This window comes from Lissotriton vulgaris, chromosome 12, assembly GCF_964263255.1.
Source record: "Lissotriton vulgaris chromosome 12, aLisVul1.2, whole genome shotgun sequence".
Classification (NCBI taxonomy): domain Eukaryota; kingdom Metazoa; phylum Chordata; class Amphibia; order Caudata; family Salamandridae; genus Lissotriton; species Lissotriton vulgaris.
In genome coordinates, this window is record NC_141700.1 from 804,563,115 (window position 1) to 804,635,203 (window position 72,089).

The window sequence follows — 72,089 nt, forward strand, 5'->3', positions numbered from 1 at the left end:
CTCAATCTGCCAGATAACGCATTTATTTATTAGGGAGGCCTGTCCATTTCTGCCAGTTTAGTACTTGCCTTGACCTCACTGCAAAGCCTCTCCCCTTTTTTACCCGCACTACCGCCCACTACACCCTTACGCCGTTATGTGGATTTTACTGTATTTTCGCCCGTGTGTTGCGTCACAATGTGTTCTCGGAGTCTCCTGGGGTTTCAGATGTTCAGTATTATTGCTATATTTATGTATGGAGTCACATGGCAATCTGGGTGAACTTTCCCCGTATTGTGGATATGCTCTTTTGATATTGCCTTGGCATTCACGTTATCCTCACTTACCCCATGCCACAGGTGTGGTCTTTGACTCCATTTTTTTGGCAAGCTTGGTCAGTCAGCAATATTTCTGCCCTATGTGAATTTTAATTTGTTCGCATTCTTGCTGAGCTTAGCAGCGCTTTCAGACCTACCTCGATAGTCAGTGTGGTCAAGCAAGTGTTGCATCTTTATTTACGTCACGCCCCCACCAACCAGGCGCATTTGCAGGGTGGCGTTTGTCAGCTTTGTGTTTCTCAAACGCATGAAATTGACCTGCGCTTGATGTTGTTGCTAATTCCACTTTCTGGGCCATGGCCAGATGACTATATGGCTTTTATAATGAGCGGTTCTATTCTACACTGCGCGTCTCATACTTGCTGCATACATATCATGCATTAGCATACTACTAACAACCCTTTTCTTTATCTAAAATTTCTTTATGTTGCTAAGTGGTCCCACATATTTATTTTATTTATGGGTTTTGTAGAGCACCTGACTCACCCCCGGAGGGGTATCTCTGCGCTTTGGACAGAGCTGCTAGCAGGCTGATGAGAAATGTTATAACAGGGAGGCCTTGAGAATTTTCCTGAAGCGCAAATAGTCAGGGCATTGCCTCAGGTGTCTAGGGAGGTGGTTCCAGTACAGGGGAGCGAGGTAGGAAAAATCTTTTCAACGTAGTCTTGGAGAAGTGATTTGTTGCCTGACCTAAGAGTCCTAGAGGGAGCTTAAGGCTTGAGTTTCCTGGAAAATGTAGAGAGGGCCTTTATTATGCAGGACTTTATAGACAATGCAGCAGACCTTGAATTTGACACGCTGGCGGATTGGAAGCCATTGGAGCAAGGGAAGGGGTTTTGAACAGAGATTTCGTGGTGAGTCGCGCAGTGGTATTCTGGACCTCCTGCTGAGGGATGACTCATTCGCAGAGACCAGGAGAGCATTGCAGTAAGAGACCGCTCATAACCATGGTCTGAATAAGAGTTTTTTGAGTATTGTCTGGCAGGAAAGGAAAAACTCGTCATAGCAAGCCCAACACATAGAAGCAAGTGCTGGTTTAGGATTTTTAATTCCTTCTCTTTTTCCTATGTCATCAGGGTACTGATGCTGGGCCCTTATTTGTGAGCCCCATCATGGCACCTCTACATTTCTGCTAATACCAGTTACTGGTTACCATACTATTCCCAACTCCCCATTATTAAACTATCTACTACTCACATATATCAAGAAAGATATGCACACCTATCACTATGTACAGCTGTCCCCCACAGGGATTAGGGTGTCTATGTATTTGAATTTTTTAATATAATTTAATAAATTAATACAGACAGCACCCTCCCCCATCGCTCTGATACTGTCAGTGATGCTTGATGGTAATCCATAAATAGTATTTACGTGATACGCACTAGGCCTCTTTCAAATTTTAATATGCACTTCACAGGTTTTATGTGTTTGGGTGTATCAGTGTTGTAAATATGTATATATTTATGTATAGCCCAACATGAGTATGTGTTTTTTTTTAAAATCACATTACTATACACAGTACCTGTTATGCAGTTTGTAATTTCCTGTTGTTTCTGGTCTTCTCGCTTTCTCTGTTCCACTCTAAGTCTTCCTCTCTCCTTCCACTTTTAATGATTACCAAATCCGCAATATATCTATCTCCATTTCACATGCCTCTCGTGTCTCTTGTACCATCATGGGGTGTCGACATATGTATAAATTCATGTATTTTAATTGTCACTTTTCAGCCCTGATGAAGTTCAGTCTTGCCTCAACGAAACGCGTTGGCTGGAGCCTATCTTATGACACTGTCTGAATAAAGGATTTCCAACACTAAGGAACGTTGTCCGTTTACATCTTTTGAATATATATTGCAGTGGTGCACCTCTCCACTCATCTATTCCTGGATATGCCTTGCAGTTTGCATCCAACAACGGCAGGTGCAGGATTTGATTGTGCGCACATCTAAAGACTCTTCATACAAACAATTACAAGAAGCAACACAGCAGTATTGTGTGGCTTTATGAGCCTGCCGTTGCTCTGTTCTACAATCTTATTGAGTCTAACCTTCCTGTACCCAGAGAGGTTGAGAAGGAAGCAAACATCTGGATCAACACTAGGGTCAACAAAAACAGTGAGTGGGCGTGACCCCCAAGAAGCTTGGTTCAGGCCCCCCTCAGCAGAAGTGGGGGGGAGGGGGGAGTTCTGGACAAGATAGAGAAGTTCTCAAAAGGGCCCAAAAGAATTTGGAGGGAAAGGATTGCCATAAACCTTCTGTGCTCGAAGGGGGAGGTTCTAATGGGAGGAAGCGAGGGTGTCATTTTCCCCATCTAGGTGTTTTGGCTGTAATCAGTAAGGGCGCATGCAGGAGACTCTGCCTGTCCCAGGAAATCATCCACAGGTGAACTCTCCACAGAGCCTTTTGAGGGAGGGGGGTTGTCCACAGAAGGGGAGAGTTGAGCATGTCCTAGTGTCCCTTCAGTGGGAGATGGACCCAGGCGGTAAGCTGGTAGTCACTGACAGTGGGAGTTGTCACTTTACCAGATCACAGAGAATGAAATCCCTGTCACTGCTCTGAGCAGTGATTTAAATGGGCCGGTCCTTACTTGCTTGCAGCCACTCGAGGAACTGTTCTGCTTTGCCCGTTTTGCCTGCATTCCCAGCACCGCCGCATAAGGTCTCCTCCTGCCGCCGCAGCTCCATTTCACCCGAGCACGACCGTAGTGGGGAGGAGACCTGAAGGAGACTACATCACCCACCAGCCTTTGCGGCCGGAAGCCGCCTACACCCGCGCCAGGAGGTGCATAAAACTCCCGTCATCCCCATCGTCGCGCGATCGCGCGCGGGTTGCGCCGGGTTAAGCCCGGGACAAGGGCGGGACCGTCCAAGGCCATCAGAGGCCGAGTCGGGCCGGGTCTCTTGGATTTTCCACTGTTCGGGTAAAGCCAAAACTTTATTGTTCCCGGATGTTTTGACAGTGCAACTTCATATCTATTAACTAAACATGGACTGCCATATACTGTGATTATTAGTATTGGTTCTCTGTGACTGGGGATATTCTGTATTTCTTGGCTAATAGGGAAAAGAAAACTACCAAGTCCTGGTGGCGCCAGGTCAAATATTGATACTCAGCAACCTTTACTAAGTTATTTGACTGGCGCGGTAGGCGCAATTGATAAACAGATCAACGCAGTAGAGGAATCAATCGAGGGAACTTCATCTAGATTAACACAGGGATCCCTTAGCCCCTTGGGCGATACTCAAACGAACCAAGTAGACAACATAAATCCATCAAATGGTTGTATTCAATATGATTCTGACGATCTCCTACTAATTACGAATGATTCGCCAACACAACCCTCTGAGAGAAAGCAAAGAAAACCACGTTCTGGCGACATCCAAGTTCCCCAGAAAGATATCCCAATAGTCACAGTACATTTCTCTATTTTTTTTTTTTAACATCATTTTTATTGCACCACCAATATAAAAGTACAGACAATATATTCATCAACATCAATATATTCATGGACCAATTCAATTGAGGAATTTGTGCCTTCCTTCCGGGGGGCTCTCCCCGCTTGAGACGCGGGCAGCTTCATCTTCCGTCTTGGTCCCGTACTGCTTACATTGTCTGACCGCTTCGTTGTGCATATAACCCTGGAATGCTTTTGTAGTTTACGCCCCTCCCCCTCCCCAAATTTTGGTGCCCCAACATCCCTCCAAATCAGCTTCCTACCCACCCTCCCCCGTGGTCGCGCTGCGCTTGTGTAGCCATGTGTCAGTGCCCGGTGATGCAAGAGGGAGCAAACAATCGCTAAGGTGTGTTCTCCTGTATAGTGTCGGGGTCTGCTCCTGCTAGGTCGCTCTCGCCTTCCTGTTCCTCACCGCCCACATCTCTGAGCGCCTGCACCATCATCTCCCATGCAGTCGCCCTTTCCAGTGCTTTCTCATCATTCGACCTCCAGGCCATCTGGTATCGCAGGGTGCTATCACACGCAGCCCATCTCAGACACTCCCCATACCATCTTTTATACGTGGGCCCCACTCTGGACTTCCAATTTCGTGTAATCTCCCGCTTGGCCAAGATAAGCCCTAAATCTATAAATTTACTTGACAACGTATTTCTAGGCGTATGTGGGAACCAGTGAAGGATGCCAACTGCCTTAGTATACTGAATGTCCCTATCCGTCGCCTCGTTAAGGGCCCGCCCAACTTCCTGCCAATAGTCGCCCAGAGAGGGGCAATCCCACAGCATATGACATAGATCCGCCCCCGCTGTACTACATCTGGGGCAAGCAGCGTCGGTCGCCCCAAAGTATTGTTGGATTTTCCCGGGCGTGAGGTATGCCCTGTGGACAATATAAAAGTGGATCAATTGGAACCTGGCATTCCTCGAGCTCTTCCGCGCCCTCCTCAGCAGTTGGCCCCAGGTCGTGTCGGGTATCTCCACCTGGAGGTCCAACTCCCACTTGGCCTTCAGGGCTGCCAAAGGTTGCAAGGCCTCCCGCTGCATTCTCGAGTACAAGCACGTGACGGCCTTAAAGGTTCCCGCCGCCATCATGGCGTACTGGCATGCCATTGAGGTACCTGGTTCCTGCTGCCCTTCCCCCCAATGGGCTCGCATGGCGCCTGTGACTGCCGCGTGCAGCAGATAGTCACCCCTCGGTAAGTCAAATCTCTCTCGTAGGCCCCGAAACGGCAGCAACACCCCGTCCTCGTAGAGGTCACCCAGCACGTGTACTCCCGCCTCCTCCCACCCGAGCAAGCGCGACCAGTCACCTCCATGTGGGAGGGCGGTGATCATTCCCAACGGTATTTCGGGGGCGTACATAAGGCGGACACCCGCCCGCTTACGGGTCCGGTCCCAACACAGACGGAAAGTCTGCTCCTCGACCGTCAGGTCTCCCACTCGGAGTTTCTGGTGCAGCGTGATATACGCCAGAACGTGTCGCGGGGTGCCTTCGACTCTCGCTTCCTCGGGACCTCTATATACTCTCGCCACCTCCTGAGTAAAAGTCTGCAGTTGGGCAGCGAGGTAATATCCTTCGAAGTCCGGCACCGCCATACCTCCCTCATCTTTGGGGCGTAACAGCGTGTCGAGCGCTATGCGTCTCCTGCCCGTGCCCCATAGGAACATTATGATCAGTGACCTCAGGCGTTTGAAAAGCGTACTCGGGATCCATACCGGCAGTGTCCTGAAATAGTACAAAAGCCTGGGCAGGGCTATCATTTTCAGCAGGGAGATTCTACCAGCCAGAGAGAGCGGCAGAGTCGCCCAGAAGTCCATAGATCCACGCAGGGCGTTAACACAGCGAGTTACGTTGCCATCTAGCAGGTCGGATGGGGTGTGGTAGACATAAACCCCTAAATAATGTAGGCAGCGCGGCTCCCACCGGAGTTCCTGAGCAGTGAGTGGGCACTGCTCTCCCGGCCTCAGGGGGAACAGACAGGATTTGGGCCAGTTGACCTTCAGGCCCGATAACCTACCGAACTGCTCCAGTAGCCTCCGTGCCCCCTGGAGTTCGGCGCCGGCATCAGCCAAAAACATTAACAAGTCATCCGCATAAAGGGAGATGAGGTGTGGTCTCCCCCTAAAAGGCAAACCTGCGTAGTGGCGGCCCAGTCTGGCTACCGCAGCGAAGGGTTCCATTGCTAACGCAAACAGTAACGGGGATAGGGAACAACCCTGTCTAGTGCCACGCCTGATCGGGTATTGCTTCGAGATCAGCGCACCTACCCGGACCCTAGCCACCGCCTCATTATAGAGGACCTTGGTCCACTGTATATATCCGTCTCCCAGTCCAAAGCGACGCATCACCTCATACAGGTAACCCCATTCGAGGCTGTCAAACGCCTTCTCAATGTCGATGGACAGGACAAATGGGGAGATGGTGCCAGGCCAGTCCACACCCATCAGTCTTGTGAGTCTGCGGATATTATGAGTGGTGTTGCGTGTCGGTATGAAACCGCACTGGTCACCATGAACCAGGCTCGTCATATGCACTAGCAATCTGTTGGCTAGAATCTTACTAAGGATTTTGTAGTCCGTCGTCAACATAGACAACGGGCGGTACGAGGACAGCGCCGCACCCTCCCTGCCCGGCTTCAAGAGTGGGATCATAAGGGCCTCGCACATGGAGCCCGGGAGTCGGCCCTTCTCCTGCGCCTCATTGTATACCTCGCGCAGCCGTGGAGCAAGATGCTCCAGGTATTTGCCATAGAATTCGATCGGTAGACCGTCAAGGCCCGGGGTCTTGTTTCTAGCCATCTGTTTTACTGCGCAACCTATTTCTCCGAGGGAGATGGGCCGCCCTAACTCCTCTGCCTCCGAGTCCTCCACTCGCGGTAACTCCAGCCCGTCCAAGAACTCCTCAAGCTCCTCCGTCCCTCCAGTATCACCACTCAGATAGAGCCCTTCATAATAGGCTCGGAACTTGTTCAGGATCCCGGGTTGGGAGTGGCAAGGCTCCTCCCCTGGCACCTGGATCCTCATGATCGGCCCTCCCCCCCGGATAGGGTTAGCAAGCCAAGCCAACATCGCCCCCGCCTTATCACCTTCCGCATGCGCCCTCGTCACGTACGCCTTGTGGTCGAAACTACGCAGCCGCTCTAGCTCTACCGCCAGCCCCTCCCGCGCCCCGCTAAGCCCCTCCTGCAATTCTGGGTGATTCGGGCGCCTCCTCTCAAGATCCCTCAGCCGTGTCTCAGCCTTATCTAAGTCATCCAACAAAGTCTTCCGTGCCCCTGCCGTGTGCCCAATACAGTGTCCCCGCACCACCACCTTGAAAGCATCCCATTCAACCGCCCTCGTGGAAGCCGAGCCACTGTTCCTCTCAAAATAGCTCTCAATACAGTCACTCAGGGCCTCCCTGAACAACAAGTCGTCCAGAGTGTCAGGTTGCAGGCGCCATGTTGGTACGCTGTTAACAGTCACCATCCATTCCAGAGACATCAACAAGGGGTTGTGGTCCGATATCGTCCTTGCCAAGTATTCCGCCCCACCCACCGCAGGGAGCACACATTCCGAACAAAGAAACGCATCCAGCCTCACATGTAAATCATGCAGGCGGGAGTGAAAGGAATAATCCCTAGTGGTGGGGTGCAACGCCCTCCATGCGTCCGTGAGGGCCCAGCTCTCCTGCCAGTCTAATCTACGCTTGGCGATCCTATGTGCTGGGGATGCGTGAAGTGGGGGATGGGACCTATCTAGCAGTACATCTTCAACCGAGTTGAAGTCCCCCCCCAAGAGGACCGGCCCTGCCAAGTAACCCGCCAACTTGCCCGAAACGTTAGATAAGAAAGCGGGCAGGTCTACATTAGGAGCATACACGTTGCATAGTGATATCATCCTGCCTCTCAGCCTTCCTTCCACAGCCACATATCTGCCCTCTGGGTCTATCGACGACTTCGAGACTTGGAAGGGGACCCCCGCCCGTATCCAAATCAATGTCCCCCTCGCAAATGCTGAAAATGTCGTGTAGAATAACTGCCCCCTCCAGCGCCTTTGTAGAGCCGCCCCTTCCTGCTTATTCAGGTGCGTCTCCTGCAGGAACGCTATGTGTACCCCCCTACGCTTGAGGTATGCCTGAACCTTATGTCTGCGCGTCATGGACTGCATGCCCCGCACGTTCCAGGTAACACATTTCAATGCTCCAGTACTAGCCATTCCCCCCTACACAACCGGACCATACAACAAAGAACAGTGTTCGCCTAAGTCCCGCGACCACGGGCCCTCCCCCCCACCCTCTCCAAACAGGAAGCCAAACCCCTCCAACAGCTACAACCCCTCGAGCAACCCCAACGGCCCGTAACTCCCACCCCCCCAGGACAGGCCCCCCCGCAACTGGAAGTACCCCCATCCAAACCAACACTCCCGACCACCCCTCAAGGAAAGGTGGTAATACTCGCAGTCCCCACTGCGATGACCTTAGGGGCCAGTAAGGCGCGGCTCAATGCTATAAGACCTCCAACAAATCAGCCCCGCGTGCTCCACTCCACAATCCCCACATTACTGTTCCCCAAAACCTCAATCATTGTCTTTCCACTGCTGTGGGTCCATCGCCCCGGTGTCCAACCAGCGAGTCCATTCCGCCAAACCAGTTCAGCATGCCTCCAGTATCTCTCCCGAGGTCTGCGGCGTCACAATAGGGCCCCGGGCTCCTCCAAACTCCGACTGTCCTGTCTCTGAGCCCGTTCCCGGGGCCTCCGAATCCGTGCCCTTCCCAGATTGAGTCCTGGCGGCTCTAGATAAGTCCACCACCGCCTGCAGGGCCGCCTGCCTCTCCGCCTCCGTCTGTGACATCGAGGGTTTCCCGGTCCTCTTGCGATTCTTCCTGATCCGTTGTGACTGCCTGATCGGTCTGTCCGCCTTGGCCTCTTCCTCCCTGACCTTGGCACCGTCCGTTCCTGCCTTATAAGTGTCCCACCAGTCCCATGCATCCGCGGAAGACGTGAAGAATAAAGACTTTTCGTCTACCACCACTCGTAACTTAGCAGGAAACAACAGGGAGTATTTGATGCCTTCCTGGCGGAGCTCTCGCTTGAGGGACAAGAAGTTAGCCCGAAGTCGCTGAGTCTCGAACGTGTAGTCCGGGAACATGGTGACTCTGTTGTTATCCACCTGAAAGGGCCCTGCCTCTCTCGCCCTTTGCAAAAGCCAGTCTCTGTCCCGGTAATGGAGCAACTTGAACACCACCGGGCGAGGAGGAAGGCCCAGGGCTGGCGGACGCGCCGGAACTCTATGCGCCCGCTCCAGGGAGAAGAAGGGGGACAGTCCTTCAGGTGCCACCTCCGTCCGCAGCCAGTTATCCAAGTAGCCCACCATGTCGTCGCCTTCAATTTTCTCCGGCAGGCCTACTAGGCGTACGTTGTTGCGCCTGTTCCTATTTTCTGCATCCTCGGCCCTCCTTTCCAGTACCTTCAGACGGTCCATCACATCGGCCATCTGGGCCTTCACCGTTGCCTGGGCCGGGGCTAAATCCTTAACCGTGGTCTCCACGGATTTCACCCTGTCCTTCAGTTTGTCGTGGTCGGCCTTCAGGAGGCCCAAGCCCGTCGCCACCTGAGCTATATCTTGCTGCAGGGCATCCTTTGTGGTGGCGATGGCTTCCAGGATGCGATCCTGCATCCGTTGCAACGCCGCCTGGTCTCTCTCCGCTCCTTCCGCCGCCTCAGTGTCGGTCGCGCCATCTCCCTTCCCCTTCGGTTTCCCCATCTGGGCCGGGATGGGCGGTGGTCCTCAGAATATGTTCCTGGTCACCCTCCAAGCGGCGCCGGGCACCCTCCTCCGGCCGGGTCCTCAGGGCCAGAAGCGTCACCAAGAGGCAAGCAGTATCGAGCGGTCGTGGCTCGGCCAGCGCCAGTTGCGTCTGAGATCCGGGGTACTCGTCTCCAAGTCACTGTCGCTCCGTTGTCGCCCCAGTCAGGAGACGGTCCTCAGCCACCGCCCAAGAGCGCGCCCAAAGTTCTGTCAGTGCCGGGGGAGAGGCGCGACGCGGCCGCCAGCACCTCTAGCGTGTCCGGGAGCGATCCTCAGTGGGTCTCCGGGCAGATGTCTCCGTCACCAACGATCTCATGCCATCGCCGCCATTTTGGGGTCCGCGACTTCTCGGCCGAGTTCAGCTTTCGAAGTTACGATACTGCTGCGGGAATGCTCGGTGTCGTCTTCCGCGGGTCCCGGACCCTCCGCAGTACCGTCCAGTATCGGATTATGTCCTTTATCTTGGGGTTCGAATGGATTTTCAGGATATTTTCCGGGATCGGGCACGGAGCTCCGAGCTCACGCTGCCTACCTCCTCGGCATCCAAGCCACGCCCCACCCAGTACATTTCTCTATCATAAAGAAAAAGAAACCTACTGCACAGGGTAAGAGACGTGCAGACAAACATAAAAATCAAACTAAACAAAAGGATAAAGTAAATGCTAATTCTCTATTACAAAGTGACTCAACAAGAGATACATAACCTGACATCAGTAGTTGAAAGACTGGACTCATATCTTAGGGTCAGATTAGACCAGTTAGTGGTAAGAATGGAGAATATGGAAAAACTACTAATCAATAACTCTCAAAACCGGAACACAGCTCCTAACACATCCAGGAGCAACTTATCGTCTAATCCCCAACTGTCAGGAATAAAGGTCAATTCATTAAATAAGTCACAATCTCCACTAGAAGTCATTACTCGGCCTCAGTCACCACTGAAAAAATCACAGGATAATAGAGCATATTATGTATCTAAACCACAAATTACATCAAAAAGTAATACCTCAAAAACTACATATACTGGCACAATCAAGACACAACCTCCCGTTGCTCAGTCCCACCCCAAAGAAATACACTCTCTTACTCCAGCTCACCCTGCCATATTAGTTGCAGACAGTCATTTAGATTTGCCACCAGAGGCCACCCCGTATGTTATTGTATTAGGAAATGTACCCTTTAGTCAAGCTTGTATTGCAGAAACTTGGTCTTCCCTTAAAAATAAGTCGTTACACTGGCTAAGTAACAGGGTTCAAGGATAATCAAGTGGATGAAATGGACACTTGTAACAATTCTAAACCATTGGTTTAAAATACTATGGTATCCTCAAAAAACTCAATGTGTGTTGGTAGTGCGGTATATATCTTTCATCCGCCCCTGCATTGTTGTTTTTGGCAGTTATCATCGGATACCATAGAAAGTGGTGGGTGCCTGCCTCATCCAGAGGCTCCTCTGGTCTAGATTGCAGTGTCCAGAGATGAAAAATGGAGGGGGGGAGGATAAGTGCAAAATAAGAAAAGGATAAAATAAGATCGACACCTAAAAAATTTTTAATGGGTTGGTGAAGATCTTGTTAATTAAAATAAATGAGTACTTTTACTAGATCGAGTTACTAGATCTAGAAGTGTGGATTCCCAGAATGTGTCGACATGTTTCAGCCCCCTCTGGCTCAAAGGAGTCTGTGGGGCTTTCGTCAGGACAAAAATGACATACAAAACATAGAAATTACTCACACATTTTGTGAAGTGGTATTGAAAAGAGGGTAAACATTGACCACTCGGAACTTTTTAACCTGAAAAAGATATAAACATAAACATAGACATGTTGTACAAATGTTATTATCCTCAAGACTCATACTGCTGAGTTGGGTAGGGGTAAAGGCTGCAGAGTTAGCTGTGGTCTCATCTGCTGGATGGATGTCTTATTAACACTATGAGCATGTAAATTCACATGGTGAGGAGAACCGTGTCAAGCAGAGGAAAAAGTAGCAAAAGTGAACACTTATCAGGGCACAATATGATTGCTGTGTAATATGCAAATATCCTTGATGGAGGTTTAGTTGCCTAAATTGTATATATTGTATATAAGTTCCTCCTAATTTCGTAGATATAAGAGGAGGAAGATACATACATCTCTAGACTTTGCTGGTGGTCTAGCGCCTGTGATCCTATGATGTAAAAGGATTCTACTCCTGCGTCAGGATTCTACTTCTATTGTAATATCAAGAGGCTTCTACCTCGAGAAAATTGTGCAGGCAAATAAGGGGAACAACGGATTAGCACTAGTCAGTACTTAACACACTGGCATAAATAGCGTCTAGCCGACGGTAGCGCTATCGTAGTAGATGTTACACTGTTACATTATAGAATACGAGCTCGGAAATGCTATGCAGTTCCTACGTAATGGGATGCTCGCTGCGCGTTAGAGAAAATCACTCGTGGGGAAATCACTTCTTAGGAAAAAACAGAGCGTTCGACTCACTCGCACAAAAACAACTTATTTTTGTCTTACCCCGAGTTGTATGGAAATGCGCTTTCATCAGGGGTGCCCAGAGCTGCAAAGAGGGGGGGGTTAAAGAAAATGTAAGCGTCTCCTTACCGATGTGGAAGCAAGTTACTTTCCTGTGTAAACGGAGCCGCCATTACCCGCGTGTGATGCTGTATTGCCGCTTGTGCTGACTCTGCCCCCGGATGTGGAACACACGTCAGGGGGGCGTTTTAAAGCGGTGTGTTCTCATTTGTTTTAGAGTGGAACTGTAACTTTATTCACCACGTTGAGCGGTGAACAAACGAGCAAACGATGATGGTGAGACTTAGTTAGTGTTGTGGGAAGGCGAGAAATCAGTCTTCACGATCTCTGTATGCTGGAAAAAAGATAAACTTAGCGCTGAAGGTTGCAACATGAAGTATCAGCCAAGCTCAGAAAGACATGTATATTATGTCTTAAAAACATCATGATTTAAAGCGATATTTAGAGCAGAAATCACTGCAAAGCTCAGTGTGGACATCTTTGTAATGTCTTAAAGAACCAACATGGTCTTAAAAGCGATATTATAGAGCGGGGATGAAATAGACTTAGAAAGGACAGATTGAGGAGTTAATGAACTGCAAACTGATGCCAGGGTATGTTATCATTCAAACCCACAACGTTGGTTTTCAAACGGTCTACCCATCTCTGCTCTTTTTCGTAACGTTTTTTCTCAGCATTGGCATTTTTTTCAGTGAGCATTTCAATTACAGTCCATCTGATGTCATCACAGGAGTGGCCAGCTTCAATGAAATGGGCACAGAGTTTGGTAGTGGTCTTTTTGAGACGGATGTTACTTCTGTGTTCTCCTATTCTTGTTTTGACCTTTCTGCAGGTCATCCCTATGTACAGTTTTTTACATGGACAGTTGGCCATATATATTACATGGGAGGAGTTGCAGTTTGTGTGTTGTTTTTGGGTCCATAGGAGAGTCTCTAAAAGTTGTAATTGTTTGGTGTGAGTTGTAAATTTACAAGCTGTGCAATTACCACATGGGTAATGTCTGTTTATTGGTGACATGGTGATGTTTCTGGTTACCTCTTGATTTTGCGTAGTTTTAGGTCGAGTGTGGACCAGAGTGTCCAGTAGATTTTTAGTTCTCCTATTCGCAAACCGAGGTTTTGGCCAGTTGAATTTCCCTGTATTGAGGATATTCCAATTTTTGTTTATCAGTTTTTGCACCTCATAAGTGGAAGGGCAGAATGTGGTTACGCAGGTCATTAGATCTGGTATGGGATCCTTTTGATAGGTTTGAAGGAGGCATTCTCTAGGTTGATTATTCGCACGTTTCATGCATTTGCGAATAGTTGTTTGAGTGTAGTCTCTCTGTTTCAACTTCTCACTGAGTTCTATAGCTTGGGCCTTGTAGTCTTCAGGTTTCGTACAATTACGTTTTATTCGTAAAAACTGGCTATAAGGCAAGTTGTCCCTCAAAGGTTTTGGATGGTGGCTTTTGTAAGATAGTAGACTGTTTTTAGCAGTGGGTTTGGTGTATGTTTTGGTTTTCAACTGGTTGTCTTCCGCAAAGATAGTTAGATCCAGGAAATCTATGGATGAACTGTTTGAAGTGTATGTGAATTTCAACCAGGGATCTCGTTCATTGAGCCAATTTAGGAACAACTTCAAATCAAGTTTTATGTCCCAAATGAGGAGGATATCATCTATGTATCTCTTCCAGTATAAAATACTGGAAGAGTACGGGTTGCCTTCGTTGAGTACATGTTGTTGCTCAAATTGGCTGACATATAATCCCGCCACCGAATGGGGCAAAAGCACTGCCCATTGAGGTTCCATGGTTTTGTAGGTATAAAACTCCGTTATATTCAAAGAAATTTTCTTTGAGGGCAAGTTGGCAGCATTGCAAGACAAAATGTCTCGGTGTGCGGTAATGCCAATCTTCACTGTAGAGGACATCTTCCAACATTTGCAGGGTTTCGTCTTGTGGTAGGCTAGTATAGAGCGACTCGACGTCGAGGCCTACTAGTAGCATTGTCTTGTAGTCAAAGGGTGTATCCTTAATTTGTACAAGTAAGTCTCTTGTGTCCTTAAGGTAGGTGGGCGTCTTTTGCACCAATGGTTTAAGGTATTCGTCCGCAAATTTTGATAAGGGTTCGAGTAATGATCCTATACCTGCCACTATAGGGCGTCCTGGTGGCGCTGTTTTATTTTTGTGCGTTTTGGGTAAGGAATAAAAGAAAGGAGTTTTCGGTTCCTTTGCGCACAGATAGTCAGCCTCCTTGCCTGTAATCCACCTGTTGGTTTCTGCTTCATGGATCATTATGGAGATTGTGTTTTTGAGTCTTTCACTAGGATCTTCATTGATCTGTTTGTAATACTTTGTATCTGAAAGAAGTGAGAGGCATTGTGAATTGTAACCTTCTTTGCTGAGAATAACAATTCCTCCCCCCTTATCCGCGGATTTGATGACTATGTCCTCATTAGACTCTAGCGTTTTCAGTGCTTGTCGTTCTTTGTTACTCAGGTTTTGAAAATAATTTTTCTTTTTTGTTATTCCATCTACACCCTTTAGTAGAGCTTGCTCAAAAGTCTGGATTTCCGGTGGAATGCTGCCTGCTGGCGGGTTAAAGGTAGATTTTCTTTTCAGATTTGTGTCTCCTTCAGGTGGTAAAGATGTTTTTTCCGCAAAGAATGCCTTGAGTTTTATAGTGCGGCAGAATTCTGCCAATTCGCATTTCAGTTTAAAGTTATCAACTGGTGGTGTAGGGACGAATCCTAGGCCTCTTTCCAGGACCTTCTTTTGGTCTTCAGTTAACTCAATATTAGCCAGATTAATTACTAGCGAGTGTTTGTCTTGCTTGTGCTCGGTTGGGCAGATGACATGCTCCTCGTCTATACGTTTCTCTGTTGGTCCTGCCAGGCTATGGTTTTCTTTTTTCCTCTGGGTTGGTTTCGGCCCCTCCCTAAAAAAGGCGGTTGTTGTTGTGGTTGGATTTGTTGTCCTAGTTGTTGTTCATTATCGAATTGTGGCATTTGTTGCATCCCATAATTGTAAGGTGTCATCCATCCGCCATATGGTGGCATGTATGGTTGGAAATGGGGCATGTTCATGTTCGGATAAAACGGTCTTTGCCATCTGTTACCCCTTCTCGGTCTGTGGAATCGATTGTTATAACCACCTCTTCTGGGGGTGTAGTCTTCAGAGCTGCTTACAGAAGTGTTGGAAGAAGTTCTCCCCAAGGATTCTGTGTCTGAGCCTTGATCATTAGAGTTGTAGTCTTCTTTGGTGTAAGGGTGCATCTTTTCCTGACTGAATTTTTTTACTAACAGAAATCCAAGCATTAGAAAATGAACTTAAAAAGGGTATAAATCCATTAACTTATAAAAAGAAATTGGAAGAACTGACTAAAGAAATGGAAGAGACTAAAGAATTCATTATGCAAAGCAAGTTACAGAAACTTGGTAAGGATCTCAAAAAATTCAGCTCTTTTGAATCCCTTGTTTAGGGTGGAGTTAGGATAGCCTCTATTTTTCAATTTTTCGGTCAGATTAGCTGATTGACTTTTGAAGTCTATGGTTGTGCTACAATTCCTCCGCAGCCTGAGATATTGCCCGTAAGGGAGATTTTCTTTTAACGGGCGCGGGTGGAAGCTGTTAAATTGCAGGAGATTGTTTTTTGCAGTAGGTTTGTTGTAGGTTTTTGTAGCCAGTGTCGTTCCACTGATTGAAATGACCACATCTAAGAACACGATTTCTTTTCTGCTTGTGGTGTTAGTAAATCTTAGGTTAGGGTCTAAGGTATTGATCCATGAAAGGAAATCTTTCAAGTCATTATCACTACCATTCCAAATGAGTAGGATGTCGTCAATGTAGCGTTTCCACAAAAGCATTGACGAAAAAAAGGTGGCAGTTGGTGGTAGGATATGTTTAGCCTCAAAATCTGCCACATACAGCCCCGCCACGCTCGGCGCGAAGGTGCTGCCCATGGATGTCCCAGAGCATTGTAGGTACAGTTTGTTTTTAAATGAGAAAAAGTTTTCTTTTAGTGCTATAGTGGCACAATCGATGATGAATTTTTTTGGGGTCTGGAATTCCCAGTTGGTTGAGTCTAGGGCCTTTTTAAGGACCTCGATTGTGTCATCCTGCGGAATGCTAGTATAGAGGCTTTCCACGTCTAGTGTTACAAGGGTGATAGAGTTTTCAGGAAAGTTGATTTCTGTCAGAAGTCGTAACAGGCTCTTGGTGTCCTTCAGGTAAGTCGGTGTAGACTGGACTAATGGTTTTAAAAAATGATCACAAAATTGTGATAGTGGTTCCAGAAGTGACCCAATGCCAGAGACGATTGGGCGTCCAGGTGGAGGGAGTTTGTTTTTATGCATTTTCGGCAAAGTGTAGAAGTAGGGTATTATACTACTTGTATTATTCAAAAATGCAGCTTCATTCTTGGAAATCTGGTCTTGGTCCTCTGCTTGTTTTACCATAGAGCTAATTCTTTTAGCGAGATCTGGGGTTGGATCCAATACCAGTGGCGTGTAATTTCTAACGTCACTGAGTAGATTTCTGCAGGTGGTCTCATACGCAGTTGTATCTTGGATGACGATCCCTCCGCCCTTGTCCGCGGGTTTTATGGTTATGGAGGTGTCGTTTTTTAATTGTTGCAATGCCTCAAATTCAGCAGTACTGAAATTCCCGAATGTTTGCGGGTTTTGGCAATGTTCTAGGTCCTTAAATACCGCTTGCTCAAAAGCAGTTATGGCTGCCGGTATTGTGTGTGAGGGCGGGATGAAGGTGGAGTTAGGTCTTAAACCTGTGTCACCTTTCCTGACTGATTCCAGTGGGTCTATTTTTCCATCAAAAAAAGCTTTCAGTTTCAATTTGCGAAAAAACCCTGCTAATTCGCAGTGCATTTTGAATTTATCGGGTTTGGCTGTGGGGACAAAACCCAGCCCCTTCTCCAAGACTTTGATCTCCACAGGAGTAAGTATTCTGGTGGATAGGTTTGTCACTAGACTTAGACTCCGCTCGGACCCGGCTGCTGGTTGCTCCGGGTGTGGTTCGCTACTGAGTCGTCTTCCTGCCAGGTTCCTGCCAGGTTACTGGCAGGAAGACTACTCAGTAGCGAACCACACCCGGAGCAACCAGCAGCCGGGTCCGAGCGGAGTCTAAGTCTAGTGACAAACCTATCCACCAGAATACTTACTCCTGTGGAGATCAAAGTCTTGGAGAAGGGGCTGGGTTTTGTCCCCACAGCCAAACCCGATAAATTCAAAATGCACTGCGAATTAGCAGGGTTTTTTCGCAAATTGAAACTGAAAGCTTTTTTTGATGGAAAAATAGACCCACTGGAATCAGTCAGGAAAGGTGACACAGGTTTAAGACCTAACTCCACCTTCATCCCGCCCTCACACACAATACCGGCAGCCATAACTGCTTTTGAGCAAGCGGTATTTAAGGACCTAGAACATTGCCAAAACCCGCAAACATTCGGGAATTTCAGTACTGCTGAATTTGAGGCATTGCAACAATTAAAAAACGACACCTCCATAACCATAAAACCCGCGGACAAGGGCGGAGGGATCGTCATCCAAGATACAACTGCGTATGAGACCACCTGCAGAAATCTACTCAGTGACGTTAGAAATTACACGCCACTGGTATTGGATCCAACCCCAGATCTCGCTAAAAGAATTAGCTCTATGGTAAAACAAGCAGAGGACCAAGACCAGATTTCCAAGAATGAAGCTGCATTTTTGAATAATACAAGTAGTATAATACCCTACTTCTACACTTTGCCGAAAATGCATAAAAACAAACTCCCTCCACCTGGACGCCCAATCGTCTCTGGCATTGGGTCACTTCTGGAACCACTATCACAATTTTGTGATCATTTTTTAAAACCATTAGTCCAGTCTACACCGACTTACCTGAAGGACACCAAGAGCCTGTTACGACTTCTGACAGAAATCAACTTTCCTGAAAACTCTATCACCCTTGTAACACTAGACGTGGAAAGCCTCTATACTAGCATTCCGCAGGATGACACAATCGAGGTCCTTAAAAAGGCCCTAGACTCAACCAACTGGGAATTCCAGACCCCAAAAAAATTCATCATCGATTGTGCCACTATAGCACTAAAAGAAAACTTTTTCTCATTTAAAAACAAACTGTACCTACAATGCTCTGGGACATCCATGGGCAGCACCTTCGCGCCGAGCGTGGCGGGGCTGTATGTGGCAGATTTTGAGGCTAAACATATCCTACCACCAACTGCCACCTTTTTTTCGTCAATGCTTTTGTGGAAACGCTACATTGACGACATCCTACTCATTTGGAATGGTAGTGATAATGACTTGAAAGATTTCCTTTCATGGATCAATACCTTAGACCCTAACCTAAGATTTACTAACACCACAAGCAGAAAAGAAATCGTGTTCTTAGATGTGGTCATTTCAATCAGTGGAACGACACTGGCTACAAAAACCTACAACAAACCTACTGCAAAAAACAATCTCCTGCAATTTAACAGCTTCCACCCGCGCCCGTTAAAAGAAAATCTCCCTTACGGGCAATATCTCAGGCTGCGGAGGAATTGTAGCACAACCATAGACTTCAAAAGTCAATCAGCTAATCTGACCGAAAAATTGAAAAATAGAGGCTATCCTAACTCCACCCTAAACAAGGGATTCAAAAGAGCTAAAAATCAGCCAAGGGAAGCTCTCCTTGAAGAAAGAACAAATAATTCAGATCAGATTCCACTCACCTGTGTCACGACATACAGCAGCCTCTCCAACATCATGAAAAAGAGTATAAACAAACACTGGAGTATTGTAAGAACCTTTAAAAAGGATTGGGAAAAACCCCTTTTTTCCTTTAAAAAGGGACGCAGTCTAAGAGATACGCTGGTCCACACACGCCCAAAAGAGAATCCACTGAATATCACACCATCAGTAACAACGTCGTGGGGACTCCCTAAAATCACCGGGCATTATCCCTGCTCGGATTGTAGTGTTTGCCATTTAACACAACCTACAAAAACCTTGGCATTGGAAGAAGGGAAAGTGTGGACGCAACGTGTTCATACTAATTGCAACTCATGCAATGTGGTCTATCTGATCACATGTTCCTGTAACCTTCGGTACGTGGGCATGACCACTAGAAAAGTGAAACAACGGATCTGCGAACACCGGAGTAACATAAGGTGCAAGAAAGTAACCACAAAGCTGAGCCGCCATTTCCTAGAAAAGAATCATACCACTAATGACATGACGTGGACTGTCATTGAAACAATTGATGGTGCAAGGAATATACAAAATAGACTGTTCGAAAAAGAACAGCGTTGGGTATACCATCTGGGGACAAATGTCAATGGGCTCAACGACGATATCCCCTGGAATACAGTCCTAACATGAACTCCATAACTCCAGAAGGCTGTCAGATACTACACAGAACTGATCTGATTTAAAACATGCAATATTCGATGTATTTTTCAAAAAAACTCTGTGTACTTTAACATCTTAGTCCACAGATCAATCCATGTGTACAAAATCCCAATCTTTTTGCCAGTATGTGTTCTTTCACTCTGTCCCTCCATATTTATTTACCCACTGGTTTAGAGCAGTACCGAGTTCCTGAAAGCAAAGGAAATCTTGCCGACCGAAATAGCTAATCCCTCGCTCTCTTTTCCGACAGACAACAATTGCCCTTGGTCGTCATAACAACTATCAGCGTGTACACACCCCCCTCAGGCTTAGCGCAGGGATAGGCTTCTCAATTCAAGCCTCGGTCCGATTATTAACGCGCTCCGCCTTAGTGGGCGTGTGCGCCCCAAGCCTCGCTTTCATCGAGACACGCCCATCCCGAAATCAGCGAGGCACGCCCAAACCCGGAATCGAGCGCGTAAACAAAGCGCTCTTATACGCATTCACCGGCCCCGCTCTCCATCGTCGGGGTCCGGTCTAGAGGGTTCCAACAGGTTTACAAGCGGGCTGTGAGCGCTGAGGGCGTGAGTCTACATCCACAGCGGAACGATTACTACGATTAACAAAAGCTAAGTGCCTGTGTGTTGTATGGGTTATGCTGACATTTCGACTCTGTACTTTTTTCTTAGGATGTGCCAAGCGCGCTCCAACCCCCCTCCCGAGACCCATGGTGCAAGTAGCGCCCATTTTTAAAGTGAGATGTTCTCCATATTTCACCATCTTGTGGGGGTCACTGACCATTTGGTCAAATTGATCCCTTCTCATGGAGAGTTCACATCGCGTTTTTATCTCCTTCACTACAATAGTAGTTTTTAAACCACCTCTAGCACTTCACCTCCTAGCAAGTACTAATATCCCTAAAGGGCTACTTGGATGGTGCATAAGTTATCTGTTATTGTGTGCACACATAGGTTTGCCACCATCTTAGGAGCACTATGATAAGTCTACGCTGGCATATACTAATTGTATGTATGTCTTTATGTGTTTGTTTGTATATCTTTTCCTACAGGTGCTGATACACCCCTAATTTGGGGTTTTTTGGATTGAGCAAATTGCTCTCCTAATTTTTTAAGCACTTTTTTCACCTTTCCTTTTCACTTTCACGCCCCCAGGTCAGGGTGGACTATTAGAGTGTCCATACCGCCGGGGTTTTAGTCCTGAAGAATGCCATGGTGAATATATACCACATTGAAGGCAGAAACATGTTGACTGATTAATTTTAAGAAATTTGTGGTATTTAGCTGAATTTAAACTAAACCCTAATAACCTTGGCTATTAAATTCAGACACATATACCACTTACACGTGTCTTAGGGATCACTCATTAAAGTTTTTTTGATACCCTGTTAGTCACTTTTAATTTGAGAATTTTCACAACACATCCTCCCCACACAACCAGCTCCGCAGTCTTTCTGGCGTCGTAGCACACCGAAGAGACACTCGGTCTCTTCGGTGGGGCCCGATGATGAAGCATGACACTGACTAGGTCGGTGTGTGAGGGCTTCCCTACTCAAATAGAGTGACTGTGATCCCACTCAACTAGAGTGACTGTGATCAATACTATCCGCTTATCTTTTTGCTCCACATTTCTGGTAGCCGTGTGCTTGACCAGTTTAGACCTCTCTCTTTTTTTGTTCTTTTTTTGTTGTTTGACATTTAACCGGGGACTAAGAGAGTGTCTTTGAATCTCCCTACCTCTCTCCTTGTTGATACATAGACGCTATTTATGCCAGTGTGTTAAGTACTGACTAGTGCTAATCCGTTGTTCCCCTTATTTGCCTGCACAATTTTCTCGAGGTAGAAGCCTCTTGATATTACAATAAAAGTAGAATCCTGACGCAGGAGTAGAATCCTTTTACATCATAGGATCACAGGCGCTAGACCACCAGCAAAGTCTAGAGATGTATGTATCTTCCTCCTCTTATATCTACGAAATTAGGAGGAACTTATATACAATATATACAATTTAGGCAACTAAACCTCCATCAAGGATATTTGCATATTACACAGCAATCATATTGTGCCCTGATAAGTGTTCACTTTTGCTACTTTTTCCTCTGCTTGACACGGTTCTCCTCACCATGTGAATTTACATGCTCATAGTGTTAATAAGACATCCATCCAGCAGATTAGACCACAACTAACTCTGCAGCCTTTACCCCTACCCAACTCAGCAGTATGAGTCTTGAGGATAATAACATTTGTACAACATGTCTATGTTTATGTTTATATCTTTTTCAGGTTAAAAAGTTCCGAGTGGTCAATGTTTACCTTCTTTTCAATACCACTTCACAAAATGTGTGAGTAAATTCTATGTTTTGTATGTCATTTTTGTCCTGACGAAAGCCCCACAGACTCCTTTGAGCCAGAGGGGGCTGAAACATGTCGATACATTCGGGGAATCCACACTTCTAGATCTAGTAACTCGATCTAGTAAAAGTACTGATCTATTTTAATTAACAAGATCTTCACCAACCCATTAAAAAATTTTTAGGTGTCGATCTTATTTTATCCTTTTCTTATTTTGCACTTATCCTCCCCCCCTCCATTTTTCATCTCTGGACACTGCAATCTAGACCAGAGGAGCCTCTGGATGAGGCAGGCACCCACCACTTTCTATGGTATCCGATGATAACTGCCAAAAACTACAATGCAGGGGCGGATGAAAGATATATACCGCACTACCAACACACATTGAGTTTTTTGAGGATAACATAGTATTTTAAACCAATGGTTTAGAATTGTTACAAGTGTCCATTTCATCCACTTGATTATCCTTGCATCCTACCTGGGGAAATAAATGGACACCAATTCCTCCTCCCTACCCTGTTGATTATTTATAAGTAACAGGGTTGACAAGAAGAGAGAAAACCCCACGTGTTCCAGGGAACAGGGTACTGCAGACAATGAAAAGTCTAAGAAATATCCCTGGAAAAGGTAATTCACTCACTCACACTTAGTACTTAAGGCAGGGTTCTTCAAACTGTGGGGCGCGCCCCCCTGGGGGGGCGCGGCATCATCCCAGGGGGGGTGCGCGCTCCACTCTGATCTTCCCTTTGTGCCCAGCCCGTTCCTTTGTCCCTGTGGCAGTGTGATGAAGAGACTCCCTGTGAGGGCGGGCGATTTCCGTCAGAGTGGGGCTGCAGGGGCCTAAGAGCTGAACAAAGCTCATTAGCATGCGAATGGTCTCTTAAAGAGGTGTGAAGTGCTCGGTGCCGCTGGCTGGCTGATTGTGTGTGTGTGCCCAGAAGCTGTGTCAGCCCGGGCACACACAGGAATGGTGAGATGGAGTGGGAGAGGGAGGGAGGAAGGAGACAGAGACAGATAGACAGAGGGAGTGCGAGGGAGGGAGACAGGCAGACAGAGGGGGAGCGAGGGAGGGAGACAGAGGCTGACAGAGCGAGAGCGAGGGAGGCAGCGCGAGGGAGAGCGAGGGAGACTGAGGCAGACAGGGAGAGCGAGGGACAGTGAGGGAGGGAGACATGCAGACAGAGAGAGCGAGGGAGGGAGACAGGCAGACAGAGGGAGAGCGAGGGAGGGAGACAGGCAGGGAGAGCGAGGGAGGCAGAGTGAGGGAGAGCGAGGGAGACAGAGGAAGAGCGAGGGAGGCAGAGTGAGAGAGAGCGAGGGAGACAGAGGGAGAGAGAGCGAGGGAGACAGAGGGAGAGCGAGGGAGACAGAGGGAGAGCGAGGGAGGCATAGCGAGGGAGACATAGGGAGAGCGAGGGAGACAGAGGCAGCTAGAGGGAGAGCGAGGGAGGGAGACAGGCAGACAGAGGGAGAGCGAGAGAGGGAGACAGGCAGACAGAGGGAGAGCGAGGGAGGGAGACAGAGGCAGACAGAGGGAGAGCGAGGGAGACAGAGGCAGACAGGGAGAGAGACATGCAGACAGAGGGAGAGCGAGGGAGGGAGACAGGCAAACAGAGGGAGAGCGAGGGAGGGAGACAGGCAGACAGAGGGAGAGCGAGGGAGGGAGACAGGCAGACAGAGGGAGAGCGAGGGAGGCAGAGTGAGGGAGAGGGAGGGAGACAGAGGGAGAGCAAGGGAGACAGAGGGAGAGCAAGGGAGGCATAGTGAGAGAGAGCGAGGGAGACAGAGGGAGAGCGAGGGAGAGCGAGGGAGGCATAGCAAGGGAGACATAAGGAGAGCGAGGGAGACAGAGGCAGCTAGAGGGAGAGCGAGGGATGTCGGGTGGAGCCGGCCACCAGACGTCCGTTATGTTGCCATGTGGGTGAATAGATGTATGGGTGGAGTGGTGGATGTATGGGTGGAGTGATGGGTGGAATGGTGGATGTGTGGGTGACACAGTGGATGTATGGGTGGGGGGTGGATGGATGAGTGAGGGGATGGATGGATGGGTGAAGGGGTGGATGGATGGTGGGAAGAGAGGATGGATGCATGAGTGGGATGGATGGGAGTGGATGGATGTGTGTATGGTTGGAAGGGTAGATGGATGGGTGGAGGGATGGATGGATCAGTGAAATGGTGGATGGATCGATGGGGGGGTGGATGGTGGACGCGTCGGTGGGTGGATGGATGAGAGAGGTGATGGATAGATGGATTGATGTATTGATGGGTGAAGGGGTGAATGAATGGATGGATGAGTGAAGGGGTGGATGTGGGGATGCATGGGTGATAGAGGAGGGTGGATGGACGGGGGATGGATGGAGGAGTGAAGGGGTGGGTGAGAGGTCAATGGATGGATTCATGAGTGGATGAGTGGATGGATGAGTCGGTGGATGGGTGAAGGGTGGATGGAGGGATGGGTGGCTGGGTGAGGGGGGAATGGAGAGAGAGGGGGAGGATGGATGGATGAGTGAGGACATAGATGAATGATTGGCAGAGTGGATGGTCAGGTGTGTGCATAGATGGGTGAGGAGAGGAGCATGGAGATGGATGGGTCAGAGTGCATGCATGAGTGGGGGGAGGGGGGAGAGCGGGAGGGATGGATGGGTGGGTCGATGGATGAGTGGGGGTTGAGTGGGTGGACGGATGAGTGACTGGGTGGATGGATGAGTGGGTGGGGGGATGGCTGGATGGGTGAGAGGGTGGGTGGTTGGATGGATGAGTGAGTGGATGGATGGGTGGAGGAGTGGATGGATGGGTGGAAGTGTGGATGGATGAATGTAGGAGTGGATGGATGAATGAATGGAGGAGTGGATGGATGAGTGGGAGGATAGCTTGGGTGAAGGGGTGAGTGGTTGGATGGATGGGTGGATGGATGGGTGGAAGAGTGGATGGATTGGTGAGGGGATGGATTGGGTGAAAGGATGGATGGATGGGTGAGGGGGTGGATGGATGGATGGATGGGTGAGATGATGGATGGAGGGTTGGATGGTGGATGGGTTTGCAAGTGGTTGAAGGGGTTTGGATGTGGATGGGGCACAGATGGAGGGAAGGAATGAATGGTGGGGGAGTTGGTGGATGACAAGGTGTACATGATGGATGGGGAGGGTTGTGATGACTTCCTTTGCCTTGGAGGATTGTGTTTTGAGCTGTGTGGTACACCTCTGTCGTTTCACCACACCCACTCACAGGCCTGCAGTTTGCTAGGCACTCTTGTTGTGTTGAGCATTGTTTGCCGATATGGCCCGTGGTGTGCGCGTTGCAGTCGATCATGTGGTGTGCCAGATTCCCGAGGTTTCGGTCGGGTGGTGGGGGGGCCCAACATCTGGGGGAATTCAGCTGGGGGAGCTCAACTTGGAAAAGTTTGAATACCTCTGACTTAAGGTAATAATTATAATCACTGGTCACAAACTAATTTATACTGTTAACAGACTTTTTATTTAAAAACTTAGAGATAAAAAAGAATTCATTACATATTTGGTTTCATAATACATATAAAATTAAAAACATATCACTTTGTGCAATAAATAAAAACAAAGTTAAAAAATATTCATTAATGTACATATATAAAGCAGAGAAAAAAGAATACACATTCTAAAGTGTCCACATAGTCCTATCAAAATTAATCAACACATTGTCTAAGGCAAAAACACATACTTTCTGTGGTAAAAAGCAGAACCCCTACACACAAGGAACACCTATTTCTATTACGGATTTTGAGATTCAAATGCCCTTATAATATTTCAAATACAAATCCCGTGTTACAATATGCCTAATATCAAGGATTTCCTGGGCTTGAATTCTAAAAAGCAAGACAAGCGTCGACGCGTTTCGGTGTATCTGCCCTCTGCAGAGAGGATTGCAGGATTGGACGTACCCGTGGCTGCTCGTGATCAGAATTAAGCTAAGATCAGTCGTAGCTTCTACTTCCCATTAACCGTCATCCTGAGGTGATTGGGAGGCTAACAAAGGAGAGTACCACAGGGAAGAGGACACCCCATACATCCGGAGGGGCCTCATATATATAATCGGTTAAGATAACATTCTGAAGTCCCCGTATCTAGAGGGCCACATACCAAGCCATCAGGGCTTTCGAATAAACAAACGAGACGTAAGGGCAAATGAACACCCCCTACGACTACTTACTATCCTTACCGAAAGATCAAGCTTAAGATCCAGTATAACGTGGAAACGGCCACAACCTACCAAAAAAGAATCTGAGCCTTAATCTTAAGGAAGGATACATGCCTTCAACCCCAAACGAATCTGAACTGTCCTGAGGAAGGTGTGCCAATATCCAAGGGCAGATACACCGAAACGCGTCAACGCTTGTCTTGCTTTTTAGAATTCAAGCCCAGGAAATCCTTGATATTAGGCATATTGTAACACGGGATTTGTATTTGAAATATTATAAGGGCATGTGAATCTCAAAATCCGTAATAGAAATAGGTGTTCCTTGTGTGTAGGGGTTCTGCTTTTTACCACAGAAAGTATGTGTTTTTGCCTTAGACAATGTGTTGATTAATTTTGATAGGACTGTGTGGACACTTTAGAATGTGTATTCTTTTTTCTCTGCTTTATCTGTGTACATTAATGAATATTTTTTAACATTGTTTTTATTTATTGCACAAAGTGATATGTTTTTGATTTTAAATGTATTATGAAACCAAATATGTAATGAATTCTTTTTTATCTATATGTTTTTAAATAAAAAGTCTGTGAACGGTATAAATTAGTTTGTGACCAGTGATTATAATTATTACCTTAAGTACTAAGTGTGAGTGAGTGAACTACCTTTTCCAGGGATATTTCTTAGACTTTTCATAAGTAACAGGGTTGGCCTACACAGAAAATTATTTCAACAATATAAAATGGCTAGACGAGTGCAGTGGGTGGGAACGCATGAGAAAGCTCTGTCAGGCGACTGCGTAGTACTAACTTTTAGCTCTCCAATGCTGGTAAATGAAATTCTGAGGAGGGGAGGAGATCAAATAATTGATCCCTTGGAGATAAACATATTATCACTGGATTTTTTCTACCCACCAAGTAATGATATGCATCGAATTACCCACCAGAGAATAACTCCCATACTGCAAGGGCCCTTATATCCCATTACCACCTTTAATAGATTTAATACTCTCTCAGGGCTGGATAACAATGACTGACTGGGTCTAGAAGACATCATGAAGGGAGAAGTGCCAGGAGGAAATAATGTAGTGAGAATTGATGAATTTTCAATGCCAACTATAGGGAATTTACTTCAATCTCCAGTTCCCAAGATTTTTGGCCTACTGGATAAGGATGACGTAATAAAAATAGATAATGGCATTTTAAAAGCAAGTCAAATAAATTACAAAATAAATGATGATCCATCCTTGCATATTATGGGTGAACTACCCATATTGTCTGTTTTGCAACTCCATATTATTTTTTGGAATATAGCAGGACTTATGTCAAAATTTCATGATGAGAAATGGTTTGAGCTAGCGAGGAAATATAACATTATTTGTATCCAAGAAACCTTGTTGAAGTCCCCAATCCACCTAGTAGGTTACAAGACATATTTATCAGCGGCTATAGCATCAAGTTCTGGAAGATCTAAGGGTGGCCTAATAACATGTATATCGAATACACTGGCCTTAGAAAAAATAGTTCCAATAAAGATGGGAACAAACTACCAGATCTTGATGTTGCAATTAACCAAGCGGTCTCTTTACATTTTAGTAAATTTTTATAATAGCTTGAATTCAACTGATATAATTGATGTATTAAATCAGGTTTCATTTTTATTGCAAGAACTACAATCAAAATATTCGAACAAGTCCCTTGCACTAATTTGGGGTGGTAATTTTAATTTAAATTTGTGCAAAATGAGTTCTACCAATAATTGGGGTATTCATGACGAAGAGGAGAACAGCCTAACGCATTTTACACATACAACTATGGGCAATCGAATGAATGAGGTTTTGCTTGGAATAGAGCTAGGATTTGCAAATGAACTAGCGATCCCCCCCAGTCTAATTTTCACCAACATTTAATGGGGGAGGACTAAAAAGCTTAATAGATTTCATTCTCGTTTCATTCAGCATAGCACCGACTATTCGTACCTTTGAAACGATTAATAATGTAATGAGGGATCACTTCCCCATTAGTCTTGTCCTGTCTGTGCCAACAAATATGGAGGAGATAAAGTATTTGAATCTACTTGACCAGCAGGCCTTAAACTTAGATAGACTAAATGGTTTCACATTAAAATGGGCTAAAATCGATCAAGAAGCTATAATGACTAAAATAGTTAAGCAAACCTTGCCCTCCATTGAAAACTGCCTTGAACCCGAGGCGACACCGGAAGAAATATTGTCAAGTTATAGTGTTATTGTACAAAATATAGAGAAAGAGCTAACTCGAAAGCAGGCAAATACAAGAAATACTAAAAAGGGCTGGTTTAACTCTAAATGTACAAATACTTATTCACTATTAAAAAAGGCCCTAAGTAAGAAAAATCGGGACAAGGTAGAGATCAATGGACTAAGGAAGGTATATGCATTAGCCCTAAAATCTCGGACAAGGGAGATAAGAGACGATCTATGGAGCCAACTCCATAAAAGTTGCTCCACAAAGGATAGTTTAACTTTCTGGCGAATTGTTAGATCTCCTTTTCTCTCTGAAACAACTGAAACTCCCAAATTAGATGTAGCCATAGACGCCAAAGCTTTGGTGAATCACTTTACGAACATATTTGCTATGGATATGGAACAGGGAACACAACAAGAACAAAGCGAGGAAATGGCTCAGGTTTTAAGGCAAGTAGAATACCCAATTTGTTTAGATTTTAAACACAATGAGGTAATAAACGCGATAAAAGCATCAAAATCGGGGAAAGCGCCTGGGCCCGATGGGGTCCCGGTGGATTTCTTTAAGTATAATTTAGATCTATGGTCCCCGATCCTCACCAGAGTCCTTGAAGCCGCCAAAGAAATCGGATTACTAGAATCCTGGTCTACCTCAATACTAGTCCCAATATATAAGAAGGGTGATAGAAACTGTCTGTTGGACCCGGCCCTTTGGGCAGGATCACCCCGAGACTTTTTGCTTCTTCCTAGCCTGCTTCTGGAACCTGGTGGTGGTGATTTTAGGCTTCTGTGCACTTTTTCACTGTGGTACAGTGTAAACTGCTTGAGCTCTCTGTGTATGTGTGGTGAGTGACCTGCCCTCCCATAGGAATGAATGGGGAATATGTATGCCCATGGTAGTTCCTGATGTGTGGGGAGTGCAGGGGCGAGTTTGATATGTTCGAACTCGTGAGATTGAATGCTGCGTGATGGCACATGCGGCATGACTGTGTCTAGTCGAGAAGTGCCACTTTTGGAAGTTGGTATATTTGTGTCATTTGTGTTTGGCGTGTGATTGGCTGGTGAGCCTGGGTCAGGAGTGCCTGGGCCTGCTTGTGGATTGACTGTCTGGTTTGAGGATGACAGGGACTGCAGAGCCCCCAGGAGGTTGTCTGAGTCAGCCCGTGGATGAAAGGCAGCATCTGCTGCCAGGGAAGTGGGAGGAGATAGCACCTGATAGTGAAGGGCTGTGCCTGCCTGACCACAATGCTGGCTCCACCCCATACGCTGGGCGACTGTCACCTCTGTCCCTGATATTGAAGGGACTTCCCTATAACCAGTTCTAGCTGGTTCTCACACTGCCTACACAAAGACTTTTCTGTGTATAAGAAGGGGCTGTGTCCCCTTCCAAAAGGTTCTTGTTTTTGGACTTGAATCTTGCCAGGGGTGCTGCTGCTTGGGCTCAGGGGAATCCCTGTGCCCTGCCCAGCCCCTGGACCTTTGATGGACTTTCCTGGATGCCTGGAGGATTTCTGGGGGACCCCTCTGCCTTGCCTGGGCTGATTGGGGGACTTGGCTTTGCCCCTGGGAATCTCTAGGACCTTTGGCAGCATGGAGAAGCTGCATTTCCCTTCAGAGAACGTTTTCTTGCTTTTGCCTGGGCTTATGATAGCCTAAAAGTGCCTGAAAGCGCTTTGTTTGCCTCTAGCGCTTTGGAGCGCTTTATTTGCCCCGTGTAGCGCGCTGGCTGCTCTCTGACCCGAGTGAGAGTGCCGCGCTGGTACCGGCTGCCGTGTTGGGGGATCGACATGCTCATCGGCACGTGTGTGGTGGTGGCCGCGAGATCATGGGCGTCCCCAGGGCCACTTAATCCTCTACAAGGATTTGCAGCTTCGAGATCAGCCTGTTAGCCCTGGGCGCGATTTAATAATCTGCCTGTATCTCACTGCCGCGGCCTGGAGGCCTGAAATTGACCCAGAGCGCATCCCCAGAGCCGCGGAGAAAGCACCGGAGGGGCCGCGCATTGATTGGCTGCCACAGAGGGTTTGCCGGTAAGAGTCGCGCTCTGATTGGCCGCTGCTGTGGGCCTGTCCCGGAGAGTTGCGCTTTGGTTGGTCGAGGCGCCCGCCGAGGCTCTGACGTCACTGGGGGCTCGCTGCAAGGGCAGCGCTGGGATTGGCCCATCGCTCGTGACCTGCTCGAGAAGAGGCGGAGAGTGGTGATGGCCGCCCGGGGCCCCCGTGATCTGGAGGGAGCCCCGGGAAGAGAGGAGGAAGGGTGGCTTGCTGCTGGGGCTCCCGTGTGCTGAGGGAGCCCCAGGGAGAGAGAGAAGACCGGCGCACTGACCCGGTGAATGGGACAGAAGAGAAGGGAGGGGCGCCGGGACACATTGTCGGTGTCCGCCCCCCTCCCCAGTAGCGCGAGCTCGCGCTTATGCCAGTGTGAAGCCACGAGGGCTTCAAGAGCGGCCCCGGTTGGCAGTGGGTCGCCCCAACATGAGGGAGAGCCCGGAGAGGCTCTCAGGGGGCATTTTACAATTTTGAGTCCCCCCGAGTGGGACTCCAACGGAATTGGGTGACTTCGAGCCCTGAGAGACTCCAACGATTGGGCACACCATTGTTTTTAGAGCCCCGAGAGGCTCCCTGCCCCATGATGATTAGAGCCCCGTGAGGCTCTTGGGGGACACCAGTGTTTTTAGAGCCCGAGTGGCTCCAACGTGCGCAGTGTCTGGTTTCAAAGTCTGTGTGGCTCCAGCAGTGGCGCAGTTTGCACCTAAGGGTCAGTGAGGGCCATGGCGCAGTTTTGAAGTTCCCCAGCTGCCCAGCAATTAGTGGGCAGCTGCACCGTTTAGGTTTTGGGATGTTCCCAGGTGCCCAGCAAGTAGTGGGCACCTGCTACGTTTAGGCTTGTGCTCGGACTGGCGCTGCATGGCAGCGCGCCCTGACATTTGGACACAGGGCGTCTGAGCCCCAACAAGGCCAGTTGGCCTAGGGACTGCCACAGAGGGTGGCTTATGTAAGTTTTGCGCAATGTGGCTACCTGCTATGTTTAAAATGGTAATTGCCTCCTGTGTGTTTTTGCACTACTGTATTGTTCTGGCACCTCTGAGTGTTTTTAGGCATCATGTGTCTTCCTTTTCCCTGCGCTGCACCTCTGAATGTTTTAGGCATCCTGTGTCTTCTAGCGCTGCACCTCTGAATGTAGTTTATTGCATCATGTGCTTTGTTCTGAACACCTCTGAATGTGTAGGTTTATGCATCATGTGTTTCTCTTTACTACTCCTCTGAATGTATATTTATGCATCATGACTAATGTGTTCTTTCTTATACCCCTAAATGCTGTGTGATACTTAGGTGGTTGTTCTTTTTAGTACAGGTGGTCCTAGTGAGGTCCTGGTTCCCTGCGTGACATTCGCCTAAGGTGTTTAGGGTTGCGTAGGGGGTACTTACCTGTTCCCAGTAGTTACTGGATGCGATTTATAACTGTTACTTTGTGCTACAGTGATTTTATATTCTTTTATTCTAATTTCTGACAGTATTTCTTTTACTAAAAAGTGTTGATTATGACAGTGGCCCATGTGGCCCTGTCTTGTAAATAATCCCTTGTGAATATTGCCCGTGCCAGTTGGCACCATGTATATTGTGTAATCCTATCTGATGTGTTTTGACAATACAAAAGTTATTTTATAAATAACCTTGTGTGGAGTTCCTTTTGTGGTGTGCCTAGTATGTTGTTGCTGTTGTGCACTGGCGCAAATGCTTTACACATTGCCTCCGAGTTTAGCCTTACTGCTTGTGCCAAGCTACCAAGGGGGTGAGCAGGGGTTATCTTGGCGTGTGACTTCCTTGCCCTGACTAGAATGGTGGTTTCTGCCTAGCTTTGACGTCAGCCTTAGCCAACCAGAAATAGCCAGTTCTAACACTGTCCATTTTGTTACCGGCCGATCTCCCTCCTGGACTCGCTTGGAAAGGTGGCTGGTCGCATCCTCCTTGAACGGCTCCAGGTTTGGACAACGTACCGGAAAATAATCTCGGAATTTGCAATATGGATTCCGGGAGGGACTAGGGACAGTTGACCAGGCCTTGAATTTAACTCTTCTTACAGGAAAATATGTCCAAGCAAAGGGGGGGGATTCTTGCACATGGTATATGGGGATTTGACCGCAGCTTTTGACTGTGTTGGTCACTCAAAACTGTGGTCAATTATTTTAGAACTGGGAGTAGATCCCTCATTGGTGAATTTTTTAAGAGAATTGTACACAGGAACGACAGCACGAGTTAGGTATGGTACCAAAGGAGAGCTAACAGAGAGCCCTTTCGGGTAGAGAGGGGGGGTCAGACAAGGTTGTGTTCTGGCCCCCTTCTTATTCACTCTCTACACAAATGGGCTCGAGGATGCAATGCTGGAAGGAAGCAAGGATCTCCCTACAACAGGACGTCGGCAAATTCCTACACTATTATACGCCAACGACGTGGTAATTCTTGCCAGAACTCCTCTACAGCTGCAGCGGGTTCTGGATAAATACTGCGTGTTTATGACCAGCCTAAATCTGAAGGTGATCATAAAAAAGACATTTGCGATGCATGCCGGCTCACGACCAAGGAAATTTAAACACATATTTGTCAATAACGTTCCACTAGAACACACAACAACATATCCCTATTTAGGGACCTTAATTGACAGTAAGTCCAAATGCTCTGAGACCGTCAATTCAAGAAAATTGTTATTCCTAAGGGCTACCACGGCATTGGTAGCATTTGCACAGAAATTGGGAAAGAGATCCCCATTAGAAATGCTAAAAATGTATCAGGCAAAATGTACAAGCGTGGCAATCTATTGCTCAGGGGTCTGGGGATATGCAAACGTTGACCAGTTACAGAAAGAAGAAAATGCTTTCTTATTGTACTTACTCGCAGTCCCTAAGAGTACCACAAAGTATGGATGCCATCTTGAATTGGGGCTAGATTATATATCAGACAAAAATACAACCAATCATGTTATGGCGCCAGATCTGGTCCACGGAACAATGCGAGCTAACAAGATTACTCATACAGAATTGCATGTCTCTAGACAACATGGAAAAGATTAAATGGTTGGCATATGTCAAGGCATTCTTTGTTGATCTCGGGCTTGATAGACATTTTACTGATCCAAAAACTATAGCCGAGATCCCGAGAAAAGAACTAAAAAAGGCATGTTTAACACATTTGGGCCAGCTGCGACTTACAAATGAAATAGGGAAATCTTCTGTGCAACATCTCTTATTAGCTCAGACCACTTTTAGCATACAACCATACCTTTTGTATAATCTAAACCAATATGAAAAATTTCTGTTGACTCGGTTTAGATTTAATATATTTCACCGATTGATATCTTTCCCATTGCAGAATGACTGGTCTACGACCCTAATCGCCTGTCAAATGTCAAAGGCTTTTGTATAGCGCAACAATTCACCAGAAGAGGTCTCAGGGCCTGCCCCTGTGATACCATCTCTGCACAATCCTCTATTCATGTTTTATTTTTTTGTAAATTTTATACTACACCCCGTAGGCGATGCATTGTTCCCCTCATGAGAGTATTGGGTATACGAGGGTGTCGCCGAGCTTTTCTTGCGCTTCAGTACTTAGAAAACGAACTACATGAAAAAAGTATAGCCTGTTTTCTTAAATCTTGTGTAAAGCATCGTCCTAATCTTTGATAGATATTTGCACAAAGCTATTTGCACATAGACATTTTATACCTCTTCTATGAAATTGTAAATAATATTAGATACCCTGTATTTTATTTGTTAAAGAACTTGCCAAATTGTTTTATATTTTTAATGAACTGAAATGTGTGTTATATGTACTTTTATGGTTTTTTACAAATTATGGAAACCGAATAAAGTTTAAATTGATTAATTAATTGATTGAGTACCGGCACTTCTTTTTTCCCCCCAAGAGTACCGGCACTTCTCCGTCACAAAATAGAGTACCGGTACTCACTGTCACGCATAGTAATGTGAGCATGCATCGCATTTCTACACTCCGGCGCATGCTCACATATTGGTGATTTCACACGGAGGGCAGTAGTGGCTTGGCTCCAAGGCAGGGCGACGTGTGACCCAGGCGCGCAATGCCCATTGGACTTCAGCCCCCCTTGTGTGTGAGCCCGGCTGAGACAGCTTCCGGGCGCGCACACAGCCTCACCCGAGTACTTCACAGGTCTTTGAAAGACCTATTTGCTTGTTAATGGGGCGTTGATTTACTTCCATTTCTTAGAGAGCTTCTGCAGTGCCACTCTGACTTTTGCTTGAAGATACTCTCTCTCCCCCTCCCCCAACATTTTTTCCTAGTCCCCCCACTCCCTTCTCCGATATTTGACTTTCGTTGCTCCTCTGGTGTGACCTCACTCCCCGCCAGGAAACTGTGCGCAGGAAGGAAGGGAAGTTCTTTAAAAAGCCAAATTTGCTCTGGCTTTCCCTTTCTTCTATGCGAAAAAGACGGAAAGGAAAGGATAGCACAGCAGCTGGCGGGGGAGAAAGGGGACAACTGAGGAGAGCTTTCAGGAGTGACGTGGCACGCCAGCTGAAGAAATGGAGGGCGGGGGGGTTATCTGAAGAAGAAAAAAGGAGCAAGCAAATTATAGTAGAGAATACTCTGCAGGCGCAGGCACTGGGTTTAAAATAAAGCACATGATGGATGAAATGAGGATCATCTGATGAGTGTCGAGTGAATAGGTATCCCAAGAAAGAGCCAAGGCGTTCAAGAATGACACAGGTCGGTGGAAGGGGCCTGTTGAAAAAATTCTTGCGCCCTTCAAATGTTTTTCATTAGACCCACTCTTAGCCCCGCCTCCTTGCCATGCCCCCAGCTTGATCTGATGAGTACCTGCACTTTTTCCCCCCATTTAAAGCACTGGCTCTGAGGGAAACCTGCCAGCCATGGTGGGGGAAAAGCTGCTTTCCACAAAGCATTATCTTTATTTCAATTATAAGTGTTCCCCACTGGTGGAGTCAGACTTAAACAGCTAAAAATAGAAAGTAAAATCTTGGACCAGGATGAACTTAGTTAAGGTATCTGGCATGTGCTCCATCGAAGTCTGCATTAAATTGCTCCTGGTTCCTATTCTACCACAAACCTTGACTACCACTGGCATGGTGTGCTTCTTGGCACTATTTCTACTTAAAACTGGACAAATTCTTATCTCCGGTTTCCCCTTTTGGATGTTTGTTATTTGATTACATTTGACTCTATTTTTCTAATTTGTTTTGGGAATGTTGTTGTTTTGCATTTCAACTTTATTGCTATTTAAGTACTGCATACATACTTCACACATTGCCTCAAAGTTCCGGTCTGCTCTGTGCCATAGCTACCAGGGGTTGAACTCTGGGTTACTTATTGACTATAGTGGTTCACTCGGAGAGGACTGAGATTATTACTGGAGGTGGGTACTTACCTTAATCAACTAATAAACCACATTTCTTACACACAGAAGACCATCCTCTTTAGTTCAGCCTCAAATATCTGGAACTTCCTCCGAAAGTAAGAAGTAGTATCACACAAATATTTTTAAGAAAGGCTGAAAATATCTTTCCCTTATTGGATTGTAATAATACTCTCACAGTTGAGTATCCAAGTTAAGTAGATAGGATAACCCAAACAACCCCATCTGCTTATTTAAGCCAGGCGAATTAATACCATATACTATAGTGAAGTGTTAACCTGCAGTGGGATATGCATCTTCTCTTTATTCCAATGTTTGCCCCCCAGTACATGCCCTGGCCCAGCATCCTGCTACTTCTCAATCACAGACCAGACAAAACATATTTGTATACATGCTAGCTTCTCGCTTGTCTACATATTGTATATAGAGCCACCAAATTTCTCTCTTCCCATTGTCTCAATGTAGCTGCAAATATTCCTCTGTAAACCTGACAATAAAAACAAAAATCAAGAAGTGGAAGGATCCCCAGACAAGGATCAACTGCTAAACCTCTATGTGGTAGAACCCCTTCAGACCTTTACCCAATTTAAGTAATATAGACACATTCAGAGACATTTTTTTACAGAAGCTTGCAACAAACAATAGACGCACAGAAGACCACAATCAAGGAAAACAAAGACAACAGAGACAAACCACAAGAAGGAAGAAAGAAGGCAAAAACAATAGAGAAAGAATGAAGACGTCACTGAATTACAAAAATAACCAGAAAAGCAACTAATCACAGTGTACAATCTATAAAACAGACAGCTAAGAAATGTAGAAAAAAACTACTCAAAGGGGTTACCCTTGTACCTTTTGAACACGTTAACTTTTTCTTAAAGTTAAAATTGATTAAAGTTCATTAGGCATTTGAAACCAAATCATAAATCACTAAGATTTTATATTTAACAAGTTTTGAACACCATACCATACAGGAAGGTTCCAAAATGATACACTACCTTAGATGTCTCATTCGAAATACTATAATAACCAGATAGATCCATAATGGATGCAGACCATTACATTGCATGTTTTACATGTATCCGGGTCTCCAAATGTTGACACAGCATTTATCCTTATTGCCAACCCCCATCATTAAAGAAATATACTCAGAATTCAAGACACATTCAACAAGTGCTGTTCTATGCTGCCTGTTATACAGACTTTTTTCTGTGAAGCACTGAAAATTCCAACGACAACAGTTTATCATGAAATGTATTACTTCTAAATAATAACAGCCTATTATTCTGACCTGATGAAGCAAGGGTTAAATCCTAATCGTCAAGAAACACTTTTTAGCTATAGTTTGGCTTTATAAATTCACAAACTGCATGTGGTGCCACCTTCCATTAAATCTCCTCGGTAGAGTAGCACTGATTAAAATGATGGTCCTACCAAGCTTCCTTAATCTATTGCAACATTTCCTGCTTAATATTCTAAACATATGGTTCGAAGACGTGACATTGCTCTTTCCTTTCTTCCTCTAGCATTGCCATCCTCCTAAACTACCCAGGGCACTTGCTGATCAGTGTATGAGGGGGGGATCGGGCGGTGGACAAACAACTTTATTATTGGGCCTCCCAGCTACTCGTTATTAATGACTGGCCAAGTGGTTGGAGTAACCCGGCTTATCAGTTGAAACAGGCCTCAATGGTGTGATGGACAATATGTAAGGGTTCCAGCTTCCTCTTTCCCTTCCAGTGTTCAATCAAGTGGTCTTTATGGTATGGAGAGCGGCTCTTCGTTTTACAGGATGGAACGGGTGCCTCATGGGGCTGACAACCCTGTGGCGAGGCTGTTGGTTAACACACTGAACACAACTTGAGGGATTGTCTCGCTGGGATCAGATTGCTATCACTACTCTTGCTAATATTTGGCATGGGTCACAAATATATACATTTAGTGACCTTCAATCGTACTTCTCCCTTTCCACCTCCCAGTTTCTCCACCTCCAAATAAAGAATGCCCTTGTCCCTTACACTGCAGAGCTACAGGATCTCCCAGACTTCAATCCCCTTGCTCCTCGAGAGACTTGGGCAAAGGTGGGATTTCCCAACTATATCGAGCCTGGTGGATAATGCTCACAGGTGGTTAGATTGATTGCATCACAGGTGGGAGGGATGGGTTGGTGAGCTGGACGATGTGGAGGGGCGTTTGGCTTGTATGACTCCTAGGGAGCTGGTGTTATCCTCCCAACTCAAACTAATCCAATTCCATTATCTCCATCATACTCAGCGGACCCCCCAGAGATTGGGTTGTGTGGGACTTCTAACAAAAACCGGCTGCACTCTGTGCCACGCCCAAGAGCGCGACTTCTTCCACATGACACGGAAATGTCCCGATTATATCATACTGGTCCAGTGTGGGCTCTACCGCTCCAACGGTCTTGGATTTTCCCATGCAATTACCACTCAAAGTAGCATTGCCGGGATACTGGACAGGTTGGAGGGGTCCTGTGGTGATCAAATGATGACTGGACTAGCAACATTGGTTGGAAAGAGAGACATTGTTTGCATTTGAAAACAACAGTCTCCACCGACCCTGAAGCAATAGCGCACTGGCACTGACTGGTGTGCTCAGCTAGAAGAACCTATTTACACTGCCAGGAGCTGCCCCGCTAAATTCTCTAAAATTTAGGGTAAATGGTGGAAATACTATGGCTTGTCTTCGACATTAAGATCTTTGGTGCAGCATGTCAATTTAATGTGTTGGCTTTGTGGAGGGTGAAGAGATGGAGGATGTGAGCGTGAAGGTAAACATTGTTTACCACCAATGCCGAACAACGCATGCCATTAGAACGCAGTTGTTACAACACATGCCATCACAACGTAAGTCGGAACAACAACTTTTGCAACTACTGTTGCACAGACTGGAGTTGGAATAGTACATTATACTTATTCCAACATCCAGTGCCCCCCCCCTAGAGGATGTCGTTGTTCCGACTTGCGTTGTAATGGCATGCATTGTTACAACGCAGTCGTTGAGAGTGCATTGTAATGGCATGCGTTAAAAAGCCACTGAATGTGCCTACTCAAAATTAAAAGTGCATTTTCTTTCCTTCTGCATGTTAATGTGCCTCAAGTTTAATCCATTTTTCTATAGTCCTCGATCCCTTAAACTAAGATTATCCTTATGTATTATTTGCAAACCTTTCTCTTTGCTTGAAGTTATCCATCCTACAGCAGTTTTACTATCATAATATCACAGATTATGTTCCATAATCTATAGTATCTGTGTACAAAGGACAGTGGTCTATCCTAGTTTTGGCCTTTTTTAAATCTTTGTGAAATGCTTCACATAACAAACAAACTACTTTTAAGTAAACAGCACCAATTATCCTGCTCCCACACACTACAGTTGGGTTTGTGCTTACCAAAGAAACAAAGAAAATTAACAGTTGACGTTAGCCTTTCATGTCTTCAGCATGCAAATATCTACTGAGACAAGTGTTGCAGTGCTAAATAGCCCATACTGAATGCAAATTTAGTAGATATATGTTATAGCAACAAACTTAGCTCATTGAAACAAAGAACTAATTTGAAAAACAATGCCTTCAGAACTTACTTCAAATACTAATACTGTTGCAATTCTTTTTTAATTTATGCAACAATAAAAAACTGAATTTCACTTCTCACAAATGATTTCTAGAAACTAACATGAAGGAGATGAAACCAAAAAAATTAGACCACCCAAATTCAACCAATACTAATTCTACGGTCATTCGTTAATTGTACTTGCTTACTTGGATTTCTTTTTGTGCCCTATCACTGAATTCAAAAATGTACTATTTCTTACACTGGGTGTGTTCTTCTTAACCACTTCTGCAAATGCGGGTATACCTCTCTCATCCGCTTCAGGTAACGGCTCTGCTGCCTCCTCACCAGAGTCTGATGAAGCCTCTATCTTCTCACTCCAATCTAACAATGGAGACACCTCCTCCTGCTCTTCAGCAACCTCGTTTGAAACTTCGATCTTCTCACTGACTTCCACTAACATGTCTGCCTCCTCTTCCTCCTCCTCCTCCTCCTCCTCACTAGCATCTGCTAACATGTCTGCCTCCTCTTCCTCCTCCTCCTCCTCCTCCTCCTCACTAGCATCTGCTAACATGTCTGCCTCTTCATCCTCCTCACCAGTCCCAGTCAAAAAGTCTTTCTGCTGCTCCTCACTATTGTCTACTAACATCTGGGTCTCATTCTCTTTTGCTAAATATTTCGTTCCATGTTTACTCTGCTTTTCAAATCTCAAAATTAAGCCCGGTTTTTTTTGCTCAGCCTTTTTCATGAAACGGTAAAATCTTTCTAAAAAGTTATGATTTGCATAATCCCCCTTAAGCAAATTATCAGCAGACTTCTCTTTGATTTCATGTTTGGCTTTTTCTGCACTAGATACGTCTTCAAAGAAAATCATGGCTCTGCCACTTGAGGAATCAAACAATACTTTTTCCAAAGTTCCAAACTGACAAAAATGGAGACCTAAAGATACAAGTGTGAAATTGGTCTTACTAAGACCATAGACAAAAATGCAGCGTGAAGAAAAACTATCCCCAAACTTTTCCTTGAGCATACTCCGGGAAAGAAAGTGTCCATTCAATTCACTAATGGCCTTATTAACACTGGCTTCATCTGCAAACTGCACAACACCATAGTTGTACAACCCGGACACTTTTTTAACCTCGGTATACAATATCTCCCCAAAACTATTGAAGGAACGCGAGATTTCATCCTGAGAAACATTCCAAATCAAATTGGTAACATACAGTGTCCCTGATCCCTCCTCTGCAAAAAATTCACTGTCTACTTCAGCTGTGTACGATGGAAGTTTTTTGTATGGCCACACAGTGACATCAATTTTCTTGTTAAAGAGACTTTTCCCTTGGGTTCCAGATAAAGCACTGTCACGATCCTTTACAAACTTGTAAAACACCATGGCACTACGTTGCTCATTCTGTCCGCTGATCTGAATTGAAGTAATCTCTCCAAACTTTCCAAACATGTCCTGAAGGGCTTCTTGAATGTTTTTCGCTGAACAGTGTGAAGGGAAATGCTCAACTTTTAGAGAACGCAAGCGCTGCAGACTCAGCTTTGTTCGTTTTGTTTCAAGCAATTTTCCTTGTCTTTCCATTTTAAAGTCTTTCATCAACCCAGATGTACTGGTTGTGTCTCTCCTGCTGCTTGTCCCTGTGGGAGAGCGGCCTCTGCTCAATTCTGTGGGAGAGTGGTGTGGGCTCATCCCTGTGGGAGAGCGGCCTCGCCTGCCACCCATCCCTGCGGGAGAGCGGTCTCGCCTGCCACTCATCCCTGCGGGAGAGCGGTCTCGCCTGCCACTCATCCCTGCGGGAGAGCGGTCTCGCCTGCCACTCATCCCTGCGGGAGAGCGGTCTCGCCTGCCACTCATCCCTGCGGGAGAGCGGTCTCGCTTGCCACTCATCCCTGCGGGAGAGCGGTCTCGCTTGCCACTCATCCCTGCGGGAGAGCGGTCTCGCTTGCCACTCATCCCTGCGGGAGAGCGGTCTCGCTTGCCACTCATCCCTGCGGGAGAGCGGTCTCGCTTGCCACTCATCCCTGCGGGAGAGCGGTCTTGTCTGCGACTCTTTTCTGTGGGAGAACGGTCTTGTCTGCGACTCTTTTCTGTGGGAGAGCGGTCTCGCTTGCCACTCATCCCTGCAGGAGAGCCGTCTCGTCTGCGACTCGTCCCTGCGGGAGAACGGTCTCGTCTGCGACTCGTCCCTGCGGGAGAACGGTCTCGTCTGTGACTCGTCCCTGCGGGAGAACGGTCTCGTCTGTGACTCGTCCCTGCGGGAGAACGGTCTCGTCTGTGACTCTTCCTTGCGGGAGAACGGTCTCGTCTGCGACTCATCCCTGCGGGAGAACGGTCTCGTCTGCGACTCAACCCTGCGGGAGAACGGTCTCGTCTGCAACTCAACCCTGCGGGAGAACGGTCTCGTCTGCGACTCATCCCTGCAGGAGAACGGTCTCGTCTGCGACTCATCCCTGCAGGAGAACGGTCTCGTCTGCGACTCTTCCCTGCAGGAGAACGGTCTCGTCTGCGACTCTTCCCTGCAGGAGAACGGTCTCGTCTGCGACTCTTCCCTGCAGGAGAACGATCTCGTCTGCGACTCATCCCTGCGGGAGAACCGTCTTGTCTGCGACTCACCCCTGCGGGAGAATGGTCTCGTCTGCGTCTTATCCCTGCGGGAGAGTGGTCTCGGCTGGGGTTCATCCCTGCAGGAGAGCGGTCTCGTCTGCGTGTCATCCCAGCGGGAGAACGGTCTCGTCTGCGCCTTATCCCTGCGGGAGAGTGGTCTCGGCTGGGGTTCATTCCTGCAGGAGAGCGGTCTCGTCTGCGTCTCATCACTTCGGGAGAATGGTCTCGGCTGCGGCTCATCCCTGTGGGAGAGAGGTCTCGTCTGCGGCTCATCCCTGCGGGAGAACGGTCTCGTCTGCGCCTTATCCCTGCGGGAGAGTGGTCTCGGCTGGGGTTCATTCCTGCAGGAGAGCGGTCTCGTCTGCGTCTCATCACTTCGGGAGAATGGTCTTGGCTGGGGCTTATCCCTGCGGGAGAGCAGTCTCGGCTGTGGCTTGTTCCTACAGGAGTGTGGTTTTGGCTGGGTCTCATCCCTGCAGGAGAGCACTCTCTGCTGCTACTGATGCCTGCTGGAGATTGGTCTCTGCTATGGCCCACACTCTTTGGAGGGCATTCCAAACCCTGCCCTGGTCCTCCAGACTTGTATCCCTGGTTCTGGTTTTGAGATGAGATATAGATCCTGCCCTGGTGTACCATAGGCTTCTGCAAACCCACACCTGGGTCTATGTTATTGTGGCCCCCCGGCTGCGGTACACATAGCCCTGGATCCTGAGGGCTCAGGGGGGCACCCGTCTGCATGCCCATGTCTATGCCTCGGCTGTAGGGTCCTCCTGGATGCTGAGGGCTCAGGGGGGCACCCGTCCCCATACCCAGGCTGTAGGGTCCTCCTGGATGCTGAGGGCTCAGGGGGGCACCCGTCTGCATGCCCATGTCTATGCCTTGGCTGTACGGTCCTCCTGGATGCTGAGGGCTCAGGGGGGCACCCGTCTGCATGCCCCTGCCTTGGCTATAGGGCCCTCCTGGATGCTGAGGGCTCAGGGGGGCACCCGTCCCCATACCCAGGCTGTAGGGTCCTCCTGGATGCTGAGGGCCCTGGCCAGGCCCCGGTGCACTGCTGGGAATCCCACCCAGCTGGGGCCCCATCCCCGCGTATCCACTGTAGAGTCCGCTATGATGGTTGGTCTCTGGGGCTCGGGGCCCGGGTCCCTGCTGAGGCCACCAGCCAGGCTCACTGCTGCTCGGGTCCCCAGGGAGGTGCAGGCCCAGCCCCAGGCCTCTGCTGCTCGGGCTCCCGGGGGGGTGCAGGCCGGGCCCTCCGGAGTAAGGGCCCCCGGGGAGGTGCAGGCCCAGCCCCGGGCCTCTGCTGTCGGGTCCTCCGGGCTGCTGCAGGCCGAGCCTCGGCCCTCCGCCGTACGAGGCCCCCGCCTGGGGGGTGAGCAGGCCCAGCAGGGGGGTGTACTGCGGGCCCCGCGTGGGGGCTCCCCCTGACCCCCGAGCGGGACCGGCAAAGAACTGCCAGCTGAGGCCGAACGGCTTGATCGCACCTCGTCCCACGTCCATGTCCGAGCGGCGGTTGCACCGGCGGCTCGTGACACTCAACGGCGCCGGTACCGAGCTCCAACGGAAACAGACGCAGGACTACGCGGCGCCCTGAAGCGGAGCAGAGTCCGTCTTCTGTGTCTACTGGTGCTTGGGATCGAGAGTCCGTCTTCAGTGTCTATTGGCTCTTCATAGGGTCTAATGTCCGTGTAGTGTCTACTAGTTCTCGTGATCCAAAGTCCGTCTTCTGTGTCTACGGGCGCTTGGGCTCTATAGCCGGACTTCAGTGTCTATTAGCTCTGCATAGGGGCTAATGTCCGTCTTCAGTGTCTACTGGCTCTTGTGATCCAAAGTCCGTCTTCAGTGTCTACTGGCTCTTCATAGGTGCTAATGTCCGTCTTCCATGTCTACTGGCGCTTGGGCTCCATAGCCGGACTTCCATACATGCCAACATTTCAACTTCCATAAGAGGGAGAAATATTCGTTGGTGGAAAGACCTGAATAACGCGTAACACGAAACGGGGCAGGCGTAACACAAAATCGATTGCAGACAGTGGTGGCTGGTGGCATTTGAAAGTTGTCGGGTGTAAACATCTGTGGAAGTGCACTGCGGCGAACGAGTACAGCTTGCGAGCCTGAACACCGTAAGGAGGGTTCGGGGAGTTCAGCCCCCCGAGAAAATTTTGAAAAAAAGAGTGGGTAAATGGTGCCTTTTCAAGCAAATTTGAGAAACAAGAAGGTTAATAAAACAATTGTGAAAGTGCAGTATACATTAATAAAGGGATGTCAAAAAACAACATGTGGCTAGAAATGTTTCTGAAGCTAGGCCCTGCCTGTGCCACGCACCTCTGAGAAATTTACACGCTGCGTGCCAGCAGGGCCTAGCGTCAGAAACATTTCTATTGTTATGTTTTTTAAGCTAGGTCCAGTTAAAGCACTCAGTGTGTATGCTTCTCAGAAGTGCATCATGCGTGGTAGGGCTGTAGCTCCAGAGTGAGAAACATTTTCTGCACCAGTCTGCGTTCTCACTCTATAAACACTAACAGTCTTTGAAGTGCAGAGTCACTCTGCACTTCAAAGAAATGTTAGTGTTTAGAGTGGGAACGAGACCTGAAGATAATTCAGAACTGCTTTGGATGAAGGCGCACCTGCACACAACCACTCAATGACACTCAATTAGCACAAACCTATTGAGAGCACATTAGAGCACTGTTTGCACCGCACACTAATATACACATTGAATTGTACAGAGACTGCGGTTGTGTTCGCACACAACACACGCTCTCCGTGGGATCCCTATATACTAAACTTGGGTGGTTCATTGGGCCCTCAGCAATTCTAGGTCCTCTTGACTGTGTGTCAACTCGAGTTGTGATTCTTATACCACTTTCTTCATATATATATATAATAAAGGGTAGGTGTAATACACATCTAGCTCTGTGTCTTCTGTCATCAAAATTAGTGAATGTTCATAATCCCACACAAAGATACCCGACGAAGAAGGGTGCATATGGAATGGCTACAGAATCACATTACTGGATGCTGTTAAGCAGAAGGTGGAAGTTATCAAAGTACCGATGAATCACTGAAGCTATACAGGAAGATGGCTGGGCCACTAATAAAGGGACATGCTTTGTATTCCACGCACTAGCGATGCCTCAGACATTTTGGTCGAGCAGAGAAGTTGGGATTAATCTACAACTTTTCCAGGTTCACGCTGTGCAATCCTGCTACCAGATGGGTACTATCTTTAACATCAAAGGTTAATGCTTTGTTCTTAATTCATGAAAGGGGAGATTAGAGCCTGTGCAACAGGCAATCAGCATTTTATTTTTAGCAGCCGCACAATAGTTAGTGCTAGTGCAACAAAATCAGTCCCAAACTCCTATTTTTGGTTTGTGCTGTGTAAAACTGCCAAAAATAACATGTTGATATATGTCACAGACTACAATCACCCCCTCCAAGAATTAAGGACAAAGCAATGATCCCTGATTTTCTAGTTGCACACTGTGCAATTCAGCCAGCCAGTAGATGGGTACCTGTCTCTGATATTAAAGGATATTGCTTTCTAAGAGAGGAGAAACAGAAAATTAACAGGGAGAGCTGAGCCAGGAGTGTGGCTTGGCTTTTAGGGCTTGTGCATGAGCTGAGCAGTGAGAATGTTTGCTATGTACATCATACAACAAATATCACGTAAAATATGACAAAATCTCTTCAAAATTCAAAAAAGTGAATTTCTCTAACATGTAGAAGCTTTAACATTAAAACGTCACATTACAGCACTGTACTAAGAAATACTTACTAGTGATAGTTTTAAGGCACAAACCATTAGTGAAATAAGAGGCAAGTCATGCGTCATGTAAAACCTGTCAACTGCCCAGATTAACTGATATTCTGAACTCACATATTTGAAAAGGCTTTCATATGCAATCTTGTAGAAAAAAGAGTTTTGGTGAAAAAAAGTATTTGACTAAGATCACACAATTTAAACGGGGAAGCCACAATTTACAAATCAGCCACTAAATAGGTATCTATTTGTCTTTACTTATGCAAATGTTTTGGTTTTACCTTTTTGTTAATTTTTCATGTAGCATGAACTGACTCAAAGGTACTGGAGTGCCTTACATAAGCACCAGCTATATTACATAATGTCACCATTCATTGTTTATTGAGATGGGTAGATTAAGTGCTTTGCCCAGAATCACAAGATGTTGAGCCAATGCTGGGACTTAAAACTGGGTCCCAGTTCCAAAGTATGCAACTCTGGCCCTAACACCACATCTTGGGCCTCATTTATGAGAAATGACGCATCGCTGCGTGAAAGCAGCGGTGCGTCACTTCTCAGTCTGCACTCCTTGCGCCATACCTGATGCGTCTTATTTAATGTATGACGCATCAGGTCGCACGGAGTTACAGATACGTCAGTATTTCTGACATATCTGTAAGCGTTAAAGTGACGCATTGCTGGAGTGTGTCACAAAAGTGACGCAACTCCAGTAATTTGTCCTTTCACATGGGGCAAGTCCCATGTGAAAGGGCCTGCGTCAGTCTTACGCCTGAGGCGCAAGATTTTGACGCAACGGCTTCCTAGAAATGACGCAGTGAAATCTCATAGATTTCACTGCGTCACTTCTATGAGGATTTTTGCGGGGGAACGTCCCCCCTGCATACATTATACCTGACGCAGGTATAATGTAGCGCAGGGATTCACAAAGTGACACATCTGCTTAGTTGCGTCACTTTGTAAATAGTACGCAACAAGAGGAATGTTTTACGCCGCTGATGCGTCACAAAAAGTGACAAATCGGAAGCGCAAAACTGACGCAAGGTCTCATAAATGAGACCCCTTGAGTATAGGGAGAATCAGCATTTCATTGTTGGCGCTAACAAAAACAGTGTTCTAAACTCTGTTTTTGTAAGCACCATGAGAAATGGACCGGAAAAAAAAAGTTCATTCCCTCCCCAAAAAATTGAGGACATAGAGTTAAGCTTTAATGTCAGAGGTATTTCTTGTAGAGGGAGATTAGAGTGAGAATGAGATTGGCATCAACATTTTTATTTTCATAGTTTTACAAAGTTCAAAGAAACACAGAGTTAGAAACCTTGGTTGAACACATTTTTTCTCCCAGGGACAATTGATGGGTTTCACTTGTTTTTCTTTTTTTCTTACCTTAACGTGTGTCAGGAGCACAGAAAAACGCTATGGCAGGCAAAGGGAGTGTGACAATATTGCAGGAGCAGGTTTCTGGCAGTACCTACTTTGAGTCACAGGAAACTAATCCCTGCTGCCTGCCGATCCCACCAAGGAATACTTTTACGCAGGACGTAGCCAGGCAAAATTCCTTTCCGGAGTTCTCGCCCCTGGGCCTGCCCAAGGTCACATTTCAGCCAATAGGTTTAGGATGGGCTCGGGTTTTAATGTATTGGCAACGACGGAGGCAAGGGAGAAAGGGCAGAGAGCAGAGGTCATTTCCGAACTCAATTTAGCTCTAAGTTATCTCAAGCCGATCATTTGGCAATCTGCATGGAATCGTGTTTTGAATACAAGAATCGGGAGGCGGGAGACTAGCCATCAAATCGGTCGTCTCACGTCTGAATCGGGAGGGTTGGCATGTATGTACTTCAGTGTCTATTGGCTCTTCATAGGGGCTATTGTCCGTCTTCTGTGTCTACTGGCGCTTTATGTAATCCAAAGTCCGTCATCAATGTCTACTGGCTCTTGGGATCCAAAGCCCGTCTTCAGTGTCTATTGGGGTCTAATGTTGGCTTCTGTGCCCCTTGCTTGGGTGTTGGAGTTGAGCGTGCCTTCACGCTTGCCCTCATGCGCTATTGTTATGTGACATGTGACACGTCACTTATCCTGGAGTTCTTGTTCGAACTCTGCTGCTCTGTAAGTGGTAGTTACTGCGGGGATACCAGGATGAGCGGTTGTGGGTTTTTCTTATGCTATACATCACGCATGTAACTAATAAAGGTGTTTAAACCTATCCTTGCTGAAGAACCATAATTTAATTGAAAGAACCCTCTTTCTACATTTGGCGACGATACTGATGAAAGAACCTTCTCTTGCCACCTATGTTACCACGGAAAATCGGAAGCTAAAGAACTCATGAGGTAAATCATTTTCTTACTTTGAGCTGCGCATTTAAAAATCCTGGTATCCCACTCATTACAACCCACCGACCGACTCCAACGCTCATAATAAACATCATAAAGCAACGTATTTCAAGCAACTTTAAGAATATACATTTCACCCTGCTGTCTCCTTCCTACCGGATGCCTGCCAGTTCGTGTCTATCCTGTCATTCCCTGAGCGTCTCCGAACTACTTCTGTTCTGAAAGAGCATAGACTTTCATGTGCTATTTCGGATGGCTTCAGAAGGCTGCTCCTATCGTGCTACCTTCAGAGAACTTTCCCAGTCACCAGTCTTGTCAATCGCAACATAAGTTCGCTGCTGTGGAGAAGTATTTGCGGTGACTGAGACTGTAACTGATTTCGGCTCTAATTGTGAGTGATTGATGTATTTTACATTTTGCCCTCTTTGTGCCCCTGGAATGACGGTTATACACTTGCCGTTCATTTTTAAATTGGCACAAGCTCATGTTTCACTCATCGCGTTCAGCCTTACATCTGCCGGCGACGCTCCTTTCATGTCTCTTCTTCTATTGTGACGCTTCCACTACATCAGCATAACTGTGTAATGACTATTGGTGCATCTCCATGCCCTGAACCACCCTGCACGACGTCTAAAACATCTCGCGATTTTGTATTTGGCATATTTCTTCCAGTCTTCACCAGTTTCCTCCAGACGTCACGCTGTGCCAACCACTTTGTCTTCATTTTTCGACAAGTTTTCATTAAGAGACCTCCCGTGCGCTCCCTATATCGCACATTCATCAACTTGAGTGCTTTTCCTCCTGTAACATAGACTTACTTCAAGGTAATCGGGATGACTGATTTTTTAAAAAAGCATTCGAATGCCTCAAGCTGTTTTTCGCATTTCGGCACATCTGTTTATGGATGCCTCCTAGCAACCACTGTCTTCAGCTACGACATGACACTTTGTTGTTCAGCAGACAGGGTGAATTATCCAGCAGATCACGGTGACCACTTTAATTATTTTAATTTATTATTTTCTGGGGACAGTATTTTTTTTTCTCTATGTATTCGGTTTAATTTTAGTGTTGAAAAAGCCTAATTGTACATGTGGATTTATTCCTTACCACAATCTTATTTAGGTATTTTCCATGGCAGTGATATTTTTAGCAGTTAGCCTAATTGTACATGAGTATTTATTCCTTACCACAATCTTATTTAGGTATTTTTCAATGGGAGTGATATTTTTAGTAGTTTTATTTAAAGATCAGTATTTTCTCAATGTTTTAAAGTTCATAGTTGAAATAAGTAATTTCATGAAGTGCATGCCCAGTTTTTAGGTCTCGGCTAAACGCGCGGAAGCGCGTTGTCGCCGAGAACTTATTGTTAGCGAGTGTGCTTCCCAGGAGACACTCCTGGCCGCGCGCATCGCCTATGAGGGCGATTTGAAACGCGCACGCGCACGCGATCGCGCTCGCTGTGGGCAGCTGCTGTTGTGCATTCACACAGACACACACCAGCGCCCATGCACGCACTTGCTCATACAGTGCCATGCTTCAAGGAAGTAAAAATAATGTGGACAGAACGAATAAAAAGAAGTTAAACATGAATGCTAAAGCTGTGATGGGCACTAAAAATCAAAAAGCTTAAATCAGATGTGTGAAATAATAACGTACCGAAAAAACCCTGAAAAATAACATGTGCATGAAAGCCAAAAAATAAATGAAAAGCAAGTGTTTACCTGTGGATGCAGTCCGTGCGAAGCATTAATACAAATGTTTACATGCTGGCTTATGTGTTTAATCAAACGGAGAAGAGAGGATAAAAGCACAGTGCTAGTGCAATGAGTGAAACAAAACTGCTATATATGTCCTCCTAGATCCAACACGCAGTCTTACATCGTAGGTGCCAAGAAATATATGAGAGTACCTACATACTGCATCCGGCCGTGAAGGGCATTTACACTACGGAAGGGAGAATGCGGAGTAGTGAGTGCTGAGTAGTGAGTAGTGAGTGCAGAGTAGTGAGTAGTGAGTGCAGAGTAGTGAGTAGTGAGTGCAGAGTAGTGAGTAGTGAGTTCAGAGTAGTGAGTGCAGAGTAGTGAGTAGTGAGTGAGTGCAGAGTAGTGAGTGCAGAGTAGTGAGTAGTGAGTGCAGAGTAGTGAGTGCAGAGTAGTGAGTGAGTGCAGAGTAGTGAGTGCAGAGTAGTGAGTAGTGAGTGCAGAGTAGTGAGTGCAGAGTAGTGAGTAGTGAGTGCAGAGTAGTGAGTGCAGAGTAGTGAGTGAGTGCAGAGTAGTGAGTGCAGAGTAGTGAGTAGTGAGTGCAGAGTAGTGATTGCAGAGTAGTGAGTGCAGAGTAGTGAGTAGTGAGTGCAGAGTAGTGAGTAGTGAGTGCAGAGTAGTGAGTGCAGAGTAGTGAGTAGTGAGTGCAGAGTAGTGAGTAGTGAGTGCAGAGTAGTGAGTAGTGAGTGCAGAGTAGTGAGTGCAGAGTAGTGAGTGCAGAGTAGTGAATGCAGAGTAGTGAATGCAGAGTAGTGAATGCAGAGTAGTGAGTAGTGAGTGCAGAGTAGTGAGTGCAGAGTAGTGAGTGCAGAGTAGTGAGTGCAGAGTAGTGAGTGCAGATTAGTGAGTGCAGATTAGTGAGTGCAGAGTAGTGAGTGCAGAGTAGTGAGTAGTGAGTGCAGATTAGTGAGTGCAGATTAGTGAGTGCAGAGTAGTGAGTGCAGAGTAGTGAGTGCAGAGTAGTGAGTGCAGAGTAGTGAGTGCAGAGTAGTGAGTGCAAAGTAGTGAGTGCAGCGTAGTGAGTGCAGCATAGTGAGTGCAGCGTAGTGAGTGCAGCGTAGTGAGTGCAGAGTAGTGAGTGCAGAGCAGTGAGTGCAGAGTAGTGAGTGCAGAGTAGTGAGTAGTGAGTGCAGAGTAGTGAGTGCAGAGTAATGAGTAGTGAGTGCAGAGTAATGAGTAGTGAGTGCAGAGTAGTGAGTGCAGAGTAGTGAGTAGTGAGTGCAGAGTAGTGAGTGCAGAGTAGTGAGTGCAGAGTAGTGAGTAGTGAGTGCAGAGTAGTGAGTGCAGAGTAGTGAGTAGTGAGTGCAGAGTAGTGAGTGCAGAGTAGTGAGTGCAGAGTAGTGAGTAGTGAGTGCAGAGTAGTGAGTGCAGAGTAGTGAGTAGTGAGTGCAGAGTAGTGAGTGCAGAGTAGTGAGTAGTGAGTGCAGAGTAGTGAGTGCAGAGTAGTGAGTGCAGAGTAGTGAGTGCAGAGTAGTGAGTAGTGAGTGCAGAGTAGTGAGTGCAGAGTAGTGAGTAGTGAGTGCAGAGTAGTGAGTAGTGAGTGCAGAGTAGTGAGTGCAGAGTAGTGAGTGCAGAGTAGTGAGTGCAGAGTAGTGAGTGCAGAGTAGTGAGTAGTGAGTGCAGAGTAGTGAGTAGTGAGTGCAGAGTAGTGAGTGCAGAGTAGTGAGTGCAGAGTAGTGAGTAGTGAATGCAGAGTAGTGAGTGCAGAGTAGTGAGTGCAGAGTGGTGAGTGCAGAGTAGTGAGTAGTGCGTGCAGAGTAGTGAGTAGTGAGTGCAGAGTAGTGAGTGCAGAGTAGTGAGTGCAGAGTAGTGAGTGCAGATTAGTGAGTGCAGAGTAGTGAGTGCAGAGTAGTGAGTGCAGAGTAGTGAGTTCAGAGTAGTGAGTGCAGAGTAGTGAGTAGTGAGTGCAGAGTAGTGATTGCAGAGTAGTGAGTGCAGAGTAGTGAGTAGTGAGTGCAGAGTAGTGAGTAGTGAGTGCAGAGTAGTGAGTGCAGAGTAGTGAGTGCAGAGTAGTGAGTAGTGAGTGCAGAGTAGTGAGTAGTGAGTGCAGAGTAGTGAGTAGTGAGTGCAGAGTAGTGAGTGCAGAGTAGTGAGTGCAGAGTAGTGAATGCAGAGTAGTGAATGCAGAGTAGTGAATGCAGAGTAGTGAGTAGTGAGTGCAGAGTAGTGAGTGCAGAGTAGTGAGTGCAGAGTAGTGAGTGCAGAGTAGTGAGTGCAGATTAGTGAGTGCAGATTAGTGAGTGCAGAGTAGTGAGTGCAGAGTAGTGAGTAGTGAGTGCAGATTAGTGAGTGCAGATTAGTGAGTGCAGATTAGTGAGTGCAGAGTAGTGAGTGCAGAGTAGTGAGTGCAGAGTAGTGAGTGCAGAGTAGTGAGTGCAGAGTAGTGAGTGCAGCGTAGTGAGTGCAGCGTAGTGAGTGCAGCATAGTGAGTGCAGCGTAGTGAGTGCAGCGTAGTGAGTGCAGAGTAGTGAGTGCAGAGCAGTGAGTGCAGAGTAGTGAGTGCAGAGTAGTGAGTAGTGAGTGCAGAGTAGTGAGTGCAGAGTAATGAGTAGTGAGTGCAGAGTAATGAGTAGTGAGTGCAGAGTAGTGAGTAGTGAGTGCAGAGTAGTGAGTAGTGAGTGCAGAGTAGTGAGTGCAGAGTAGTGAGTGCAGAGTAGTGAGTAGTGAGTGCAGAGTAGTGAGTGCAGAGTAGTGAGTAGTGAGTGCAGAGTAGTGAGTGCAGAGTAGTGAGTGCAGAGTAGTGAGTAGTGAGTGCAGAGTAGTGAGTGCAGAGTAGTGAGTAGTGAGTGCAGAGTAGTGAGTGCAGAGTAGTGAGTAGTGAGTGCAGAGTAGTGAGTGCAGAGTAGTGAGTGCAGAGTAGTGAGTGCAGAGTAGTGAGTGCAGAGTAGTGAGTAGTGAGTGCAGAGTAGTGAGTAGTGAGTGCAGAGTAGTGAGTGCAGAGTAGTGAGTGCAGAGTAGTGAGTGCAGAGTAGTGAGTGCAGAGTAGTGAGTAGTGAGTGCAGAGTAGTGAGTAGTGAGTGCAGAGTAGTGAGTGCAGAGTAGTGAGTGCAGAGTAGTGAGTGCAGAGTAGTGAGTAGTGAATGCAGAGTAGTGAGTGCAGAGTAGTGAGTGCAGAGTGGTGAGTGCAGAGTAGTGAGTAGTGCGTGCAGAGTAGTGAGTAGTGAGTGCAGAGTAGTGAGTGCAGAGTAGTGAGTGCAGAGTAGTGAGTGCAGATTAGTGAGTGCAGAGTAGTGAGTGCAGAGTAGTGAGTGCAGAGTAGTGAGTTCAGAGTAGTGAGTGCAGAGTAGTGAGTGCAGATTAGTGAGTGCAGAGTAGTGAGTGCAGAGTAGTGAGTGCAGAGTATTGAGTGCAGAGTGTAGTGAGTGCAGAGTAGTGAGTAGTGAGTGCAGAGTTGTGAGTAGTGAGTGCAGAGTAGTGAGTGCAGAGTGCAGAGTAGTGAGGGCAGAGTAGTGAGTGCAGCGTAGTGAGTGCAGCGTAGTGAGTGCAGAGTAGTGAGTGCAGAGTAGTGAGTGCAGAGTAGTGAGTGCAGAGTAGTGAGTAGTGAGTGCAGAGTAGTGAGTGCAGAGTAGTGAGTATTGAGTGCAGAGTGTAGTGAGTGCAGAGTAGTGAGTAGTGAGTGCAGAGTAGTGAGTAGTGAGTGCAGAGTAGTGAGTGCAGAGTAGTGAGTGCAGAGTAGTGAGTGCAGCATAGTGAGTGCAGAGTAGTGAGTGCAGAGTAGTGAGTGCAGAGTAGTGAGTGCAGAGTAGTGAGTAGTGAGTGCAGAGTAGTGAGTAGTGAGTGCAGAGTAGTGAGTAGTGAGTGCAGAGTAGTGAGTGCAGAGTAGTGAGTGCAGAGTAGTGGGTAGTGAGTGCAGAGTAGTGAGTGCAGAGTAGTGAGTGCAGAGTAGTGAGTGCAGAGTAGTGAGTGCAGAGTAGTGAGTGGTGAGTAGTGAGTGCAGAGTAGTGAGTGCAGAGTAGTGAGTGCAGAGTAGTGAGTAGTGAGTGCAGAGTAGTGAGTGCAGAGTAGTGAGTGCAGAGTAGTGAGTGCAGAGTGAGTGCACAGTGAGTGCAGAGTAGTGAGTGCAGAGTAGTGAGTGCAGAGTAGTGAGTTCACAGTGAGTGCAGAGTAGTGAGTGCAGAGTGCAGAGTAGTGAGTGCAGAGTAGTGAGTGCAGAGTAGTGAGTGCAGAGTGAGTGCAGAGTAGTGAGTGCAAAGTGCAGAGTAGTGAGTGCAAAGTGCAGAGTAGTGAGTGCAAAGTGCAGAATAGTGAGTGCAAAGTGCAGAGTAGTGAGTGCAACGTGCAGAGTAGTGAGTGCAGAGTAGTGAGTGCAGAGTAATGAGTGCAGAGTAGTGAGTAGTGAGTGCAGGGTAGTGAGTGCAGAGTAGTGAGTAGTGAGTGCAGAGTAGTGAGTACAGAGTAGTGAGTGCAGAGTAGTGAGTGCAGGTGCAGAGTGGTGTGTGCTGTTGAGTGCAGAGTGCTGTGTATTGGCAATGTAAATGACAATGCCATTTATTTATGATTTAAAGAAAAAAAAGAAATGTCATGAGCAATGCCAATAGCTCTACCTTTAATGATGCCGAGACCATTGCATTGCAAATGCTTGTTCTGTTTAGGTTTGGTGTAATTCTACGGGGTTACATGATTCTGTGTGGTATTGTTTACCATATGCTACACCTAGTTAAATATTACTGTTACATTACTTTTTATGGTGTACACTTGCATACATTTATTTCCTGTTTGCATATTATGTTTATTTAAACACACAAATAACTGTGGGTCAAGAAGAATGTGTCTTTTTATAGAGTGTGTCACGGTGACTGCGTGTGTGTAGAATATGCGTGTGTGTTGAATAATTTGTTAGAACAACACACAACAGAGTGTCGCACTAGGCGGGAAGATATCCATCCGTTTATCTATTAGGGTTACTCACTGGTTGTGTTGCACTGATTTGTTTTTTAACCGTGGAAATGAGCGGCACCAGAATAAAGTTCCTTAGCGTTCATTATCCAATTTTGGAAAGGGGCGACCATTCGGTCCCCCCGAACGTATGGCGGAGTACCACGATCCCCCCGGGAAGCCATCTTGGGCGGGAGGCGGGTCCCGGCTGGTATGCCCAAAGCGGCGTAGCCGGGGCGCGCTTTTTCCCGCCCTGGAGTGGGCTGGCCTAGACACTGACGCGGCCGGCCACGCCCTTCGGGGCAGGCAGGGGCGGGTTTACTCCCGCCCTGAAGACGGATAAAAGGAGCAACAAGCCAAGAGAGCTTCCTCTTGTTCCTGTGCTCTGAAGCTGCACCTCCTCGCTGCACGTGAGCTCGAGACCGAACGAAGAGCCTCCTTTTTCACGAGCGAAGAGCGAAGAGCGTCTCCTTGGTTTCATGTTTCAGGGTCAGTATTACATGGATAGATGTATGCCAATGGGTTGCTCTATTTCTTGTGCATATTTTGAACAGTTCAGTTGTTTTCTGCAATGGGTCTTCACAAAGAAGACGGGTTTACAGCATGTCATGCATTATCTCGATGATTTTTTGTTTCTGGGGGTGGCCGGGGGTCCGGAATGTGGACAGGCTTTGAATGAATTTTGTACTTTAATGAAGCATTTCGGTGTGCCATTGGCACCAGGTAAGACTGTGGGTCCCTCGACTTGCCTCGAGTTCCTGGGGATCGAACTCGACTCTGTGGAAGGTTGTTTTAGATTACCTAAAGAGAAGGTGATAAAATTCAGGGCTGCCCTGGAAGCTTGTATTAGCGAGTCCAAGGTCAGGCTGCATCAGTTGCAACAATTGGTGGGACAGCTGAATTTTGCCCTGAGAGTCATGCCGATGGCCCGCCCCTTTTCCCGCTCGATCGCTCAAGCCATGGTCGGCCTGAAGGAGGGTCATCATCGCACACGGTTGTCGGCAGAGGTTCGTCAGGACATGCGCATTTGGTTGGCATTTCTGGCGGATTTCAATGGTCGAATTGTCTGGAACAAACCGGCGGTGTCCTCCGAGGAGCTGGGGCTGTGGACAGATTCGGCAGGGAGCACTGGTTTTGGTGCCATATTCGGCACACGATGGTCGGCTCAAAAATGGCCGTTATGGTGGCATGAGTGTGGACTGACAAGTAACATTGCCTTTTTGGAACTTTTTCCCATTCTTGTGGCCCTGAAAACTTGGCCCGAAGGGTTCAGAGATCACTCTGTGGTGTTTTGGTCTGATAACATGACCGTGGTTGAGTGTATCAACAGCCAGGCAGCACGATGCAAATGGATTCTGAGATTGCTCAAAGAAATTGTGTTATTGTGTATGCAGTTGAACGTACTATTCAAAGCAAGACATGTGCCAGGGGTAATGAATAAAGCGGCTGATGCGCTTTCTCGTTTTCGTATGCAGGCCTTCTGGGGTTTTCTGCCCACAGCGGACCCGGTGGCGGCACCCTTCCCCGAAGCTCTCTGGTCTCTCGGTGCCCCGAATTACAGAACCTCGTGGGAGAGAGTTTAGCACCCAGGACGAGGAAGGCATACCAAGGGGCGTTCCGATCCTACTGGGCCTTTGTGGGGGATGCTAGGAGGGAGCTTTGGGGCCAGGAAGAACTAGTAGTGGATTTTCTGCTGTCCTTACATCAGGCAGGCAAATCAGTGGCTACGGCCCAGAGGCATCGGGCCGCCATTTCCTTTATGGCAAGGGCTCATGGGATCCAGGACCCGACTGCGTCTTTCGTTGTGCAAAAAGCGCTACGTGGGTGGCAACGCCTTGAGGGTCGCAGAGTAGATGAAAGGCGCCCGATAGGTCTGGATAGGTTGGCTTTGTTGTTATCTGTACTTCCTGCAACGTGTTCATCCCAGTATGAAGCAGTGTTATTCCGAGCCGCTTTTGTGCTAGCATTCCATGGGGCTATGCGGGTAAGCGAACTAGTGGCAAGGAACAAGCAGGATACCATGGGGGGACTGTGCCGAGAGCACGTTCAGGTCAGGGGGGAGACAATGACTGTCTCATTTGTCAAGTCCAAGACCGATCAGGGTTCGATGGGGGACTGCATAATGATACAAAGGATTCCCGGGTCGTCCATGTGCCCGGTGGGTTGCGTTGAGGAGTATTTAGCGCAAAGGGTGGCATCATGGGGGGGGACCTTGTTGAGACACGCTGACGCCACCCCACTGACGAGGTTTCAGTTTCAGCGGGTGCTTGCAATGTCGATTTCTGCCGCGGGCATGAACCCCGGCGAGTTTGGGACCCATTCCTTTCGGATAGGGGCTGCTACCGAGGCTACAGCCAGGGGTCTGAATGTCGATCAAGTAAAACGTGTGGGGCGTTGGTCCTCGAATTGTTATAAAAGGTATGTGCGGTTGCACATGTTGTGAAGCTGTAATGATGTACTCACGCTTCTTGTTTTTGTTTGGTTTCAGTTGCGCAAGCCTACGAGGCGGGGCGGACTGTGCAGTCGACCCAACACCGGGCCAGCGGTCAGACATCACCGGCTGTGAAAAAGGAGGTGTGGGTTGTGGGCCACTCATACGTGAGGCGTGCCGCGGACGTATTCAAAGCAGGTGAAATGATTCACGTGGCTGGGGAATACGGGTACAGTGTGTCCTTCTACGGAAGGGGCGGGCTCTGTATTGACCAGTTTCAATCATTTTTTGAGGGTTTGTTAGGGCGGACAAGGTCACCGCCGTCTATAGTCATAGTACACCTTGGGGGCAACGATTTGGTGACCACTGGTAGACGACTTCTTCTTGAGGCGATGCTTTCCACTGTAAGTTGGTTAGCGAGAAGAGTTCCAGGGTGCACAATTGCATGGTCCCATATGATCCCACGAAAAGTGTGGCGGGGGGCTCTCTCGGTTTCAGCTCTGAATCATTCAGTAAGGAAAATTAATAATAAAATGAGTAGATTGTTCCGTTCAAATACACTGCATTCTATTTCGCACGGTTGTATTAAAGGGGACAGTATGTATTTAGGGGATGGTGTCCATTTGTCCCGGGTGGGGAACGAGTTACTCATAGGAGACCTGATAGCTTGGCTAAGGACTTTATGACATGACCTTTAGGCAGGAGTGTTGTGGGGGGTCCGGATAGCCGGTCAACTATCCGGCCTGTGGCGGTAAGGTCATGATCGGCGAGCAGTAATTGGAAGATCCCTAGGGGTGGGCGTCACCCATTACGGATGGGAGCGCTCGAGGGAGGTGGCCATTGGCCCCTCAACGGGGAGGCGGTCCCTTCTAAGGAAGGGCCGCCGAAAGGAAAGGAAAGGCGGTCAAGGCCCCTTCCTGGGTAGGAGGGGCTACAGCCCCCTCCTGGGGAATTTCCTGGGGCTAGGACATCTGCGACGGCAGATGTGGTAAGTTGTGTGGGGTTTGGGAGGGGGTCTACGCTACCTTCTAGATACCTCACACGAGTCCTCGGACGACCTTTAAATGGCGTCGAGTTTATTGGGGCCCCCGTCAAGTCAAGGGAAATTGGTAAATGCACTGGAGGTACGCCTCTGTGCGGTCGCCCCTCACAAGTGAGGGGGATATGTCTGGTTTAGGGATCTTGACACCGGTTATGACCTTGCCGTTGGCCCTTAAACGTTAGGATGTACAATTTCAATTTAAAGTTTTGTAGGATGTTAGATCGGCTAGGAGAACCTTTGTATTAGAGAATATGTTAAGGTTAGCCAAACATCGCAAATGTGGAAATGAAATTGTACATTATTATGAAACTGTTATTTTAACGTTTTAATTTTGTTTCATATTTTAATAAATACGGCCGGGAGGGTCACTCCCTCCCGTCTTCCAAAAAGTCCAGAACGTTTCCGGTTTCCCATTATTGGGGATTGTGTTGAGAGGGGGTGGCGGGTATCTCAGCCATATAACATAGAGCACCTTTTTCTCCTTTCTCCTTTTGATTTTCATAAATTTTCTCTTTCACTGCTCCTCAGTTATCGAGTAACTACCACTCCCTTTACCGCGCACTTCCCTTTCCTTGTTGAAGTGGCAACAACTCAGCTTCCACACCCTGGGAAGGGTTCAAATGATGACAGGGCAGCAAAGGACGATAAACTGATGGATATCTTCCCTCCTAGTGCGACACTCTGTTGTGTGCTGTTCTAACAAATTATTCAACACACACTCAGTCACCGTGACACACTCTATAAAAAGACACATTCTTCTTGACCCACAGTTATTTGTGTGTTTAATTGTACTTCTGTTCAGGGGCTGTAACTGTGTGGTCATTAAACATTCCCTGGGGCCCTCCATTCACAAGTTTGTTGTTTTTTATTATGTTTATTACCATTTGGTTTGTACAAAACACCTAAATATATACATACACATATTGCTTCGTTCAACGTGCCATTCCACACTTCATTTGTACCTTTTGTTTTGTTCAGTGTGCCATGTTCACACTTCATACGTACATTTTGTGTTGTTCAGTGTGCCATGTTCACACATCATATATGTACATTCTGTTTTGTTCAGTGTGCCATGTACACACTTCATAGGTACATTTTGTGTTGTTCAGTGTGCCGTGTTCATACTTCATACGTTTTTTTTGTTTTGTTCAGTGTGCCATGTTCACATTTCATATGTGCATTTTGTGTTGTTCAGTGTGCCATGTTCACACTTCACACGCATATTTTGTTTTGTTCAGTGTGCCATGTTCACACTTCATATGTACATTTTGTGTTGTTCAGTGTGCCATGTTCACACATCATATACGTACATTCTGTTTTGTTCAGTGTGCCATGTACACACTTCATAGGTACATTTTGTGTTGTTCAGTGTGCCATGTTCATACTTCAAACGTTTTTTCTGTTTTGTTCAGTGTGCCATGTTCACATTTCACACGTACATTTTGTTTTGTTCAGTGTGCCATGTTCACACTTCATATGTACATTTTGTGTTGTTCAGTGTGCCATGTTCATACTTCATACGTTTTTTCTGTTTTGTTCAGTGTGCCATGTTCACATTTCACACGTACATTTTGTTTTGTTCAGTGTGCCATGTTCACACTTCATACGTACATTTTGTGTTGTTCAGTGTGCCATGTTCACACATCATATACGTACATTCTGTTTTGTTCAGTGTGCCATGTACACACTTCATAGGTACATTTTGTGTTGTTCAGTGTGCCATGTTCATACTTCATACGTTTTTTCTGTTTTGTTCAGTGTGCCATCTTCACATTTCACACGTACATTTTGTTTTGTTCAGTGTGCCATGTTCACACTTCATATGTACTGTACACCTCATCTGTGCATTTTACACATTGTTTCATGGTGCACTACTACATTGATCGTTCCACCCTCAGTGGATTCATCACTTATAATGTGTAAAAAGGGACCCGATCCGGCACTCGTAAATATGGAATGGCTAACCATCCCTCCCTCTCCCAATCCTCAGCACGACTGGTGTACCGAGGATTCTGAGCTATGGATAGAAGACGGCCCCTTTAACTGGGAAGCAGTCCAGGACAAGACTCCGCCCCCTACAGATGACGCACATCCAGGAGCGGAATTCCTGCCAGTTAAATCGCAGGCAAGAGAGGTGTTGGCGTGTGACATCACCAACCCAGGAAGAAGCGAGTGGACACCGGGACCGAGTGGAGTAGGAGCCACGGAAGGAGAGGAGACGCCAAGCCTATCAGCCCAGGACGAAGAAACCCAAACACCGCCAGTGGGCCAACGCCGGAATAGAGCCGGAGACGGCGAAGAGCCAAAGACTCCCGAAGAAGAGCCGACTAAGCCAGGAGGCCACCGAGGACACGCACCGCCGTGCCACACTCCTCCCGAAGGAGGAGTGTGGCTGCAGCAGGTACGGAGACGTTTGGCGGGTTGGTTCGGGAAGCGGGGAAAGTAGCCCAGCCGCGTCCCACAGTGATACCATTTTGCACCCATCGGCACCAACTCCCTCACTCGCCGTTTAGCCTAAAACTGCACTTTGGTGATCCCAGCACCCCGGTCCCAAAAAGGGTATGTCCCTATAAAAGCGGCATAACTGATAGTTTCTTTTTTTTGTTTATGGCGGAGTACATCTGACTAGCAAGACTCCCGGTACAAGAAAAGCAAGAAGCCCAAGAACTGTCAGAGAGCCCCAAACGCCAGCACGGAGCCCAGGGACTTTAACACAGATAGACTGACAACTCGTTATAAAAAGACTTTCATAAAAATAAAACCCTATTTACCACGTCCTGGTTTACGGTCTCTCCTTGATCCCACGCCACATACTGTTTACAGGTAGTTTCACCATTCCACCTCTCTGTGGATTCATCAATTTCATTTTACTTCTCTTAAAGCTTCATTTTTATTACACTTTACTTTACAGTGTTTTTCTGTGCAACTAAGTTGTTTGCTGCTGCTTAACACTACTTCATTTAACTTGTTCTGTCCACGCCAGTCCGCCACTCTTTCAGTGCACCCAGTATTCTTTTCATCTTATCGCTCCTTCTACATATTGTCTCAACCCTGTACTTTACTCTTGTCAGCCTGGTCAGCTCTCATTATGTTTGTACTTAGGTTGTTGTTTTATTTTATTTGTGTGAGGGAGTGGGTGCTTATCTTTTGTGAGAAAGATACATGAGTTGGTTGTTTTATCTTTCCTCCTTTTCTTCCTTCATTTTCATTAACTATTTTTATTCTCATATGCTACTTCTGTTCCTTTGCTCTTTTCTGTTCTCATTTCATTGGTCTGCTCTGTGCTTTTAGTTAAATTTGAGTTTTGCACTGCTTGCCAATAATGCTCTTTTTCTTTTATTGGATAATAAAGGGGATTTGTTGGAGTTGAGCGTGCCTTCATGCTTGCCCTCATGCGCTATTGTTATGTGACATGTGACACATCACTTATCCTGGAGTTCTCGTTCGAACTCTGTGTTGTATCCTCGTACATATCCTCGCGTTCACCGCGCGCACTAGAACATGGAATACTTTGTACCTGTCATTCCATGTATGCCGATGCAGCGGTTGGCGTGGGCTCCTGTACTCTCTATCTTATCTAAAGAAATAAACTATCCTAATTCACCATACGCTGTGTTCCGAGCATCTTCTTTACCCGGATTCTTCACTGGCGACGAGGGAGAAGCGAACTCACGCGATTTGTGTGCCCACAGCCCCGGGAACTCCGGACCAAGATTACCGTTGCTGAAATTGAGAGCTGAATCTCCACTACCTACGTTGCGGAAGCTTCATTATTGCTCAATTATTACGTTCCTGAAAATCCCGCTCTTTCTGGTCAAGCAGTGAGACTTTGATACATTTTCTTCACTTTTACTATAACGTTGTTACTTTCTCTTGCGCGAGTTAACGCATGCGCACAGTCACACGCTAAGAACACTATTCCTCGTGCGAATTAATGCATGCGCATAAGCCCGTTCTCCTCGTTCTACTTTACATCATAAAGGCAGCGTCAACCTTTGTAACAAACATCACTCGCCTTTGTGACATCACAAAGCTCTACTGCTAGGAAATTTTGTTCGCCTCAACAAAGAACTGCACTTATGTCACAATGATCTTCTTCTTATAATGTGCTAAAGGAATTGATCCTACTCTGCAATCCTTTGTTAATTATAATGGAGAGTTTCAACGCTCCTCCTCCATTTCTAGCAAGCCCCGGTGAACCTCCTTTAGAGTGGAAACAATGGTGTGAAGGTTTTGAAGCTTATCTGGAAGCCATTGGTGGTGAGACTTACACTGATAAGCGCAAACTCGCTATTCTTAAGCATTCATTAGGTGCTGAAGGAAGACAAGTTCTTTCTCATCTGCCTCCTCTAGCTTTGGACAATGCTTCCGAAGAAGAAACTGATGTCTATGAAAATGCCATCATGCAGCTCGACAAACAGTTTATCAAAAAAGTCAATGAGGTTGTGGCACGTCAAAAATTTCTGAGTAGACAACAATTACCTGCGGAACCCATCAATTCCTTTGTGAAAGATTTAAGAATTCTTGCTGCCAAATGCAACTATCAACAATTCCATGATCAAATGGTGAGAGACCAGCTTGTGCATAATGTTTCTGATGTGAAACTTCAAGAGAAATTACTTGATGCAAAAGATTTATCTCTTTCTAAAGCCCTTGACATTGCACACCGATTTGAAGACATGAAGTTGGGCATCAAAGAGTTGTCAGATAAAAAGCCAAAAGAATCCACTTTGGAAAAACCCAACATTTCCGTAGTTCAAACCGTCAAAAAAAATCATACTGAACCTGTTTCCAACAAACCTACATTTTCGTCTTCTATGAATCGAGGTTTTAGAAAAGAAGTAGTTTGTTTCAAATGTGGCTTTCCCGGCCACGTTACAACTGATAAAAGATGTCCTGCAATCGGACAGTTCTGTAACTATTGTAAATCCAGAGGTCATTTTGCCAGAATGTGCAAAAGTCGCAACAAGTCAAAAAACTTTTCGTCGGATCCTAGACGCACTAGACATTCCGATATTCAAGTTGTAGACAGTGATGATGATGACATATGCACTGTATATGAAGTAGGAGAAGAGAAAAAGGATTCGCCTTTCTGCATGCTACAGATTGGTTCCAAATCTATAAAAGTCATGGCTGACTCTGGTGCAAAATACACTTTAATTGGTGATGATGTTTTGTTGAAAGAATTTCCTGATGTAATCTCTTTGTTTCCTTCTGACATTAGACTACTGGGTTATGGTAAAAAACCTATTGAAGTGTTTGGGTACTTTTGCTCCACTTTATCGTTCAAGGGCAAATCTATTCCAGCGAAGGTATATGTGGCCAAAGATGGTTCATGTCTGTTGGGTTGGCCACAACAAAGAGAGTTGATGATGAAACTTGATCCCAACCATCCCGATCAAGTTTTAGGGTATTCTGACTGTGTCAATGCTGTTGATGTTCCCTCTAGCGACAAATGGGAAACACTTTTTCCTCAAGTTTTTTCCTCTAAGTTAGGTTTACTAAAAAAGTTTAAACATAAGATCATACTTAAACATAATGCTGTTCCCAAGGTACATAAGGTACACAATATTCCTTTGGCTCTAAGAGAATCTGTTACAAAAGAACTTCAAAGATTATGTGACCTTGATGTGATGGAAGAAATTGAATCTTCAGAATGGCTTTCCCCTGTGGTTGTTGCCCACAAACCTAACGGGAAGATTCGTCTTTGTGTTGATATGCGCGATTTAAATTCCAACGTGTGGGTTGATAGACATCCGCTTCCGAATATTGGAGAGATGTTCTCAAAACTTAAGGATGCATCTATCTTCACCACGTTGGATTTATCTAACGCATATCATCAGATAGCCCTCCATGAGGATAGTAAACATCTTACATCCTTTATAACCACTGAGGGTGCTTACAGGTATAAGAGGATGCCTTTCGGCTTAGTGTCCGCGTCCTCAGTGTTTCAGCGTGTCATGCACAATATGTTCAAAAATGTTTCTAATGTTTTATATTTTCAGGACGATATATTGGTGTTCGGCAAAGATGAGTGTGAACATTCTGAAATTTTATTTAAAGTTTTGTCCATTCTACAAGACAACGGTCTTACTCTCACCAAAGAAAAATGCAAATTTGGCAGAAATTCTGTAGATTACCTTGGCCATTCCATCAGCAAAGAGGGTATTTCTCCCAAGATGAGTTTAGTTAAAGCTATTGAGAATGCTCCCGAACCAGTCAACAAGGATCAGCTCAGATCCTTTCTTGGTTTAGCTGAATATTATGCAAAGTTCATTCCTTCTTTTTCCGACAAAACTGCTCACTTAAGGAAGTTAATGAAAAACCATCAACAATTCATTTGGGATACCAATTGTAAAGATCAATTTAATTTTGTAAAAAAATGCATTGTTTCTGCTCCTGCCCTATCCCCTTTTGACACCAATTGTAAATCATTCATTGTCACTGATGCAAGCAATGTTGGCATTGGTGCGGTGTTGATGCAGAAGCAAAAGAGTGGGTTTGTAACCATTGCTTTTGCATCAAGACCGTTACGTGGTGCTGAAACGAAATATTCTACCTTAGAAAAAGAAACTTTGGCTTGTTGGTGGGGAATTGAATATTTCCGTAGATATGTATATGGCACAAATGTTGTTGTACGCTCTGATCATCGTCCCCTAGTGGATCTTTTCACAACTAAAGGTTGTGGTAAAGCCACTTCCCGAATTGCAAGATGGCAGTATAAATTGCAAGACTTTCATTTCTCTGTTGAGTACATTCCAGGTGCAAAAAATGTCCTAGCCGATTTTCTTTCAAGGTTACCTGTGGAAGATGATAACCATGTTGCCCCTGACGATGACCCTGATAAAGTTGAGTCCATTTGTGAGGTGTCCAATGGTTGCATCCGGAAGGACGATTGGATGAATGCTTGTAGTGGTGATCGTGATTACTTAGATGTTTTGTCCTTTGTTTAAAATGGTTGGCCTTCCAAAACCAATTTATCTTCTAGTGTTTTGCCTTATTTCCATGTAGCTCATGAATAATTCATCCAAGGTGAAACTTTGTTGAGAGGTCTGCTTTTAGTAGTGCCACATGGCTTAAGGGACACCGTTTTAGACATGGCTCATGAGGGTCACCCGGGCATGTCCAGTATGAAAAAGAGAATTAGGAGCGAATTTTGGTGGCCAGGTGTCGACAGGTTTATCGAAAAAAAGGTAAGATCTTGTGTTGAGTGTTGTGTGAGTGATAAATCGCAAAAACCTATAAAATATCAACATGATACTGTTTCTAGACCTTCTAGGCCCTGGGAATGTGTTTCTGTAGACATCGCTGGTCCAATGAGTTTAGGTCATAGTCCCGTCTCATGCCATCGTTTTGATAGACCAGTTCTCTAGTTGGCCCGAAGTGAAATTTGTTCCCCATGTGTCTTCTAGAGTCATTATTGACTTTCTCAATTCGATTTTTGAGAAAGAAGGTTTCCCTACTTCCATCCTATCTGATAACGGCACACAGTTCACCTCTACGGAAATGAAGTCCTTTTGTTGCAATCATGGTATTTTACACAAACGTTCCTCAGTATACTATCCACAAGGAAACGGCATGGTAGAAAGGTGGATCAGAGTTCTTAAGGAAGGTTTACAACTTGCTGTGTGCAACGGTGAAAATTGCTACGATGCTGTTAAGAAACTTTTATGGAGTTATAGAAACACTCCTAGGTCTGATGGTGATTCGTCCCCTTTTGAAAAAATGCGGGGGAGGAAGGGTGTATGTAATATGAGCCAACCCTGGATGAGAGATCTAGTTAGTGGCAAATACAAGAAACGTGATTCTCCTGTGGTTCGTGCTAATACCAACAATCCGTGTAAGATTGGTGATTGGGTACGTGTGAGAAAGTCTGGTTTTATCAGATCTGGTGAGTCGCATTTCTCCGATCCATTAATGGTTGTTAGAGTGGGTAGACAGGTCGTGGAATTGTCGGACGGAAATGTTTGGAGCCTCTCCAAGGTTGGTAAAGTTCCATCCCTGTGTATGGGATCGTCATCTTCTGATGGCGGTGCTCCTTCTCATAGCCTGTCCAGAACTTTCCCTACAACTGTTCACCTGCCTGTTCCCATTCCTTCACTCCAGAAATGTAATCCCCATTTAAGAAAACCCCCTACATGGCTCAAAGACCACAAAGTTGGAAAGTAATTTTATCTTATCAAACTGTTATGATTAATTTCATCCATTGTATTTTATGTACGTATCTTTGTTGTTATTAAGTTTTCTTTTCTTTTCTGGAAAGGAGGATGTGTTGTATCCTCGTGCATATCCTAGCGTTCACAGCGCTCACTAGAACATGGAATACTTTGTACCTGTCATTCCATGTATGCCGATGCAGCGGTTGGCGTGGGCTCCTGTACTCTCTATCTTATCTAAAGAAATAAACTATCCTAATTCACCATACGCTGTGTTTCGAGCATCTTCTTTACCCAGATTCTTCACTCTGCTGCTCTGTGAGTGGCAGTTACTGCGGGATACCAGGATGAGCGGTTGTGGATTTTTCTTATGCTATACATCACACATGTAAAAGAACCCTATTTCTACATTGGGCCCCCCGCTCCCCAGGGGGAGGGGGATAGTGGCTGGACCCGGGGTCTCATGCCCCTCTGAGGCCAGGGGGGCCAGGGCAGTGCAGGGAGCGGCAAATAAAGGCGGGGGTGAGCATGTAGAAGTATGCATCACTCCCTCTCATCCGTCACCAGTCTGTGGCCCTCCCCCTTGGTACTCCTGGTACGTACGTCCTCTGCTGCATGCATCACTCCCTCTCATGGGTCACCAGTCTGTGGCCCTCCCCCTTGGTACTCCTGTTATGTACGTCCTCTGCTGCATGCATCACTCCCTCTCATCGGTCACCAGTCTGTGGCCCTCCCCCTTGGTACTCCTGTTATGTACGTCCTCTGCTGCATGCATCACTCACTCTCATTGGTTACCCGTCTGTGGCCCTCCCCCTTGGTACTCCTGTTAGGTACGTCCTCTGCTGCATGCATCACTCCCTCTCATCCGTCACCAGTCTGTGGCCCTCCCCCTTGGTACTCCTGTTAGGTACTTCCTCTGCTGCATGCATCACTCCCTCTCATCGGTGCCATTCGGTAATAGCCAGATTTGAAGGGGGTGGGGTGGGGGGGCGTGACAGGAGTAGCTAGGCAGGGGGCACAGTGGGTGCGGCCGGAGCGAGTGACGCCCTGTCGGACAAAGGACTGGAGGCCAGGAAGGATTGGCAGGGAGTTAGACTACATCCGCGAGGAGAGTAAAGGGCAACAGTCGACTGAGCAGGGATACGCCTGTTTTCAGGACAAAGTGGCGGCAGTGATTATAATGGCGGGATTAATTTGCTCACAGGTGCTTAGAGGCAGCGGTGGGCAGTAGCACTTAGGCGAGTTTTACATGGCCGAGGGCAGGGTGCTTGTGACAGGGGAATTATGGTCCACTTTTCCCCGTTCAGGTTGTTCGAGTCATGATTGGTTCCAGTTGTATCACTGTGCGCGGGTAAACACCACTTGGCACGGAGGTGGCGACTGAGTCCATGGATAGGGGCTTAGGCATGCTCATGGTGTGGAGTGTGAGCCAGTGGCGGGTGACGGGGGGGGGCACGGGGACAACGCGGAGGGGGGGGGACTGGGGGGGTTGGCGGCAGCTAGGCCCTAATATACAGGTGTGTGCAGTTGGTGCGATGGAGGGAGGGGTTTGACTTAGAGTGCCATCGTTCACGGGACGTTGGGGTTGGCATGGGCGGTGGAGGTGAAAGGGGGCATGGGTACCACCGGACGGACATTTGTCGGCGCCGCGAGAGGGGGGAGGTAGGGGTCAAGGCAGAAAGTTAGAAGGTGGAATATATTTCTCTAATAAAAGTTAGATTACATGAGACAAAAGTGTCAATGGGGAACGTACAATATACAAGAGGCAGCGAATTGTACATTACGGGAGTAAAGGGGGCATGTGTGCAAGTTACAAAGGAGCGGAAAAAGTACAAGTAGAAGTATAATACCACAATAAAAGGCAGACACTGAAACACAAGTCCAAATGTTGCCTAGGCAAGGGTCGCAGGGGGGGTGCAAGAGGGTTAAGCTCAAGGGGAGGCCGTTAAAGGGGGAGGCTCACTGGAGGCAAAAGGGGATGGGGGGGTCAGGAGCACGAGGTGTGTGCAAAAAAAAAAAGGAGGGAGGGAGGGGCTGAGTTTCAGGGCGAAAGGACGCACAATTTTATTTATGTAATTGGCGCGTTTTATATAGTGCAGACTTTTACCCGAAGGTGTGAATGCTTCACAAATAAGGTTAATAGTGTGGCTTGTGGCATTTTTGGATGAGGACGTCTCTGCAGAAGTGCGCCAAGGAAGACAACATTAGGAAATGCCCCTTGGTTCGGCCCCCCACTCCCCAGGGGGAGGGGGATAGTGGCTGGACCGGGGGTCTCAGTGGAGGCCACCCCCGGGAAGCAGAACCCGAACACCAATGGAGAGGATTGGCGGGAGATAAGGGAAGGGAGACCAGGAAGGAGAAAGAGCGGGCCCACCAGATAATAGGGCTGGGCCAGCGTAGTCATAAATCTAGGGTTAGGAATGTGGTAGAGAGATATGGGTATTTAAAGGTGGGCACTGGGCATAAGGCCCTCTTTCTCCGGGGAATTTTGTCAGGAGAAGACCTGCCCACCCACCCGCTAAGGAACAAGATTTCAGGGGGGGGGGCGCTGGAGAAGGAGGTGAGATTTGTCCCAGAGGCATAGTGGACTTGCAAGAGGTCCTTTGGTTCGGAAGAAGAGACAGCAGGCGGTACTTACAAAGTGATCCAAGAATAGTACAAAAAGCAGGTTGCGAAGCGGGCACAGACCGCAAACGGGCAGTCATGACCCAGGGGGTCACTGGCAAGCTCCCTGAGCTCTCTGTGTTCAGGTGAACCGGAAGTAAACAATTACACAACAGAGGGCAGAGCCTGTGACATGGAGGAAGTTGGGGTACCGGTTACCGGGGCACCTCGCAGAGATGGGTGGGGGAACAGACAACCAGGTTTGGCGGGCAGGAAGTACATCGGCTTGCCCAGGTAACAAGAGGGTACGCACCGGAAGGAAAGAGGGCCCGGGCTGGGGTGGGAACAGACGCTTACCCGGAAGGAAATGTGTGGACACCGGAAGTGAAAAGTCACCCGGCCGTGTGGGAACCCGAGGGTAACCCGGGAGTGAGTGGGCAACGGAAGCGAAAAGGGTCATCCGGTTGGGTTGAAGCAGACGCTTACCCAAGGAGTGCGTAGCAACCGGAGGTAAAAGGTTACCCGGTCGGGCTGGAAGCAGAAGCTTGCCCGGAGAGAAAGGAAAGGATGCGTCCCCAGGTGATGGGTTTACCTTGGCAAAGATAGCTGCACTGAATGTAGGGCACAGTGCAGCGCAAATGTGGCTAAGGACGGTGATAGGTCACCTTGGCAAAGATAGCTGCACTGGATGTAGGGCGCAGTGCGGAGCGATGGTGTAAGGACACAGGCTCGCCAGACAAAAAAATAATGGTGTGTAAAGGATCGCTTGTAAGTTGGAAATGCCTAATAAACTGCGGCCTCAATTCTTCCATAAACAGAAACTTGTGTGTTCTGAATTTATTGGGTTTCGGGTGGTGCGACCATGTGGGGGGTGCCTCTGCTGTGCCTGCCCTACCGCCCGGTTTGACACATGGCTTGCATTGATGGGCACAGAGGTGATTGAGGCGTGCTGCACAGAGCTCCACTATTCATGGCAAGAAAAAGATGTGTCCAGGAACCCAAGAGCCTCTCGCGGCTAGGGCTGGCTGCTCCATCAGTTTTCACTCGTCCTTGAAGGACAAACCAGAGCAGTTGTGTCCCTAGGGGGCGTGGTCTGCTTTAACTGCCATTGATAAGCTGTACCATGGGGTACTGACGGCTGCAGCCCAGGGAGGGATCAACACAGCATCATCGATTCTAAATTAAACAAGCTGGTTGCAAGATGGCTCAGTGCAGCAAGAGTTCAGAGTGGGTGGCACGCGCCTGGGTGTGAACACTGCCATCTACCCACCTTTAGGGTAGGCTCTGGTATTTGGTGAGGCGGGTGGGCTAGCCGACTCCTCTCCAGTGCCCTGCAAACCCAAAGCAAAGCAGGATTGAGGGCACATGGGCAGAAGAGCACATCAACAGGACTTCTGTGAATGCATGGACATGTCATGTACAAGGAGATGCATTGAAGGTACAGTCAGTGCTCCCCCCTAGACTGCTGCAGGACACCCCTCTTAACTGAATGCAGAAGCTGCACAGAACTTGAAGCCAAGGGGAGTGACCCGTCTCCGCGAATCTGGCATTTAGGTTTATGGAGTACTAGTGGTGACGTGAGGCAGGCAGGGCAGGCTGTCTGAGCACTGCTGCTGCCTGCACTACCACTCATGTCTGTCTCGCCTAAGGAGAGGGGTGGCTTGTGAGACAGCAGTCTTCGGAAATCCACCCTGGCACTTCTCAGGGCCAGTCTTCATGCGGCTGCTCACCTGGTCAAAGATGCAAAGATCAGATCATAGCCACAATTCAGAGGGATCCGCGTTAACTTCCTCCTGAAGCCAGAATTAACTTTAAAATCACCTGTATCAGACACAAACTACTACATCCAGGACTCTCCAGATATCTAAAATGTCCTACAATACAGAATTGTGTTAAATAAAACAGACCTGCATAGAATTACCAGTGTTAGATTTACAAATCTTATATTTAATAGCATATTAGCTCAATTTAAGAAATTGACAAGGACTTATCTGAAGGTGCGCACTATTATATGATTGAGCTGGGACCTATTACGTCTTTTACATTCCTTTACAAGTGCAGGAAACCCCACAATTTATATAATTGTGTTACCCACTTGTAGTTCCTGAGCCTGCAATTGTTTTTAATCTAGAAGTTTCTCCATATGTGCCATCCATCTATCAATGTGGGTTTGAATCTCCAGATAGAAACATGCCACACCTGTGAATCATTAGTTTGAATTTAATATGAGCTGGAAATTGTCTGCAGAATAGGTTTGCCATTAGTTTCATAACTATTAGTGGTTATGTAGGCACACAGTTGTGTATTCTCTTTTATCCTGGACTCGTGAGGGAAGCTTTAAGGCTTTTTTAGCAGATATTTTGAAGATGTTAGTAGGACTGTCTGTCGTTTCCCAAAGTGACATCATTTACGTAGTTTGCAATGCTGCTTCAAAATATTTTGACTATACATTTTTATATCTGCGATTCATAATTTCTGTCCATTTTAAGTAATTTAGTGCCATCTGTATTGGGCTATTTTTGAGTTCGCAAAAGGTCCAATTTGCAGAATCGCACTGTTTAAGACCTCACAAATGCTGTTATGTATCGAATCCAAATTATAATTTGCCATGGTTACTGAATTACAATTTGGGTTTGCGTCCAAATAACAAATCAGCATTTGGAAGGGGCATGTTTAGATCATCCCTTCCAAATACCAATTCAGATTTGGATGTATCAATGTTTTGTGTCTGAAATAGAACGACACCAATGTAGTGGTAACCTATTCACAAATGGAAAGGAGTCCCCAGGTGCCCTTTCTCCCCATTTGTGGGTGTAGACACAATCATTTTTGAGGACTGGGCAGTGGTCCATGGAGCACAGCTAACTCAGAAAAATGTGATTTAATATTTTAATTTTTTTAAATCATTCTGTTTTCCTTTAAGGGAAAACGGGTTGCATTTCATTAAAAAAACTCTATTGCTCTATTTAAAATCGGTCAGAGACATGGTGATCTGCTGGCCTCAGTAGGTCATAATCCCTGTGATGGAGGCGAATCATTGATTTGGTAAAAATTGATGCACAATTCACGACCACTTTTACGGAATCCAATCTTAGTACATCTGCCCCTTAGTGTTTATACTTGTTTTGTAGCACAATTTAAGAAAAGCTAGGGGGAATATTATCAATGGCCAGCGATAATCATCTCTGGCCGTGCTTAACGCCAATTATATTATTGCAGGCTATCTCTGGGATTTATTGCCCTTGTAGCGCGTTATTAAGAATGCGTTTCTCCAGGGCGATAAAAATTCCAGAGATAGGGGAAAAGGGGAAAACAGACAT

At 46.8% G+C, this 72,089-nt stretch overlaps 1 protein-coding gene across 1 annotated transcript; it reads right to left on the bottom strand.

Moving 5' to 3' along the window:
- Nucleotides 1-34,026: 34,026 nt before the first annotated feature.
- On the bottom strand, nucleotides 34,027-42,672 carry LOC147678800 (uncharacterized). Its single transcript, XM_086946256.1, has one exon. It carries the CDS (start codon nucleotides 42,667-42,669, stop codon nucleotides 39,400-39,402), a length of 3,270 nt encoding a protein of 1,089 aa, XP_086802382.1. The 5' UTR covers nucleotides 42,670-42,672; the 3' UTR covers nucleotides 34,027-39,399.
- Nucleotides 42,673-72,089: the final 29,417 nt, after the last annotated feature.

Excerpts from the sequence above, each read along its gene's own strand:
- LOC147678800 (XM_086946256.1), bottom strand. The coding sequence starts at position 42,669 with ATGCAGACGGGTGCCCCCCTGAGCCCTCAGCATCCAGGAGGACCCTAC.